The sequence below is a fragment of the Triticum aestivum genome, chromosome 3B (assembly GCF_018294505.1).
Source record: "Triticum aestivum cultivar Chinese Spring chromosome 3B, IWGSC CS RefSeq v2.1, whole genome shotgun sequence".
NCBI lineage: Eukaryota > Viridiplantae > Streptophyta > Magnoliopsida > Poales > Poaceae > Triticum > Triticum aestivum.
Genome location: NC_057801.1, coordinates 389576574 through 389648662, shown reverse-complemented (window position 1 = coordinate 389648662; position 72089 = coordinate 389576574). Strand labels below are relative to the sequence as shown.

The 72089-nt window shown below is 49.7% G+C and overlaps 2 protein-coding genes across 2 annotated transcripts; both read left to right on the top strand.

The window, feature by feature from the left end:
• Positions 1-19586: 19586 nt before the first annotated feature.
• On the top strand, positions 19587-22251 carry LOC123070001 (UBP1-associated proteins 1C). The gene is made up of 6 exons (XM_044492999.1): positions 19587-19815; positions 19924-19998; positions 20390-20517; positions 21050-21503; positions 21583-21696; positions 21900-22251. Exons 1-6 carry the CDS (start codon positions 19729-19731, stop codon positions 21969-21971), a joined length of 930 nt encoding a protein of 309 aa, XP_044348934.1. The 5' UTR covers positions 19587-19728; the 3' UTR covers positions 21972-22251.
• Positions 22252-24165: 1914 nt separating this feature from the next.
• Positions 24166-30173, top strand: LOC123070000 (uncharacterized). Its single transcript, XM_044492998.1, has 3 exons — positions 24166-24731; positions 28646-28698; positions 29278-30173. Exons 1-3 carry the CDS (start codon positions 24638-24640, stop codon positions 29857-29859), a joined length of 729 nt encoding a protein of 242 aa, XP_044348933.1. The 5' UTR covers positions 24166-24637; the 3' UTR covers positions 29860-30173.
• Positions 30174-72089: the final 41916 nt, after the last annotated feature.

The window sequence follows — 72089 nt, the reverse complement described above, 5'->3', positions numbered from 1 at the left end:
ACCAAACTAAACAGCACAAGAGACACAAGATTTATACTGGTTCAGGCCACCATTGTGGTATAATACCCTACTCCAGTGTGTGGTGTGGTGGATTGCCTCTTGGGCTTGAGGATGAACAATACAAAGGGAGAACAGCCTCGTGAGGGTCTGTTCTTGGCTGGCGCGATGAACTGCTAGGGGGAGTTCAGTCGCCTCTCTCTCTCTCTCTCTCTCTCTCTGTGTGTGTCTTCCTATCCTTGTTTTCTCGATGCCTCTACCTTGCGGGTGGCTAGTCCTATTTATAGGCAAAGGCTCTGGGCCTCTTCCCAAATATTGAGCGGGAAGGGCGCCAACAATTGGCCATTTTGAAGGGGAACAGCGGGTACAGTTATCCTGACCAAAGTTGGTCCTCGCCTGTCAAAGGCTCTGGTGGTGACGCCGGCTTGGGCTCCACAATGACTTCCTTCCGGCCGTTGGGCGGTCTTGGTCTTGTTGCACCGAAATGGACGCCTTTGCTTGATGCTCTCGCCTGCGCTTGCTCCCTTCGCACCAAAGAGGAAAGGAGGACACTGCGCGGGCTGGCGCCCGACTGGCACCCTTGGTCGTCATGGCTTGTGTCATGGGCACCTCGCGAGGTACCCTGCCTTGAACTCTCCGCCTCCTCATGAGCCAGCCTGACGAGGCCGTGCCTGAGGAAGCTCCTTGTCGTCCGCCCCGTGAGGCTTGGCCCCTCGCGAGGGTCTTGGGCTTGCGTTGATGAAGATGGGCTGTGCTGGGCCTCCTTTGAGCCACGCCGCAGGCAGGCAAGTTTGGGGACCCCCGTTCCCAGAATGCCGACAGTAGCCCCCGGGCCCACGGCGCGCCCGAACTTGGCCGGGCGGAGAGGCGAAAGGGCAAGTGCAAAGCGTCGTGGGCCCTAACAGCCTGCGGCCTTGGGCACCGCATGGCGATTGATTGGACGCGTGCGCCTCTGCAACCGCGCGAGTTGATAGAGCGGCATCTTCCTTGCCTCCTTTACTTCCTCCAGTTGCTGCTTAGACCCCCTTTCTTGCGCCTCTCCTCCCTGCTTCCAAAATCTTCAGATCTACTCCGCCTGCGTGCCCTAGCCAGTCATGGCGCCTCGTCAAGCCCCGACCGGAGCTTGGTACTTGCCGGCCCTGGACCCGCCAAATGGGCGAGCCTTGCCCTGGTGCACCGGATGGCGGAGGCGCAGGGCATCGACGGGACGAAGGCATTCAAGGCTGGCTCTGCCGTCCCTGAAGGTCGAGGGAGAACCTTCTATCCGCTCTTCATGAGCGCCATCGTCGCTGGTCTGGCGCCTCCCTTTTCCGAGTTCTTCTTCTCTGTCCTCCGCCACTACAATATTCAAGCTCTGCACCTCCATCCCAACTCCGTCCTTCTCCTGGCGATCTTCGCCTACTATTGTGAGGCTCACATAGGGGCGAAGCCCTCGGTGGCCTTGCTACGCCACTACTTCTCCCTCCGGACCTCCCGTGGTTTCGCCTCGGCGTGCGCGAGCTTCGTCGCGTACGGCGGCTCCATCGCCATTTCAAACCCCGGGAAGAGGATTGAGGGCTTCAGGAGCAAGTGGGTCTTGGTGGATGCTGGGCGCATCCACCCTCGGCTGATCCTGCCCACGGAGCACCCCGCGAGCTCCGACGACTGGTCCCGAGTGGAGCTTTTGGATCCCTGTGCGAAGGTGATGTTAGAGAAGATGGATGCAGATCTGAGGCTAGCCAGCATGGCGGCGGTGAAGCTGACCAGTGCGTCGCTGCTGAGGGAGTTCCTGGAGCATCAACTGGCTCCGCTCCGTCAGTACTTGCTTCCGATGTGGAGGCCTCACTCGAGCCCCGTGGTCTTGGCCGACGAGGATCTGGCTGCGGTCCTCCAGTCCTTGGTTGGGGGCGACGTGGCGAGGCTGGAGGGCGCTCCTATGCCCCTGTTCCTTCGTGAGGATTGGGAGCAGGTAGTGGGGTCCATGCCTGTCTTCAACGGGGACGGGCCCATGCCCGTGGAGGCTCCAGAGGACCTGGTGGACGTGTCCTCCGACGACTCCAGCGAAGAGAAGGAAGAAGGGGAGCAGGAAGAGGGGGTTGACTCAGAGGCGGAGTCGAGAGCTCCTCCCCTTCGGTGCAGGTCCCGCACTCTCCGCCTTCCCCAGAGCGACGACGACGAGGATGAGGGTGAGCAGGGCGGCGGGAGCCTGCCTTTGATCCCAAAGAAGGACCGGACTGGGCTGGTCCCCCGCGGGTCTGCCCCGGCCCCGGGGCGATCCGCAGGCGCGCCTCCTGCTCCCAAGCCCCTTGAAGCCGACCCTTGCAGCCGTCTCTCGGGCTTTAAGTACAGCCGGAGGCTGCTCGAGTCCACCAGCGATGACCTGTAAGTGCCTGCTTCTCGCCTTGATTATTGTTCTGTCAACGAGACCTGATGCCCATATCCTTCGGCCAGGCTGGCGCCCGCGGCAAAGAAGCCGAAGGGAGCTCCTGAGGTCCCATCCGTGGCAGTGCCTCTGCCCGAGAAAGAAGGTGATCGTGATGCGCAGGTCTCTCCTGCCCGGTCGTCCTCGCGAGGCCAGGCTGAGCCCGCTGGGGCGAGCTCAGCCCCCTTGACCCAGGCGACTCCCGAGGTGCCCTTGCTTGACGCTGCCTCCACTGCCGTCATGGCGCCGCTGGTTCCGCCTCAAGGCAAGGTGGTCACATAGCCGTCTTCTCCTCCTACTCCACCGACTGCTGCTTCTCCGAATACTATTCTGGATCGCGCCATTGCCGGACTGGACCGTCTGCGGCAGGATCTTCTGGGCGCCGACCCCCGTCTGGTGGCCAGGCACTTGGAGTTGGCTTCTGGCTGGATTCACTCCGATGCTTCGATACAGGCGGCGCTGGTCCAGGCTTCGACGACTTGCGACGAGGAGAAACAGGCCGTCCATGAGGCGAAGGTTGCCCGCGATGCCGCCCTGGGGGAGGGAGCTAGCGTCCAAGGTCACTGTGAGACGCTGGAGGGCGAGCTGAAGGGCCTGCAGAACCAGCTTGCCGAGGAGGCCCGCCTTCGCCAAGAGCAGGAGGAAAACATGAAGGCTCGCGAGGCAGCCGTCAAGGACCTGGAGGCCAAGCTCAAGAGGCATCGTGGCCGCCTAGGCGTGCTGGAGCAAGAGCTAGAGGCGAGGAAGGTTGAGCTGGACGGCAAGGCCCGGGTTCTCGCCGAGGATCGTGTGTGTTGGGGAACATTGCAGAAAATTAAAATTTTTCCTACGGTTTCACCAAGATCCATCTATGAGTTCTTCTAAGCAACGAGTCAAGGGAGAGAGTTTGCATCTACATACCACTTGTAGATCGTGTGCGGAAGCTTGCAAGGTGATGATGTAGTCGTACTCGACGTGATTCGAATCACCGATGACCAAGTGCTGAACGGTCAGCACCTCCGCGTTCAACACACGTACGGGATGGGAGACGTCTCCTCCTTCTTGATCCAGCAAGGGGGAAGGAGAGGTTGAGGAAGACAGCTCCACCGGCAGCACGACGGCGTGGTGATGGTGGAGAGGCAGTACTTCGACAGGGCTTCGCCAAGCACACAACAGAGGAGGAGAGGTGTTGGGGAGGGGAGGGCTGCGCCTTGGAGGGTGGTCCGGCTGCCCTCCCCTCACCCCTCTATTTATAGGGGGAAGGGAGAAGGGGGCCGGCCCCCTAGAACCCATCTAGGGGGGGTGCGGCAGCCTAGGGGAGAGGGGAGAGGGTGGCTTGCCCCCCAAGCCAAGGGGGCGCCCCCTCTAGGGTTCCCCCTCAACCCTAGGCGCATGGGCCCAAGGGAGGGGGGTGCGGCCAGCCCACCAGGGGCTGGCTCCCTGCCCCACGCAGCCCATGTGGCCCCCCGGGAGGGGTGGCCCCTCCCGGTGGACCCCCGGAACCCTTCCGGTGGCCCCGGTACAATACCGGTATGACCCCGAAACTTCCCGGTGTCCGTTTGACAACTTCCCATATATAAATCTTTACCTCCAGACCCTTCCGGATCTCCTCGTGACGTCCAGGATCCCATCCGGGACTCCGAACAACATTCGGTAGTCACATACTAGTCTTCCTAATAACCCTAGCGTCACCGAACCTTAAGTGTGTAGACCCTACGGGTTCGGGAGACATGCAGACATGACCGAGACGCTCTTAGTCAATAACCAACAGCGGGATCTGGATACCCATGATGGCTCCCACATGCTCCTCGATGTTGTCATCGGATGAACCACTATGTCGAGGATTCGATCAAACCCTGTATGCAATTCCCTTTGTCAATCGGTACGTTACTTGCCCGAGACTCGATCGTAGGTATCGTTCAGTCTCGTTACCGGCAAGTCACTTTACTCGTACCGTAATGCATGATCCCGTGTCCAACACCTTGGTCACATTGAGCTCATTATGATGATGCATTACCGAGTGGGCCCAGAGATACCTCTCCGTCATACGGAGTGACAAATCCCAGTCTCGATCCGTGTCAACCCAACAGCTACTTTCGGAGATACCTGTAATGCACCTTTATAGTCACCCAGTTACGTTGTGACGTTTGATACACCCAAGGCACTCTTACGGTATACGGGAGTTACACGATCTCATGGTCTAAGGAAGAGATACTTGACACTGGCAAAGCTCTAGCAAAACGAACTACACGATCTTTTATGCTATGCTTAGGATTGGGTCTTGTCCATCACATCATTCTCCTAATGATGTGATCCCGTTATCAACGACATCCAATGTCCATAGTCAGGAAACCATGACTATCTGTTGATCACAACGAGCTGGTCAACTAGAGGCTCACCAGGGACATATTGTGGTCTAAGTATTCACACGTGTATTACGATTTCCGGATAATACAGTTATAGCATGAATAAAAGACATTTATCATGAACATTGAAATATAATAATACTTTTATTATTGCCTCTAGGGCATATTTCCAACAGTCTTCCACTTGCACTAGAGTCACCAATCTAGTTACATTGTGATGAATCGAACACCCATAGAGTTCTGGTGTTGATCATGTTTTGCATGCGAGAGAGGTTTAGTCAGCGGATCTGCGACATTCAGATCCGTGTGCACTTTGCAAATCTCTATGTCTCCATCTTGAACATTTTCACGGATGGAGTTGAAATGACGCTTGATGTGCCTGGTCTTCTTGTGAAACCTGGGCTCCTTGGCGAGGGCAATAGCTCCAGTGTTGTCACAGAAGAGTTTGATCGGCCCCGACGCATTGGGTATGACTCCTAGGTCGGTGATGAACTCCTTCACCCAAATCGCTTCATGCGCTGCCTCCGAGGCTGCCATGTACTCCGCTTCACACGTAGATCCCGCCACGACGCTCTGCTTGCAGCTGCACCAGCTTACTGCTCCACCATTCAACATATACACGTATCCGGTTTGTGACTTAGAGTCATCCAGATCTGAGTCGAAGCTAGCGTCGACGTAACCCTTTACGACGAGCTCTTCGTCTCTTCCATAAACGAGAAACATGTCCTTCGTCCTTTTCAGGTACTTCAGGATATTCTTGACCGCTGTCCAGTGTTCCTTGCCGGGATTACTTTGGTATCTTGCTACCAAACTTACGGCAAGGTTTACATCGGGTCTGGTACACAGCATGGCATACATAATAGATCCTATGGCTGAAGCATAGGGGATGACACTCATCTCTTCTTTATCTTTTGCCGTGGTCGGTGACTGAGCCGAGCTCAATCTCACACCTTGTAACATAGGCAAGAACCCCTTCTTGGACTGATCCATTTTGAACCTCTTCAAAATCTTATCAAGGTATGTGCTTTGTGAAAGACCTATGAGGCGTCTCGATCTATCTCTATAGATCTTGATGCCTAATATATAAGCAGCTTCTCCAAGGTCCTTCATTGAAAAACACTTATTCAAGTAGGCCTTAATGCTGTCCAGAAATTCTATATTATTTCCCATCAAGAGTATGTCATCTACATATAATATGAGAAATGCTACAGAGCTCCCACTCACTTTCTTGTAAACGCAGGCTTCTCCATAAGTCTGCATAAACCCAAACGCTTTGATCATCTCATCAAAGCGAATGTTCCAACTCCGAGATGCTTGCACCAGTCCATAAATGGATCGCTGGAGCTTGCATACTTTGTTAGCGTTCCGAGGATCGACAAAACCTTCTGGCTGCATCATATACAGTTCTTCCTTAAGATGCCCGTTAAGGAATGCTGTTTTGACGTCCATCTGCCATATCTCATAATCATAGTATGCGGCAATTGCTAACATGATTCGGACGGACTTCAGCTTCGCTACGGGAGAGAAAGTCTCGTCGTAGTCAATCCCTTGAACTTGTCGATAACCCTTAGCGACAAGTCGAGCCTTATAGATGGTAACATTTCCATCCGCGTCCGTCTTCTTCTTAAAAATCCATTTGTTTTCTATCGCTCGCCGATCATCGGGCAAGTCTGTCAAAGTCCATACTTTGTTTTCATACATGGATTCTATCTCGGATTTCATGGCTTCAAGCCATTTGTTGGAATCCGGGCCCGCCATCGCTTCTTCATAGTTCGAAGGTTCATTGTTGTCTAACAACATGATTTCCAGGACAGGGTTGCCGTACCACTCTGGTGCGGAACGTGTCCTTGTGGACCTACGAAGTTCAGCAGTAACTTGATCCGAAGTACCTTGATCATCATCATTGTTTTCCTCTTCAGTTGGTGTGGGCATCACAGGAACGGTTTCCTGCGCTGCGCCACTTTCCCGCTCAAGAGGTAGTACTTCATCGAGTTCTACTTTCCTCCCACTTACTTCTTTCGAGAGAAACTCTTTTTCCAGAAAGCATCCGTTCTTGGCAACAAAGATCTTGCCTTCGGATCTTAAGTAGAAGGTATACCCTACAGTTTCCTTAGGGTATCCTATGAATACGCATTTTTCCGACTTGGGTTCGAGCTTTTCAGGTTGAAGTTTCTTGACATAAGCATCGCATCCCCAAACTTTTAGAAACGACAGCTTAGGTTTCTTTCCAAACCATAATTCATACGGTGTCGTCTCAACGGATTTAGACGGTGCCCTATTTAAAGTGAATGTAGCTGTCTCTAGAGCGTATCCCCAAAATGATAGCGGTAAATCGGTAAGAGACATCATAGACCGCACCATATCCAATAGGGTGCGATTACGACGTTCGGACACACCGTTTCGCTGAGGTGTTCCAGGCGGCGTGAGCTGTGAAACGATTCCACATTTCCTTAAGTGTGTACCAAATTCGTGACTTAAGTATTCTCCTCCACGATCTGATCGTAAGAATTTTATCTTTCGGTCACGTTGATTCTCTACCTCATTCTGAAATTCCTTGAACTTTTCAAAGGTCTCAGACTTGTGTTTCATTAAGTAGACATACCCATATCTACTCAAGTCATCAGTGAGAGTGAGAACATAACGATATCCTCCGCGAGCCTCAACGCTCATTGGACCGCACACATCGGTATGTATGATTTCCAACAAGTTGGTTGCTCGCTCCATTGTTCCGGAGAACGGAGTCTTGGTCATTTTGCCCAAAAGGCATGGTTCGCACGTGTCAAACGATTCATAATCAAGAGACTCTAAAAGTCCATCGGCATGGAGCTTCTTCATGCGCTTGACACCAATGTGACCAAGGCGGCAGTGCCACAAGTATGTGGGACTATCGTTATCAACTTTAAATCTTTTGGCATCTACACTATGAACATGTGTAATATTACGCTCGAGATTCATTAAGAATAAACCATTGACCATCGGAGCATGACCATAAAACATATCTCTCATATAAATCGAACAACCATTATTCTCAGACTTAAATGAGTAGCCATCTCGTATTAAACGAGATCCAGATACAATGTTCATGCTCAAACTTGGCACTAAATAACAATTATTAAGGTTCAAAACTAATCCCGTAGGTAAATGTAGAGGCAGCGTGCCGACGGCGATCACATCGACTCTGGAACCATTCCCGACGCGCATCGTCACCTCGTCCTTCGCCAGTCTCCGTTTATTCCGCAGCTCCTGCTGTGAGTTACAAATATGAGCAACGGCACCGGTATCAAATACCCAGGAGTTACTACGAGTACTGGTAAGGTACACATCAATCACATGTATATCAAATATACCTTTGGTGTTGCCGGCCTTCTTATCCGCTAAGTATTTGGGGCAGTTCCGCTTCCAGTGACCCTTCCCTTTGCAATAAAAGCACTCAGTCTCAGGCTTAGGTCCATTCTTTGACTTCTTCCCGGTAACTGGCTTACCAGGCGCGGCAACATCTTTGCCGTCCTTCTTGAAGTTCTTCTTACCCTTGCCCTTCTTGAACTTAGTGGTCTTATTGACCATCAACACTTGATGTTCTTTCTTGATTTCAGCCTCTGCTGACTTCAGCATCGAGAACACTTCAGGAATGGTCTTTTCCATCCCCTGCATGTTGTAGTTCATCACAAAGCTCTTGTAGCTTGGTGGGAGCGACTGGAGGATTCTGTCAATGACCGCCTCATCTGGGAGGTTAATGTTCAGCTGGGTCATACGGTTGTGCAACCCAGACATCTTCAGGATGTGCTCACTGACAGAACTGTTTTCCTCCATCTTACAACTGTAGAACTTGTCGGAGACATCATATCTCTCGACCCGGGCATGAGCTTGAAAAACTAGTTTCAGCTCTTCGAACATCTCATATGCTCCGTGGTGCTCAAAACGCTTTTGGAGCCCCGGTTCTAAGCTGTAAAGCATGCCGCACTGAACGAGGGAGTAATCATCAGCACGAGACTGCCAAGCATTCATAATGTCTTGGTTCTCTGGGACGGGAGCGTCACCTAGCGGTCCTTCTAGGACATATTGTTTCCTGGCAGCTATGAGGATGATCCTCAGGTTCCGGACCCAGTCCGTATAGTTGCTGCCATCATCTTTCAGCTTGGTTTTCTCTAGGAACGCGTTGAAGTTCATGTTGACATTAGCGTTGGCCATTGATCTACAAGACATATTTGCAAAGGTTTTAGACTAAGTTCATGATAATAAAGTTCTAATCAAATTATGAACTCCCACTTAGATTAGACATCCCTCTAGTCATCTAAGTGTTACACGATCCGAGTCGACTAGCCCGTGTCCGATCATCACGTGAGACGGACTAGTCATCGTCGGTGAACATTCTCATGTTGATCGTATCTTCCATACGATTCGTGTTCGACCTTTCGGTCTCCGTGTTCCGAGGCCATGTCTGCACATGCTAGGCTCGTCAAGTTAACCCTAAGTGTTTTCGCTGTGTAAAACTGTCTTACACCCGTTGTATGTGAACGTAAGAATCCATCACACCCGATCATCACGTGGTGCTTAGAAGCGACGAACTGTAGCAACGGTGCACAGTTAGGGGAGAACACTTCTTGAAATTTTTGTAAGGGATCATCTTATTTACTACCGTCGTCCTAAGTAAACAAGATGCATAAACATAATAAACATCACATGCAATTATATAGTTGTGACATGATATGGCCAATATCATATAGCTCCATTGATCTTCATCTTCGGGGCTCCATGATCATCTTGTCACCGGCTTGACACCATGATCTCCATCATCATGATCTCCATCATCGTGTCTTCATGAAGTTGTCACGCCAACGACTACTTCTACTTCTATGACTAACGTTTAGCAATAAAGTAAAGTAGTTTACATGACGTTATTCAATGACACGCAGGTCATACAAAAAATAAAGACAACTCCTATGGCTCCTGCCGGTTGTCATACTCATCGACATGCAAGTCGTGAATCCTATTACAAAGAACATGATCTCATACATCACAATTCATCATTCATCACAACTTCTGGCCATATCACATCACATGATCAATCGCTGCAAAAACAAGTTAGACGTCCTCTAATTGTTGTTGCATCTTTTACGTGGCTGCAATTGGGTTCTAGCAAGAACGTTTTCTTACCTACGAATCACCACAACGTGATTTTGTCAACTTCTATTTACCCTTCATAAGGGCCCTGTTCATCGATTCCGCTCCAACTAAAGTGGGAGAGACAGACACCCGCCAGCCACCTTATGCAACTAGTGCATGTCAGTCGGTGGAACCGGTCTCACGTAAGCGTAAGTGTAAGGTTGGTCCGGGCCGCTTCATCCCACAATACCGTTGAGCAAGAAAAGACTAGTAGAGGCAAGTAAGATGACAAAATCCACGCCCACAACAAAATTGTGTTCTACTCGTGCAAAGAGAACTACGCATAGACCTAGCTCATGATGCCACTGTTGGGGAACGTTGCAGAAAATTAAAATTTTTCCTACGGTTTCACCAAGATCCATCTATGAGTTCTTCTAAGCAACGAGTCAAGGGAGAGAGTTTTGCATCTACATACCACTTGTAGATCGCGTGCGGAAGCTTGCAAGGTGATGATGTAGTCGTACTCGACGTGATTCGAATCACCGATGACCAAGTGCTGAACGGACAGCACCTCCGCGTTCAACACACGTACGGGACGGGAGACGTCTCCTCCTTCTTGATCCAGCAAGGGGGAAGGAGAGGTTGAGGAAGACAGCTCCACCGGCAGCACGACGGCGTGGTGATGGTGGAGAGGCAGTACTCCGACAGGGCTTCGCCAAGCACACAACGGAGGAGGAGAGGTGTTGGGGAGGGGAGGGCTGCGCCTTGGAGGGTGGTCCGGCTGCCCTCCCCTCACCCCTCTATTTATAGGGGGAAGGGAGAAGGGGGCCGGCCCCCTAGAACCCATCTAGGGGGGGGGGTGCGGCGGCCTAGGGGAGAGGGGAGAGGGTGGCTTGCCCCCCAAGCCAAGGGGGGCGCCCCCTCTAGGGTTCCCCCTCAACCCTAGGCGCATGGGCCCAAGGGAGGGGGGTGCGGCCAGCCCACCAGGGGCTGGCTCCCTGCCCCACGCAGCCCATGTGGCCCCCCGGGAGGGGTGGCCCCTCCCGGTGGACCCCCGGAACCCTTCCGGTGGCCCCGGTACAATACCGGTATGACCCCGAAACTTCCCGGTGTCCGTTTGACAACTTCCCATATATAAATCTTTACCTCCGGACCCTTCCGGATCTCCTCGTGACGTCCAGGATCCCATCCGGGACTCCGAACAACATTCGGTAGTCACATACTAGTCTTCCTAATAACCCTAGCGTCACCGAACCTTAAGTGTGTAGACCCTACGGGTTCGGGAGACATGCAGACATGACCGAGACGCTCTCAGTCAATAACCAACAGCGGGATCTGGATACCCATGATGGCTCCCACATGCTCCTCGATGTTGTCATCGGATGAACCACTATGTCGAGGATTCGATCAAACCCTGTATGCAATTCCCTTTGTCAATCGGTACGTTACTTGCCCGAGACTCGATCGTCGGTATCCCAATACCTTGTTCAGTCTCGTTACCGGCAAGTCACTTTACTCGTACCGTAATGCATGATCCCGTGTCCAACACCTTGGTCACATTGAGCTCATTATGATGATGCATTACCGAGTGGGCCCAGAGATACCTCTCCGTCATACGGAGTGACAAATCCCAGTCTCGATCCGTGTCAACCCAACAGCTACTTTCGGAGATACCTGTAATGCACCTTTATAGTCACCCAGTTACGTTGTGACGTTTGATACACCCAAGGCACTCTTACGGTATACGGGAGTTACACGATCTCATGGTCTAAGGAAGAGATACTTGACACTGGCAAAGCTCTAGCAAAACGAACTACACGATCTTTTATGCTATGCTTAGGATTGGGTCTTGTCCATCACATCATTCTCCTAATGATGTGATCCCGTTATCAACGACATCCAATGTCCATAGTCAGGAAACCATGACTATCTGTTGATCACAACGAGCTGGTCAACTAGAGGCTCACCAGGGACATATTGTGGTCTAAGTATTCACACGTGTATTACGATTTCCGGATAATACAGTTATAGCATGAATAAAAGACATTTATCATGAACATTGAAATATAATAATACTTTTATTATTGCCTCTAGGGCATATTTCCAACAGTGTGGCCTTCACGGATATGGAAGAGAAGGCTCGCACTTCGCTGAAGAAGCTTTATGACAGCGGCCTTGAGAGCCCGCTGGCCGGCAAGGAGGATGGCCCCGCCAAGCTGCTTCCCTTCCTGGTTCGCGCCCTTCACGATGTCACCCTTGGCCTTGGCCCTACGGCTGAGGCCGAGGCACGCGTCTTGTCTTCTGCAGCACTGACGCGGGTCTTCACCCACATCTATCTTCGCGACCCCAACATCGACCTCGACAGCCTGCAGGAGCCGGTGAGCGGCGAGCGTGCCGCTGCCACTGCTGAGCCCGTGAAGGGTCGTGCGGAGGCTCTGCTGGGGAAGTTCCGGGCCTTCAGTACCAGACCGAAGCGGAGCGCTGCTAGCCCTGCTGCTCCACAAGGTGAACCTACTCCACGCGGCTCCCCCGCCGGCAAGTGACTCCGTCGTGGCTCCCATCCTGTTTTTAATTCCTGCGCATATACCATGCCTCGGAGAGGCGTTAAAACTTATGTTTGATGCTGTGATAACAGCATGGACTGTAATATTTGCTTTTGAATTCCCTGAAATTTGCATTATTCCTTCCTGCTTGCTTATGTTCTACGCCGGCAGAGCCCAGCCCCGCGCATACCTCAGCCGCCGTTGGCCCCGACCGGAAACCAGGACGGGACCAAGGAGTGAGGGGCTACGTGACAAGTTAGGCTCCTGAGTCGCGATGCTCAGGAGTCCCCCTTGGTGCTCGAACAGCAAGCAGGGAGGTGAGATGTGGGTGGATCTGCCGTTCTACGTCTGCAGAGCCCGGCCCCGCGCATACCCCAACCGCCGTTAGCCTTTCGGAACTAAGGGGTGAGGGGCTACGTGACCAGTTAGGCTCCTGAGTCGCGATGCTCAGGAGTCCCCTTTGACGCTCAATCGGCCTTCGTACCTTGGCTCCGCTCGGGGAGGGACGTGCGACAAACCAGGCCCGGGGGGGCCTGGCCAGGTGGGGTGCGTCTGGGCGGGACCCAGGCGCAGCCCCCGTGCCCAGCCCCTTCGCACGGCACTCCCGAGGGGAGGCGTTGCGACAAGGCCAGACACTGAGCTCTGGGCTCCCTGAGGTTGATGCGGCCCGGAGGCCACCCTCAGTTGTTTATCACCAGTGCGGAGCATAGCGCTTCCGTATGCGTACGGGCATAGCCGCTCCTCGGCAGTGTCGTCAGGCAGCGCGGAGCATGGTGCTTCCACTGGTACGTGGGAGGGGGCTCCCCTCCGGGAGGAGCCCCTGGGGCGTATACAGCCCCACCCTGACACGTGGCTGGCACGGTAGGGCTGGACGAGGTGTATCTGGGCACCTGTGAGCCAGCGCGGGACTCACGGGGCCCTACCTCAAGGCGGGTTGCGCCTGGCTCTAGGCCTTATCTTCGAGTGTGTTCCTGCAAATTTGGCCAGATGCCGGTGCTCTACGTGTTCGGGTCCCGGCTCTCGGGCTGGTCTCAGTCGTTGCTGGCATGCCAGGTCGCGATGCCATGGACAAGACCAGAGGGTGAGGGCCGGAGAGCCAGTAGGAGCCCTGGGTCGCGATGCTCAGGCACCCCCCCCTTTAACGCGCAAGCTGGGTTAGATGATGAAACTCTACGTCCTCGGGTCCCGGCTCTCGGGCTGGTCTCAGTCATCGCTGGCATGCCAGGTCGCGATGCCATGGACAAGACCAGAGGGTGAGGGCCGGAGAGCCGGTAGGAGCCCTGAGTCGCGATGCTCAGGCATCCCCCCTTTAACGTGCAAGCTGGGTTAGATGACGAAACTCTACGTCCTCGGGTCCCGGCTCTCGGGCTGGTCTCAGCCGTCGCTGGCATGCCAGGTCGCGATGCCATGGACAAGACCAGAGGGTGAGGGCCAGAGAGTCGGTAGGAGCCCTGAGTCGTGATGCTCAGGCACCCCCCCTTTAACGCACAAGATTCCGACACCCAGGAGAAAAAGGCACCAAATAACAAGCATGGTGGATCGAAAGCATAGTCCTAAGATAAACGCAAGGAGGATACATGCCGCTGGGACAGGCCCGAGCGGCTTGGGGATGATGCAGCCCGAGGGGCGCCCCCAATAAGATAAGCTAAGGACATGAAATAAAAGGGATACATGCCGCAGGGACGGACCCACGCGGCCTGGGAATAATGCGGCCCTGAAGGCGCTCCCAGCCAAAAACGAAACTTAAAAGATGTCACCTGATGATGTTGGGGACGAAGGGGTGTTGGTGTAGCAGACTCGGTGAGCTGCGGGAGCCGATCCTCATGAGCCCCCAGGCCCAGGGACCTCGGGAGGCTCTGGAGGCGCCGGTGGCTCCTCGCGGGCCGTCTCCATCTCCGCCAGGGCCGTGGCACGCCTGACCTCTTGAGCCTCCAAGATGGCCCTCATGAGACGCTGGTGCGCAGCAGCCGCGTTTGTCAGGCCGTAAGGCATGCGCACGTAGCTGTGGGGCGGACCCTCGCAACATCCCACTCGCGAGGGCCAAAGGCGCTCTTGAGACGCGGCTCAGTTGAGCCCTGGTATGTCGATGCAGATGCGCAGCCCACCATCCTCACCTGGATGGGGGGCCACAGCGGGTAGGCGGCGGCTGCCTCTCATGACCCTTGACTCCTGTAACTCCTGAATGGCCTTGCTGACAAACTCCTGAGGGTTTGGCCCTCCTTGCCTTGCTCCTTGAGGGAAACGTGCTTTGAAGCACGCTTCCACGTGGTGCCCAAGCGCCTCCCTCGTGACCTTGGCGAGGTCGGCGGCCCTCCAGGAGAGAGCCCCCGAGCCCTGCCTGAGGAGGGTGCCAGGCGCGCTTCCCTATGCGATGGAAGGAGGCTCCTCCTGGCCAGGCGTGGGCCTTGAGGGGCCTGCCTCCGGAGGGGCCGGGCCGGTCGATGTCTTCTTCTTCTTGGGTGCGGCCTCGGGAGGCCTCCTGCTGCTGCGGTGTGGGTCTTCTAGTGATGCGGCCTGAAAGGCTCGCTCCAGGGAGCACACTGCGTCTCTCTCTTCGCAGGGCACCATGATGACCCCGCCGCTTCCTGGCATCTTGAGGACGTTGTAGCCGTGGTGGGTCACGACAATGAACTTGGCCAGCGCCGGGTACCCGAGGATGGCGTTGTACGACAGGAGAATGTGGGCGACGTCGAAGTCGATGAGCTCAGTGCGGTAGTTGTCGCGAGCCCCGAAGGTGACAGGAAGGCGGACCTGCCCTATCGGGACCGTGGAGCCGTCGGTGACTCCGGAGAAGGGCTTGGTTGGCTGAAGCTGACTGTAAGGCACTTGAAGATTGTTGAATGTTTCCACGGACAGGACGTTGAGCCCTGCCCCGCCGTCGATGAGGGTCTTGGTGACTAGCACGTTGCTGATGATTGGGGAACAAAGCATCGGGAGGACTCCGGCTGTGGCCGCGCACTTGAGCTGATCCGCTGAGCTGAACGTGATGGCGCACGCCGACCACCTGAGAGCTGATCCACAAAGCATCATGGTGCCTCAATTCTAAACCATTTAGCATTACGCACTGAACTATCACGTAGTCATCAAAACGTGTATGTTAGATGTTCGCAACATCCACAGACAACGCTCGAGGTTCAGCACACCGAGTGGTGCATTAAGGACATAATCCTTCTGCGCAGCAATGAGGACAATCCTCAGTTTACGGACCCAGTCCGCATAATTGCTACTATCAACTTTCAACTAAATTTTCTCTAGGAACATATCTTAAACAATAGAACTAAAGCGTAAGCTACGACATAATTTGCAAAGACCTTTTGACTATGTTCATGATAATTAAGTTCATCTGATTATTTAATGAACTCCCACTTAGATAGACATCCCTCTAGTCATCTAAGTGATACATGATCCGAGTCAACTAGGCCGTGTCCGATCATCACGTGAGACGGACTAGTCATCATCGGTGAACATCTTCATGTTGATCGTATCTACTATACGACTCATGTTCGACCTTTTGGTCTCTTGTGTTCCAAGGCCATGTCTGTACATGCTAGGCTCGTCAAGTCAATCTAAGTGTTTTGCATGTGTAAATCTGACTTACACCCATTGTGAGAACGTTAGAGTCTGTCACACTCGATCATCACGTGGTGCTTCGAAACAACGAACTTTCGCAACGGTGCACAGTTAGGGGGAACACTTTCTTGAAATTTTATGAGGGACCATCTTATTTATGCTACCGCCGTTCTAAGCAAATAAGATGTAAACATGACAAACATCACATGCAAATCATAAAATGACATGATATGGCCAATATCATCTTGCGCCTTTGATCTCCATCTTGAGGCAAGGCATAATCACCTTCGTCAGCGGCATGACACCATGATCTCCATCATCGTGTCTTCATGAAGTTGTCTCGCCAACTATTACTTCTACTACTATGGCTAACGGTTTAGCAATAAAGTAAAGTAATTACATGGCGTTATTCAATGACATGCAGGTCATACAATAAATTAAGACAACTCCTATGGCTCCTGCCGGTTGTCATACTCATTGACATGCAAGTGTGATTCCTATTACAAGAACTCATACATCACATATCATTCATCACATTCTTTTGGCGATATCACATCACATAGCATACCCTACAAAAACAAGTTAGACATCCTCTAATTGTTGTTGCATGTTTTACGTGGCTACTATGGGTTTCTAGCAAGAACGTTTCTTACCTACGCAAAAGCCACAACGGTGATATGCCAATTCCTATTTACCCTTCATAAGGACCCTTTTCATTGAATCCGATCTGACTAAAGCGAGAGAGACTGGCACCTGCTAGCCACCTTTATGCAACAAGTGCATGTCAGTCGGTGGAACCTGTCTCACGTAAGTGTACGTGTAAGGTCGGTCCGGGCCGCTTCATCCCACAATACCGCTGAAACAAGATAGGACTAGTAACGGTAAGCAAATTGAACAAACCAACGCCCACAACTACTTGTGTTCTACTCGTGCATAGAATCTACGCAATAAACCTAGCTCATGATGCCACTGTTGGAGAACGTAGCAGAAATTCAAAATTTTCCACGCATCACCAAGATCAATATATGGAGAGACTAGCAATGAGGGAGGGGATTGTATCTTCATACCCTTGAAGATCGCGATATGGAAGCGTTACAAGAACGCGGTTGGAGGAGTCGTACACGCAACGATTCAGATCATGGTCGATTCTGATCTAAGCGCCGAACAACGGCGCCTCCGCGTTCAATACACGTGCAGCCCGATGACGTCTCCCGTGCCTTGATCCAGCAAGGAGGAGGGAGAGGTTGGGGAAGACAACTCCAGTAGCAGCACGGCGACGTGGTAGTGGTGGAGCAGCATGGTTTCCAGCAGGGCTTCGCCAAGCACTACAAAGGACGAGGATGTGGAGAGGTAGGGCTGCGCCGAGAGAGAGAGAGAGAGAGAGAGAGAGAGAGAGAGAGAGAGAGAGAGAGAGAGAGAGAGAGACTCATATCCCTGGCAGCCCCAAAACCCCCCCTATATATAGGAGGAGGGGAGGAGGGTGCGCCCCCTCTAGGGTTCCCATCCCTAGGGGGCGGCAACCCTAGATGGGATGGAGGGGGCGACCAAGAGGGGGAGAGAGGGGAGCGCGCCCTAGGGTGGGCCTTAGGCCCATCTGCGCCTAGGGTTTCCCCCTCTCCTCTTTGTTGCACCTTGGGCCTTGGTGGGAGGCACATCAGCCCACTCATGGGCTGGTCCCTTCCAACTCTTGGCCCATGCAAGCCTCCGGGGCTGGTGGCCCCTCCCGGTGGACCCCCGAAACTCTTCGGTGGTCCCGGTACATTACCGGTGACGCCTTAAACACTTCTGGTGGCCAAAACCTCACTTCCTATATATTATTCTTTACGTCCAGACCATTCCGGAACTCCTCGCGGCGTCCGGGATCTCATCCGGGACTCGGAACAACATTCGGTAACCACATACAAACTTTCCCTATAACCCTAGCGTCATCGAACCTTAAGTGTGTAGACCCTACGGGTTCGGGAGGCATGTAGACATGACCGAGACAGCTCTCCGGCCAATAACCAACAGCGGGATCTGGATACCCATGTTGGCTCCCACATGTTCCACAGTGATCTCATCAGATGAACCACGATGTCAGGGATTCAAGCAATCCCGTATACAATTCCCTTTGTCAATCGGTACGTTACTTGCCCGAGATTCGATCGTCGGTATCCCAATACCTCGTTCAATCTCGTTACCGGCAAGTCACTTTACTCGTTTTGTAATGCATGATCCCGTGACTAACTAATTAGTCGCATTGAGCTCATTATGATGATGCATTACCGAGTGGGCCCAGAGATACCTCTCCTTCATATGGAGTGACAAATCCCAGTCTCGATTCGTGCCAACCCAACATACACTTTCGGAGATACCTGTAGTATACCTTTACAGCCACCCAGTTACGTTGCGACGTTTGGCACACCCAAAGCATTCCTATGGTATCCGGGAGTTGCACAATCTCATGGTCTAAGGAAATGATAATTGACATTAGAAAAGCTTTTAGCAAATGAACTACACGATCTTGTGCTATGCTTAGGATTGGGTCTTGTCCATCACATCATTCTCCTAATGATGTGATCCCGTTATCAATGACATCCAATGTCCATGGTGAGGAAACCATAACCATCTATTGATCAACGAGCTAGTCAACTAGAGGCTCACTAGGGACATGTTGTGGTCTATGTATTCACACATGTATTACGGTTTCCGGTTAATACAATTATAGCATGAACAATAGACAATTATCATGAACAAGGAAATATATTAATAACCATTTTATTATTGCCTCTAGGGCATATTTCCAACAGCTGCAACCCCAAGGGCGACGTTGGGGCTGTGACCGACGATGGGGTAGTGCTCGGACAGGTGTGGGAATTTGCGCCAATCGATGCTGCGGTCGGCTCGTTGTGTGCTGGAACAGGGCGGTGCTGGACCCGACGAGACACGGCGTTGCAACCGACTGGAGAGAGTGCAACTAGCACTCACGATGACATAGTGTGGGGGACTATCCAGTGATGCAAGTGGGGCGGGTGGCGAGCCCACTGACGCTTATCATGAAAGGAAGCGAGGAACGCGGCTGGGCCGACGAAGGAAGGAAGCGGGGTGGGGGGTCTCCATCTCGTTTACACGATGCGAGGAGGATAAAGCCATTTTGCCTGATCAGACGTTTCTGACGGGATTGGTTGGGGGCTGGCGCCGATCGGCTGATGCCTAGCATCGACATCGGCCTCATCCAAACAACCACTTAAGAAGAAACCTGGGGAGTTCTGAATAGGCCTTTGGAGCTAGTGTTTGATTATTATTTTCTGAGACATAGTTTTCTTTTTTTGAGGGATTTTGAGACATACTCCCTCTGTCCCAAAATAAGTGTCTCAAATTTGTACTAGCTCTAGTACAAAGTTGTACTAAGCTTAAGACAGTTATTTTGGGACAGAGGGAGTAGTATTTTTTTTAAAGAATTGTTTTGAGACATACTTTTTTTTAGACATAGTTTTTTTTGAGACAATTTTGAGACGTAGTTTTTTTAGGCAAGTTTTGAGATATAGCTAGTGTTTGATAAATAGACTTGACTAGCTCGCGAAAGCCCAGCCCAAGATGGATCGTAGAGGGCCCTTGGGCCATTCCCCCGGAAGAATGAATGGTCCAGCCCCCAGCCGCAGGGGAAACCCTGGATTGCGCCCTTCACCTCTTCTTGCCTCGCATCGCCTCCCCGCAGCCAAAAACCCTAGCGCATGCACCTTGCCGGTCCGGCCCCGAGACGCATTCCGGAAACCTCCGGAACGCCGCAATGGTTTGGTTTCAGTGCGAAGACTGCGGCGAGAACCTCAAGAAGCCCAAGCTTGCCGGCCACTTCCGCTCATGCTCCGCCTACAAGGTGACGCGCCGTCTCTCTCTCCCGTCTCTACTCCCCTCGCGTGGATTTAGCTTGCTTATTGGGATACTGACATTCGATTGTGCGACTGTTTGGTTTGGTTTTGTGCAGCTTTCCTGCATCGACTGCGGCGCAGTCTTCGGCCAGGACACCGTCCAGACGCACACCCAGTGCATCTCCGAGGCCGTGAGTTCCATCGCTTCTCTCCCTGTTATGAAATTTACTTTTCTCTTATAGGATTCGGATGAAGCGTGACATGTATGGCCGTGCAATTTGGATAACATGTATTTTTTGGTTGCTGGATTGGGATAATTGGCGTGTAAGGTTGCAGCCTTTGGGGGCGATTAAGTGTGCCTTTTAATATACGTATATTTTTAGCTTAGGTTTCTTAATGTGAATTGTTGTGTCGGCCTGTCTGGATCCCCAGTTTGTAAACCACGGAAGGGTTAGTTCAGGGCACAAATCAGTATTTTGAATGGGTTGTTCAGAGTGCGTTCTCTGTAAGAGACATTGGAACAAATGCTAGTTAATTATCGGTCCTGTGGGTACTCATTTCTCTGATCTATTGTCATTTCAGGAGAAGTATGGTCCCAAGGAACTGAACAAGCCGTCCAGCAATGCACAGGGTAAGCCAGACAAGCCAAAGCCAAATGCCGATGTTGATATCAATGTTGGGTTGTCGACACGCCCTCCTTGGTTCTGCAGGTATGCTAACATGATCCTCAGTATATATACAATTGTATTTGCAGGTTCTGTAGTAAAACCATGCTCCATATTTGCATCTCTGAACTAATATATTTGAAATCGTTGAAGTTTATATTATGCTTAATTAATGTTCATAACTTGGGTTTGTTGTGTACTGTTGTCACCATTCACGAACAGCCTGACTGGAACATTTCTGAAATACATGAGCGGTGAGCCTGATGCATAATAACGCGGTGCCCCTATAGGAACATACCAAAATAAGGCAATGTTGAAAGTTTTATAAGTCCCAAGCTGTCAAACTTCTTTATTATATTTTGTTGATTGATTGTATTAGCAAATGCCTTTCATGATCGCCCTAGTTTGGGGATCTTTTCGTTATGGAAACTTCAAATGTGTAGAGCACTCATGTCCTTGCTGTTTAGATAAGTAATCAATCCCTTTTTTGACCATGAAGTCAGGTCATTTCAGCTTAAGCAGTCTCAGTTTTCACTAACATGCCTTCTAACATAACTATCCTGGGTTTGCATCTCAGCCTATGCAATACAACTACCACCAGCAAGCAAACTCTCTTGGGGCATGCTGATGGCAGGAAACATAGGGCAAAAGCAAAAGCCTTTCATGCTTCTCAGAAGCAAGAAAATGGAGCTGAACAAACTCCAAGCGACAAGGAAACTGGTGGAGCACCAACAACAGCATCTACAGAACTAAATGACGGGAAGGGTGCTGACAGTGAAAGAGATGCTGACGAGGATGTTGTGAAGAGAAAGAGAACAGATAGCACAACCTCGGAGGAGCCAGATAATGCAAAAAGACAAAATTTATCGAACTTGAAGACTGGAGAGGCGACACAATCTGAAAATGGAGAAGCGGAACTCAAAACAAAGAGCAAAAGTGCTGCAGAAGAACTGGTCAATGATGCCAATCATCAAGATATTAAGAAGCAGAAAATCAAGTGGAAGAAAATTATTACGAAGATACTAGAGATGGTAAAGCTATATTCGATGTTGCTTTTGTCAATTTTCTGTTCCTACCTGGTGTTACAGTTAAGCTGATGTTTTCTTACAGAATTCGGATGGAGCTATGAAGTTAAAGAAGCTACAAAAGCTAGTTATCAGGGAAGTTTTAGAATGTGGTCTGTTGAAAGATAAGGAACAGCTGCATGCTCTGTTGATGGACAAGGTAATTAGCATGAAAGATAAAATTGCAGTTAAATACTTGCTCTGTCTGGAATTACTTGTCGCTCAAATGGATGTATTTAGATGTATTTCAGTGCTAGATACATCCGTTTGAGCGACAAGTAATTCGGGACGGTGGGAGTACCTATTTTCTCCTAGATTGGACTCTTGCTCAGTGATGCATTTGTACTGTTTCGTTTATTGTAGATAGCTTCGAGCTCCAGGTTTTCTGTGGACGGGAAGAACATTAGATTGGTGGCCAAGAATGAAGAATCATAGTCCCTGACATTTTCTTGTGCTCTATTTAAGATGTTACTAAAATTTGAGGGAAAATGATACCGGCAATATTATTTTTTTAGCTGTCAATTTTGGATTTGTTGTGCCTCTATCATTTCCAAAGAACTGTTCCAAGATACAGGAACTTTGTGCTTGATTTTTTTTTTTGGAACAGTGGGACCAAACCGATTTTGTAGCTCCAGATGCTGTGAACTTTTCCGGTATACTGTATTTGGCAAGGCAACTCGTTTGCAAATTGACAACTATATACGCAATCAAGAAATGCGAGCTGCCTGTGTTTTGGTACCGTCATATCAGCAACACAGCTCTCAGCCTAGTGTACCTTTTTTTTTTTTGAACACAAGAAGGGCCCCGAAGGACCCAGACTTATACTAGATAAGCATGCAACATATTACAGAAAGGCCCAACAGAAAGAGAAAATTACAACCCAGGCCGGACATTTTGCAGGTAGGACCCCAGACAACAAAAATGAAAAGCAATCGAGTCCTCTTCGCCGTCTTCGATCCTGGCCCGATCCCACCACCACCGGGGACGAAACCACTTGGGGTGAAGGAATGGCTACAGCACCGCCGGCAAACAACCGGAGGTAGACCATGGAAATACCAGGACAAAGAACCAGATAAACTGCCTCCCATATGGCTCGGCGGCCAGGAGGAAATACAGGAGCCGGACGTCGTCGCCAGAACTCCGAGTGGTCGCCTTTCGACCAGCAGATACAACGGCGCAGTGGCAAGAACCTCCTGGTGCTCTCTGCACCAAGATCCCCAACCATTTGCTGCAAAACTTGGGCTTCAAGGACATGCAGAGAGGATAGAGCAGCCAAATCCCCTTTCTTCCTCTTCTTCCAGTCCACCTCCATGGCAGCTTGAGGAGAAGTGGGGAAGAAGGAGCTTGAGCTGCAGATCTGAGAGACCCGCGAGCTTATTGAGAGGGATTTCGCCAGATCCAGCGCCTCCTCCCTTCCTCCACCATGGAGACGAAGAAGAAGACAAGGACGGCAACCACCGGCAGCTGCTCGCAAGCACCGGCGGCAGAAACCCCAACGGCATAGCGCCAAACCACAAGACGACTTGAACTAAACCAGTATATACACAAAACGCGATTTGCTGAACCCTTGTATCGCTGACCCTTATACGCGATTACAGCAGCCGAACAGACTGCCCGTAGCGGAACAGATGCGGGGTTTGTTCGGCTGCAGCCTGCAAAACGTGTGGTTTTTTATGAATTTGACGCATAATTTACACAGTAATATGAATTCAAATAACATAAAATGTGAATATTATGAATCCAAATTACAATAATTATTCAAAGGGAAAAGCTTACCGTCATCCGGCGGATCGTAGTGGCCGCGTCCGCCACCTCTGCTGCATGACACGCGTTCAAATGAAGGCTTGCATGTCGTCCTTTATCGAACACGCTTTCGAAACAAAGGCTATGTGTTCAGAAACAAATGTGATGTTGCAATTGTTTACAAGGGTCTAATTTTGCAACAAAGCGAAGCCCAAAAATATTTCTGCAACATGACCTATGTTACAAATATTTTCCGCAACACAACTTCTGTTACAAATATTTTTACAATAGTATATGTGTTGCAAATATTTCTGCAACATCACCTATGATCTTTGTTGCAGAAAATATTTCTATAACAAACTCTGCTGCAAATAAAATTCTATAGATGTTCCGCAACACGATCTTTGTTACGAAAAATATTATATAACAAACTCTGTTGCAGAAAAAATCTACAGACGTTTCTGCAACATGCTCTTTGTTACAAAAAATTCTACAACATAATCTATATTGAAAATGTTAAAATGCCCGTTAGACATGTGATGACATTGGTGTGAGGGGGATTTTTTTGTTTGTGCAACAGGCCTCTTGTTGCCAAGGGAACGAGCGCACAACACTACGTTTGTTGCAACGGGGCAAGAGCAAAGGTTTTTTTCTATAACAGAAATCTTGTTTTTGAAACACAGGCCTTGTTTCAGAAAAAAAAAATTCGGCAGGAGCGCAACACAAGCTTTGTTGCAAAGGTTGATGCACGCTCAATGAAAAAAGATCAGACGATTGGCTTGCTAACGATCCTACGGCTACTAAGGCGGCGGATGTTCCCCCTTATTCAAATCACCGAATAAAACTAATACTCCCTTTGTCTGGGAAAAGTTGTCTCCGTGGTAATTTTGCGAAAATCCCCTCACTGTATTCCTGACAAACGACGCACTCCCCCACCCCCGCTCCTCTCCCCGCCGGTTCCCCCTGCTCCTCTCCCTTGCCAGAGCCCTCTGCTCGGCGTCGCCGGAGATTCCCCGCGCAGCTCCCTGCTCTGCTCTCCCTCCTTGTTCCCCTCTTCCTCCGCTGCGTTGCTTCCCCGAGCGAGGAGAAGCCTCGATTTTTCCGACCTCCTCCAACAGAAGCCGCAGCTGCCCCGCCCACCACCGCCACAGCTCACCGCCGCCGCAACTGCCTCCTCCGCCGCTCTCTCCTGCTCGCGCAGCTCCAGCTTGCCTTCCTCTCCTAGCTTCCCCCCTCCCTAGTGACCTTCGCGCTCTGCTCCGGCTGCTTCAGATCCGGCGCCGGCGAGGCTGATATGGTGGCTGCAAGGCCAGACGGCGAGAGACGTAGCCGACGAGCCCGTCGAGCTTGCGAGCTCGATGGGGGCGGAGACGTCTTCTGTACTGCGAGCTCCACCATCCCAGCACATACTGTACTGCGAGCTCGACGACGACGGTGGCGTCTTCTTGGCAGGTTAAGCTTCCCTCCTTCAATTCCCCTCCATGATTTATGAGTCAAAACTGATTTTTTTACTGAAATTTGCTGCTTCTGACATTTGCTTAAGACTGCATGCCGGCCAACTGGTATTTCTTCAGTTAGCAAACCATGGCAGACAAATCTCACTAGGGGATCACACTTGGCCTGACCACATCTGTGTGTAACTAGGGGATCACACTTGGGGACACAATGGGCTAATTGGCTAATTTCTTCAGCAGCTCATCCTATTTTTACCTAATTGGCTGCAACCTCAGTCTCACTAGGGCATCACACTTGGCCTGACAACATCTGTGTGTAAACTAGAAATTCTAGCTTAGACTGAAACTTGAACAACTGAGTTTATGCATTTCAACTAGCAAATGTGAGATAAGAGTGAACATTTATTCTCAACTAGCAAATGTCAGATAAATTAAATTACTAATTAGTTTTAGTGATGGATCTAGCAGGATGAGTCAGTGATTAAAATCATCCATGAATGAATTAGTTAGAGGGCAGCCGACAGTACTTAGTGTACTACTGCTGCTGTCTAGTGCTCCTTTCATGACAGAGGTAGATAAATGGAGTACTCCTTTTCAAGTAATTTTGTCATTTGTTTCATGATGTGGCAAGTAATTTTGTCATTGTTTCAGACTGCAATCAAGTGTTTTGTCATTGTTTCAAAATGCTTCAGACTGCTAGATTCAAGTTCTGCTGAAACTGAAAAAAGAAAAAAAAACACACCTGAATAATTTTCGAGTTCAGAACCACACATTTTATCATTCTACTTCCAGGAATTGAACATTTTGCATTGTTGGACTGACAGGAGTAGAAAAATTGGAGTACACAGTGTACTGAGTTTTCAATCCTTGATTGTTGTACTGGCATGAAGCAATAGAAATGGCTGCCATGGCACCATTTCGAGAAATAAGTGTATAGTGTCAAAATATTCATGTGATTTCAAACTCGTGGCCAAACTGTTGTACATTATGTTTTCGGTAAGGAGCTCAAGTTCTTAACACTTAATCAAATTAGATACAGTCTTGGCGTTTTTCTGTTTGTACACCGAATCAAATTACTCTTGGTTGTAGCTAACCTACCATCAAATTTTTCTTACTCCATCAAATTACTCTTGGCTGTAGCTCCCAGACAGAATTAAGCGAATCGGAATTACTATTGTAAATAAATCCAAGATTGTTTAGAATAAGATACTGATTGACATACATCAGAATGATACTATTGGAGCATTACTAGAGTAATTTGTTGTTCCTCATTTTGAATGAGTGGTTATACTGCTGTCAAAACTACTCCATACACACACTGTCAAATTGACAAGATGGTGGTGGAGGTGGGAATAAATGTTCCAGAACATCTGCTGGAGTAGAAAATAAATGTGTGTAGTTTGCTCCACAGCAACCACACACACTGTGAAAACTGACAATATGTTATACTGTTGCCAAAACTGAAAACTGAAAACTGTTGTCATTTTAACTAAATTCAAATAAATCCAAATACTTCTATCCTTTCTCATTGAACACATGACACAAGCCATACACATGACACAATACATACACATGACACATGACACATCACATACTCCTATCCTTTCTTTTCCTTTTCCCTTTCCCTTTCTTTTTTCCTCTCTCTAACTACTCATTTCCTTGTTCTATAATGGCCTTGTTGTCAGTAATTAGCTCAGGACTGCAGTATACACCGATTATTTCCTCTCTGGCATTCTGTAGATGTTCCTTATGCAGATGCGGCATCTTGTAATTGTTTCCTCCTTGATCTTTCATCACTTCCACCATGACTGCTTGCAACATCATAAAGCTTTTGAACAGCTTATGGGCATCGTAGTTCTCAAACTCCTCCTCTACACCCTATACCAGTTCCTGTATATTCATAGGCGCTCTGCAGTCGGTTAGGGATTGGAGGGAGCAGTGGAAATAAAGATCTAGAACATTGAGCTCAGGGCTATTCGGTGGTTGTTGCAATAGTCGAATATCCAGATCTATCTGTGCCACGGCTTCTAGAAAACCAGCATCACTAGGGAGGACATGCGGTGTTGCATTATCTTGTTGAATGAAGATCGCTGTGTCCTCGTCACCGTCAGGCCATTTGTCTTGAATGGCAGGGATTACTTTATTGATCAGGTAATCTCTGCACACAGGTCTAGTAACATTGACCGGCCTCAACTCTATTGTCCCCTATCTCTGTTGTGGCTTGTTCGTTGCGCCTCGGTCTCTACCACGAACGGCCAAATGCTAAGCTTTCCATCAAATGTCATCTCCCCATCTTCATTGTAGCGAGGTTTGGCCACAGCTGTTAGAAACATTACCTTCCAAATGCTATGAGTATTGTGCACAGTTCGATTTGGTTGTTCTTCTCCAGGCAGTACGTAGTAGCTACTCTTCACTCGGGTCATGTCATACCATTTCTCATCGATGTGGACCATATTTGTCATTGGCTTGAAACTAGGCCAAGGACTTGATATCCATCTTTCATCCATCATGGATAGGCAGAACTTTAGTCTCGCTATCTTGTTATGTGGCTTGAGGGTGGGTTTGATGGTGCTCGTGACGCGTTTCAACTCTTGCAACTGAAATCGGTCATGTAGGGTTGATCGGGGAACACCTAAACACCTTGCAAGAGAACGGATTGTTCTTCTTTTGTTCAAAGGGATTGTAGCTGTTCTCGACAGATCTAGTTCTTTCCTCTTCCTACCATTGTTATTCTTCTTGCTTGAAACATCAACTTCTTGGCCTGCTGCAAGTTGTCTTTTGGCTAGATTCCATATTCTTGTAACTGTTCGTAGGTGAACATTCGGCATAGTCGCAATGAGCGCCCTGTCATACAGGTGAACTTGTCCATCTCTAAGCTCGATTACTCGTAGAGCAAAGTAAACACCATATCTCTCCTTGTCTGTCAGGTCCTTCCCTCTTGGGTTGCCTTGTGCATCAGCTTCTTGAGCTTCTCCCACTTTTGCATCTTCTTGTGCCTCTTAGCTTCTTCCACTAATGCATCTTATTGTGCCTCTTGAGCTTCTTCCACTAATGCATCTTCTTGTGCCTCTTGAGCTTCTTCCTCTTCAGGAAACCAATTCAATTCAATGTCTTCATCCTCCTCTTCCGGGATCAAGTTAAAATCAATAGTGCCACCTTGCTGAGCTTGTTCTTCTTGTTGAGCTTCATCCTCCTCTTCCGGGATCAAGTTCAAATCAATAGTGCCACCTTGCTGAGCTTGTTCTTCTTGTTGAGCTTCATCCTCCTCTTCCGGGATCAAGTTCAAATCCATAGTTGTGTGCTCCTATTTGATCTCATAACAAGAGTATACACAAGATGAATTGTTAGCATATAATCATAACAAGAAAACCATGAAGAATCCTAGACAAAAAGCAAAGAAACCAAGAAAGGGAAAAATAGAGATTAAAAGTACTCCTTGTTCATTTTGGTAACTAGAGGAACATGATGGCCCTCCTATTCATGAGCAATGATTACTAGACACATGATTACTGGACACATCATGAGCAATGACCTATTAGATCATCTCCATTTTTATTTTGATTGGTCTTTTTAACAGTTTTCAGTAGCACACCATGACACTATTTGCACAAAACAGAGCTCACTGAAAAGTAAGACTATGATCAACATCAAACTACTCCTTGACAAGCAGTGATCACTACTGAACACGATCATATTCTAGTACATCAAACTGACTTTTTTGTAATCTTATTCTGAGAGATTAAAAGTAGATGGTCATTCCTTAAAGAAACATGACACACCAAAATTCAGAGGAACATCCCCAAGCCCCTATTCTTATTCTTATTCTGTAATCTTATTTACTCACTGATTTTTCATTCTGTAATCGTTTCCTTGTGACCTCCAATTCTAAACCCTGATTAATACTCCATGCAGGCAAAATTCCTAACTGTTGGAGTAGCTTCGTCATAAGCCTGAAATGCAACTTGGTAAATCTTGTCACCTGTGTAAATTGTTTAGAAATGTTCATTCAGAGAATTTGTTGGTACTCTTTGCTTGTGTTGAATAACAAGAAGATTTTTCCCATTTTACTTGTGTTGAATAACCTGTGAACAAAATTCAGGTTCCAACAGAGCATGCATGACCTGTGAACAAAATTCCCATTTTACTTGGGTTCTGCATGATGTTGGGAAGATGCATAATTCCAGTATTCGTTTGTGCTGTGCATTTTTATCAATAAAATTTGCATACTCCATGTGTGTTCACTGAATTTTCATCCATATGCAGTGTATGTCCACTTATTTTGATTTTGCAATGATCATCATCATTCTCAGTTTTTGTATAACAAGAAATACTCCTGAATTTCTTCAACACTGGAGTAATGAATCTTTTCAGTTTTTGCAAGAAATAACATTGGAGTATGTTTCAGTTTTCACTTTTCTTCAACACTGAACACCTATCGGATGATCTACACACTTAATGCATCAATTTAGAGTAAGATGAACCTGACATTAACATTTGGTATTTATTTTGAACCTGACATTAACAGTCAACCTGACATTTAACAGGGGGACAATTGGACATCATCATCAGGAGGTCAGCAACCAACACGAACTGCAACACGAAATTTCAGGATAATCGGGAGGACAGCAACAATAAATTTCAGGATCACAAAGAGTTCAGTGGAGGCGGGGGCGGGGATGGGGATTGGAGTACCAGCCGTCCGCAATAGTGGTGGGGTGGGGGGATCCGGGGCGTCGGCGTCGCCCACAAGCAGCAACGGTGGCAGTAGAGGCGTCCACCACCGCGACCACCACCAGCTGCCGGCGGCTAAGCGGACCAGCCTGGTGGCCGAAGCGGATCAGCGCGGCGCCGTTAGGCAGCGGAGTCGGGGCCGGCAAGCTGTGTCTTGGGTGGCGATGGTCCTGCTCGTGGGTGGACGACGAAGTTCCTGCCCGTGGCCGGCGGAGGTCCTGCGCGTGGGCGGCGGAAGTCCTGCTCGTCGGTGGGCTAGTTGGCCGGCTCCTGGGCGGTGTAGGAACTGCTCGTGGGCGGCGCATGGCCTGCTAGAGGGCGCCGCATGGCCTGGTCAAGTGCGTGGAGGTGCAGAAGCGGCAGCTCTCCCTCCGGCGGGTGGCGCAGGTGAGTAGCAGCGGAGGCGCAGGTGCACAGGGGCGCCGCAGGCGGGCGGCGCCGCAGGTGGGCAGGGCCGCTGCAATGGTGGCTGGGGCTGGGTGCCGACGGTGCTGCCGCGGGCGACGGGGGATGGAGGAAGGAGAGGGGGTAATTAGTGTGATGTTTAAAAGTCAAAGGTCCTTTTTGTAAAAATGCTAATGTACTACACCGTGGACAACTTTTTCCGGACGGAGTAACTCAATACAACAATTGTCCCGAATACAGCAATGATACCGATCACACATGAATTAAATAAAATGAATGTAAAATTGGCCGGTGCCTTTGTCAATGGTGTTCAATGCCTTTGGCCATGACTCTCCTAATGGTGCTTGATGAGATCCTCCTGAAGCTGATGGTGGGTGTTTGCATCTTCAATCTGCCGGTATGTCTGAAGGAATGCTTGTATGCGCTCAGGGTCTCTAGTTAGCTTCATACAGCTACCGACATTGTCGTAGAAGAACTTCAAGTTCATGTCCCTCTCATCTTCGATGATCATGTTGTGAAGAATCACACAACATGTTATAATGTTGCTCAGGGTTTTCTTGTCTCATAAACAAGCAGGACCACGGATAATGGCAAATCTAGATTGCAAAACTCCGAAGGCTCTTTCAATATCTTTTTGGGCAGCCTCTTGTACCTTTGCAAATTCAATATGTTTTCTAGTTTTGGATTTTTTGATGCTCTTAAAAAATGTACACCAAGAAGGGTAAATACCATCTGCAAGATAGTACCCCTTTGTATACTCATGCACATTCACCGTGAAGTTGCAAGCAGGAGCATCACCACTAGCAAGTCTAGCAAACAAGTAAGACCGTTGCAACACATTGATATCATTGAGAGTACCCGACATACCAGAAAAATAATGCCAAATCCATAAATCCTCGGATGTTATGGCCTCTAGCACAATTGTTGCATCATGAGAGTTGCCACAATACTACCCATGCCATGCCTTCGGGCAGTTTTTCCAAGTCCAATGCATGCAATAAACGCTTCCTAGCATGCCGGGCCAACCTCGCTTCTCATTTGCCACCATCAATTTTTTTTGTGTCTTCCTCGTTGGGTACACCAAGATAGACATGACCAAAGACACGGATGATCACTTTGGCAAACCTATGCACTGACTCAATTGGAGTATTTTCGCCTAACATAGTCAGCCGGAATACCATATGCAATCACCCGCATAGCTGTGGAGATTTTTTTGTTGAGATTAATTCTGTAAAAGGGAAATCTCCCCTTGCCCAACGGCCAAGCAGTTGCATCGCGCGGACGCCTGTCCCGGCAACCAGCGCATCTCTCTGGAACCGACGCCTCCTCTGGATCGTCGTGTCTCTCCAGGAGATATATAAGCGTCCTGTAAACCATCGTCAAGGGATTCGATCATTCTGATTTAAAACACGTTATCAGCACGTAGAACAGCCAGCGAGAGCGAAAAGACAACAGAGAAAGGAGAAGAGAGGAAGCACTCGCCGCCAGTGAGATGACATGCCTCGTTTCCTTCTTCCTCCGTCTGATCCGCGAGGACGGTCGCCGCTACCGCCTCATTGCCCTTCGCCGCCATGGAGTTGGTGGCCACCACCGTTTCCGTCGCCGGATGCAAGCCATCCGACGGTTCGGCCGCAGCGCCGCTGGACGTGCCACCCCTGGCAGCCACTGCGCCGCTGGATGCGCCCGTCGCGGTGCTCACCACGCCCCTGGGCACGGTCCCCGTGCTCCTGGACACGCCCACTGCGGTGCTCCCCACGCCCGTGGCTAGACGCCCATGGGGTACGACCCTTGGCTGGTGACCGGCTCGAGCGCCCCCATGATGCACGGTGAAGCTGAGGTTCGCCGGAGCCCATGAGCCTGGGCGACGGCCAGGGCGGCGTTCGAGGGCTGCGACAGCGCGCCCGAAGAGACGGCCGAAGCGCCGCTCCGCGCGGCTGCTCGAGCCTGTGGCTGTCTCCTGTTGAGGCGTGCCGGCGGCGGCGGCGGCGCCCTTCATGCCGACTCCAAGGCGGACGACACCAGAGGCACCGGATGGAGCGGAGATGAAGGCGAGCGCTTCCTCTGCGTTCACCGTCGAGCGCATTGGCACCGGGGCGTAGCCAGGCGGGCGGAGGCTCGGGCCAGCGGCCACGGCATCAGGCGTCGGCGTCGGCGACTGGGCTCCCTGCTCCTTGCGAGCGCAGGTGGTGGTGGGGGATCGAGCGTGGTGTGGGTCGGGCGGGTCCTTATCCGTAACCGCCCCACCTCTCGCCTCCTCTTATGCGGTGTGGGTGGCTGCGGGATGGTCTCGGTCGGCGGTGGCAGGCCCAGGCCCAGGCGATCGACCTGCTCTCTTCAAGTTTTTTTTCTCTGTTTTTATTAGTCTAGTACTAATTATTGTATATGGTGCAGTTTTAGACTCTGTTTAGTACTGTTTAGTACCTAGTTTGACTGCTACTTACATACTAGTCCAGTTCTAGATTAAATTTGACTAGGACTTAATATAAATAAAGTACCGGATTTCATCTGGGAAGAATGACATGTTCCATTTGTTTACCACATCTCATTTTTATCGAACATGTCTTTGCGATTGAGATCTTCTCTTGCATATCAAACTTGCGAACTTTTGAATGTTTCTCCCTCATCTTATTTGGAATCACAAGGTAATGAGTTGTGATCTACTGCTCATTTGCAGACTATCCTCTCTTACTGTGAGGTCTACGCTTTGTCATTCTCGACAAACAATTACCTCCAATGTGTATTCCTTATATCTGAATTGTAGCATACACAAGGTAATGGCGATGTAGCCTATTACTGTGAGATCTAAGTGATCTCCAAAGTGTTATGTTCACACAATTGAGGTTGAGAATTTTTCAAGTTTTACACTTGAGCATTAAATTTTTGCGTTCTTATTACAGAACCATGATGGTTTTAATTTACCACCCATAAATTAATTATCTCTGGTTCCTCATGTAGGCAAAGATGACTGCCAAAGAGTTTGAGGAGCTTGCCCTCAATGGCCATAATTACCCTACATGGGCTATGGACATCAAGATCAGTCTTGCGTCCCGTGGGATAGCGCGTGCAATACAACCCCCAGAGACTCCTCTCCCGGATGGGGCCACGCCGCTCACAGAACAACAGAACTATGCTGCCTTAATTCCTCATAAGGCACCATATTCATCCAGATCTCAAGTCTGAGTATTTACAGGAGGAATCTCCTAGTACTCTGTTTCTGACCCTCAAAATGAGGTATGAACAGCAGAAGGCAGTAGTCCTGCCAGAAGCACTCCATGATTGGACTCATCTCCATCTTCAGGATTTCAAGTCCATTGGTGAGTACAATCATACTGTACATAAGATATGTTCCAAACTGCATTTTTGTGAGAAGGAACCTACTGAGGGGGAGAAGATAGAGAAATCTTTGTCTACTATGCTCCCTTCAGATAGGATCCTCCAACAGCAATACCGTTCTCGTAACTACACTGTCTATTCCGAGCTCATTCACATGTTACTTCAGGCTGAAAAGCATGATGAGCTACTCGCTAAGAATGGCTCTCAGCGCCCAGTTGGGGCACAACCTTTACCTGAAGTCCATCTAAAAATGTTGCAAATAGATAGAAGTTTAATGGTACCTTTCGGGGTAAACAAACCAATTTCGAGCATAAACGAAAGCGTAATGGGAACAGGAGATCTAGATACCCAGGCAAGGGAAAAGGCACTTCAAAGCCCAGGTTTGATAAATCTAAGCTTTGCAACAAGTGTGGATGCCACACGCATTCTACTGAAAAGTGCACAATGCCCAAGCATCTGGTTATGCTGTACCAGCAATCTCAGGGACGCAAAGCACCTCAAGGGAAAAGGTTTGAAGCCAACTTCAACCTTCATCCGCATAGCACAAAAGGAGCCGGTGATTCGCACGATGTTCCTCCTGGACCGAGCAACGCCATGATTGCTTATCTGCCTGAGGATACTGCTGACATGGAGAACACGTTGATTGAGTACACCGCAAACCACGTGTTTGGCGACTTCGACTAGTCTCTCAATCTCCTAGTGATCTACTTAATTATGTCCATTTGTGATGATTGTAATAAGAACATAAGTTTGTTGTTGTCTTTATATTATATTGTATCAACACATTTGATATAATAAAGATTGTATTCTATATATGACTATGAGGTTTTCTTATTGAAAATACTTTGTTTTATATAGTTTTCTACGGGGACAATCCGATGGAAGAGGAATTATGCCTTGTGGACAGTGGTACCACAAACTCCATACTGAGGGAGATGAAATATTTCCAAACTCTGAAAAAGATGAATGGAGATATTCTAACTATCGCTGGACGCGATACAGTGATTGTTGGTACTGGACGTGCCCTATTCACCCTCCCAAGCGGCACACAAGTGACGATTGAGGATGCTTTATTGTATCCCGACTCATCACATACCCTGATCAGTTATTGAGATATCCGTAAGAATGGTTTTTCACATTGAAACCCATGAAGACAACAAAGAGGAGTATCTACTCTTTACTAAATATGACGGATATGGCAAAAAGGTACATGAGAAAATTCTTTCTCTATCGTCTGGTTTGTACTATACGTACATCAAACCCGTGGAACATGTTGCATACAAAGTAATTTTTCAGAATGGTAACGCATTCCAAACCTGGCATGATCACCTAGGCCATCCTGGAATAGGGATGATGAGAAAAATTACTAGCAATTCCATTGGTCATAATTTGCTTGAGTCAAAATTTCCTCAATCTTCTGATTTTGTGTGCACATCTTGTGCCACGGGAAAGCTAATTTTGAGGCCCTCACACCTCAAAATACAAGCTGAACCACTTCAGTTCCTTGAACGTATTCAAGGAGACATTTGTGGTCCCATTCAGCCATTATCTGGACCTGTCCGGTATTTCATGGTTCTGATTGATGCATCTACACGATGGTCACATGTGTGTCTTCTATCCACACGAAACCATGCATTTGCCAAGATAATGAGGCAAGTCATTAAGTTGCAAGCCCATTATCCTGAAAGTCGAATTAAGTCAATTCGAATGGACAATGCTGCAGAATTCTCCTCACGTGCTTTCAATGATTATTGCATGGCTTTGGGGATTGAAGTTCAGCACTCTGTTCCATATGTCCATACACAAAATGGTTTGGCTGAAGCATTGATTAAGAGGATCAAACTCATTGCAAGACCTTTGTTGACGAATTGCAACTTGCCAACCTCTTGTTGGGGTCATGCTGTTTTACACGCTGATGACTTGATACAATTGAGGCCAACTGCATATCACAGTTCTTCCCCTCTGGAATTGGTATGTGGAAATCCTCCAAGCATTTCCCATCTGCGTAAGTTCGGATGTGCTGCATACATCCCGATCTCGCCACCACAACGGACATCTATGGGCCCACACAGGAAGTTGGGGATCTATGTGGGGTACAAATCGCCGTCGATTATCAAGTACCTGGAACCCCTGACTAGGGATCTGTTCATAGCCTGTCACGCTGATTGCATATTTAACGAGGAACATTTTTCGGCATTAGGGGGAGATTTCAAGTACCAGAAAGAATGCCCGGAAATTGATTGGAATGCTCATGCCATTTCATCCTCTGATCCACGTACCCATGAGACCGAACTTCAAGTTTGGAAGATCATTAATTTGCAACATCTTGCAAATAATCTGCCAGATTCATCTACTGATCTGAAAGGTGTTACAAAATCCTTAAATCCGGCCAGAAACGCGCCAGAAAGAGTGGAGGTACCAATAAAAACCACTCAACTCCCTATTACCAAAAAGAGGGGGAGTAGTACGGCCTCTGACCTAGAGCATGCTTCTAGAAAGCAGCAAAGGAAAGCGAGGAGAAAAACCTCGGAGTCAGTAAATGCAGGTCAACTCAATGTTGACAAACACCTGATGGGTAGTAAACACCCAGTGGAAGGGCAACCTCCACAACCCAGTTCTAGTGTGCACAAACTGACTGGGACATCGGAACACCCAGACTCGATTGTACTGGGAAATCACGAAGAGTCACTAGGGGTGCAGGAAATTTCCATCAAGTATGTTGATTCTGGAGAATCATTTGACCGTAAGACTACGACCGTCGACATATATTTTGCTGAAAAGATTGCAGATACCCTTCTCACTGATCATGATCCAAGATCTATCGTTGAGTGCCAATAGCGCTCCGACTGGCCTAAATGGAAGGATGCAATCCAAGCAGAAATTGCCTCGCTTAACAAAAGAAAGGTATTCACTGAAGCAATACCTACACCTCTCAGTGTTTTCCCTGTGGGATTCAAATGGGTTTTTCTCCAGAAACGGAATGAGAACAATGAGGTGGTGAGATATAAAGCAAGGCTCATAGCACAAGGTTTCACGCAGAAACCCGGCATTGATTTCACTGAAACATATTCTCCAGTGATGAGTGCAACCACTTTCCGATATCTTATATCTTTGGCAGTGCAAAATCGTCTATCAATGCAGTTGATGGACGCCGTGACCGCATATCTTTATGGGTCACTAGATTCGGACATATATATGAAGGTTCCTGATGGAATCTCGGTCCCGAATAAAAATGCAAAATGCAACATGTATTGTGTAAAGCTGAATAAGTCATTATATGGCTTAAGGCAGTCGGGACGGATGTGGTACAACCGACTCAGTGAGTTCCTTCTTCAGAAAGGTTACTCCAATAGTGCTGATTGCCCATGTGTTTTCATCAAGAAGTCCTCTACAGGATTTTGCATCATTTCTGTGTTTGTTGATGATCTCAACATCATCGGCAGCACACCAGACATTGATGAAGCACACACTCACCTAAAAATGGAATTTGAGATGAAGGATTTGGGTAAAACCAAATTTTGCTTAGGTATTCAACTTGAGCACCTTCCCTCAGGAATCATGGTACACCAATCTGCCTATATCCAGAAAATAATGGAGAAATTCAATATGGACAAATCCTATCCATCTAAAACTCCCATGGTGGTTCGATCTCTAGACATAGAGAAAGATCCATTCAGACCAAGGGATGATGGAGAAGAGGTGTTGGGACCTGAAGTTCCATATCTTAGTGCCGTTGGAGCGCTTATGTATCTTGCAAATTGCACAAGACCTGATATTGCATTTGCAGTGAATCTACTTGCTAGACATAGCGCAGCTCCCACCAAACGTCATTGGTCTGGAGTGAAGAGTATCTTTCGATATCTCCAAGGCACAAAGGATCTTGGCCTATTTTTCCAGTTCCAGAAAAATCAGGACTCTGATGTGATTGGATATGCAGATGCCGGCTATTTGTTTGATCCCCATAATGCCAGATCTCAGACCGGCTTTGTGTTCCTACATGGTGGCACTGCTATATCATGGAAGTCTTTGAAACAGACTCTGGTGGCAACATCTACCAATCATTCTGAAATAATTTCATTATTTGAAGCAACATGCGAATGTGTATGGCTTCGCAGAATGATAAACCACATACAAAAGTCATGTGGAATGGGTTCGATAAAATCACCTACCATTATCTATGAAGATAATGCGGCTTGTGTTGCGCAGATGCAAACAGGATACATTAAGAGTAATATCACCAAGCATATTTCTCCTAAATGGTCTTTTCCCCATAATCTTCAAAAAAGCGGGGAAATAAGCATTTTGCAAGTCAAATCATGCGACAACCTTGCTGATTTATTTACCAAGTCTCTACCAAATTCTACGTTCCAGAAATGTGTTCATGGAATTGGTATGCGAGGACTTAGGGACTTGCAGGTGTCAGGGGGAGTCTCTTCTTGAGATATCCTTATTTTAATGACATCACATTATGCTATCTTTCTTTGTGAGTATGTGTTTCAGGATCTCATCAAAGATTTTATGAAGAACTTTTGAAGGAGAATCTTTTGAGATGATAGAGCTTCCCGGACAATCGTGAAGATGATTCTACATGGTTAAGCATAGATTAGGGGGAGTGTTGAGATTAATTCTGTACAAGGGAAATATCCCCTTGCCCAATGGCCAAGCAGTTGCATCACGCGGACGCCTGTGTCCCGGCAACCGGCGCATCTCTCTGGAACCGACGCCTCCTCTGGATCGTCGTGTCTCTCCAGGAGATATATAAGCGTCCTGTAAACCATTGTCAAGGGATTCGATCATTCTGATTCAAAACATTTTTGATATGTGCTAAAACCCAACAAGCCCACGACATTTCTCCTTTGAGTAGAAAGTCAAGAATTGGCCTCGCAAGCTTGCACAATTTTACGAAGAGTGATCGGCGCATTCGACACCTTCTCCGGAAGAGGTGCGGCGGATAGGTAAGATTGTCCGTGAAGTAGTCTTGCATCAAAATCATGTTCCCGAGATGGTGATTGTGAGGTATGCAAAGACGGCCAACGGTCGAACCTCGCTCTCTTGTGGTTTCGATCCTCGACCTCTTCACGGCTAGGACCGCCACCTCCATCTGCTGCCGATGGCGCTCGAGCATCGATTCCACGTTCGAGTCGTCAGACGAGGACGAATCCTCGAGCAAAAGTTACTCGCAAGGGCTCAAATCCATCTAAAAAAATGCATCCGAGCTCACATCAACAAAATTTCGAACTGCGGTCGAGCTAAAGGGGAAGAAAAGGGGCTCACTCAGGCGACGAAGATCCGGGGCGGCTCGGCGAATCCGGGGCTGGATGACGACTGCGGCGGTCTATCCGGGGCGGGCGGTGACTTGTGGAGTTCGATCCGGGGCGGCGGTGACGTCGGAGTGGCTCGACTCGACGAGTCCGGGGCAGGCGGCACGATTCAGCTGGCGAAAATGGCCGGAATCGCAGGCGGCGGACCGGCGGCGACAATGGCGGGCGGCTGCGGAAGGGGATGTGGGGAGCGCGCACGCTGAAATGTCCCTCCCGCCAACCGCTTTCATAGGATACAGGGCATCGACGGGGCGGGGAGGGGGGGGTGGTTGTGTTTTTGCGGGTCGGAGGGGAATTTACCGTGCCCCTCAAAAAAATTTACGGGTCGAATGCTTTTAAGGTTTCTGTTCAGGGCACTTTTTAGCCCAAAACCGTAAACTGGCGGTTATTTTGCGGGTCGAGGTGATATAAGGGGACTACTAGAGATGCTCTAAGATGTTTTGGATATTTCAATACAAACTACATAGAAGCAAAAATGTTCGCAAACATAAGATATTTTGGATATTTCAATACGGACTAGTACATATGAGTTGAAATGAGTGAACAAACACACTAAACCCACTCAACCCACTCAACCCACGCCCTGACCTCGCCCCACTCCCCATCGGCCCGGGCTCGCGCCGCCACGTAGCCTCTCACCTCCTGCTGCACCTTCCCGCCGGTCGCCGACACACCCCACTGCCGGCCTGCGGTGGCGCTGTCCCTGCCATGTGTCTACGGTACCATCAAGATCGAGATCCACCTTCGTCGTGGGTGAATTCCACCCCCACACCTGGATCGGCCATCCATTTCACGATTTGGATCGAGTCGCAACCGCTGGTGAACTCCCTCCTCCTCCGGCACTGGCACCAGGTCGGTCTGTCCTCTGCTCCCACCCACCGATGCAGGAGCCTCTCCGCGAGCTCCCCTTCCTCCTCTTGCATCGGCACACGACAGTGGGTATCGAACTGCGGTCGAGGTGGGGTGCCATGCGTGCAGTAGGCAGGTCTCGTCCCCACGACGACCTTCTCTGTAGTCCAGCAAGCACATATGTGCAGTATACTGATGTCTACTACACAATCTTCTTCTTGTAGACGTTGTTGGGCCTGCAAGTGCACAGGTTTGTAGGACAGTAGCAAATTTCCCTCAAGTGGATGACCTAAGGTTTAACAATCTGTAGGAGGCGTAGGATGAAGATGGTCTCTCTCAAGCAACCCTGCAACCAAATAACAAAGAGTCTCCTGTGTCCCCAACACACCCAATACAATGGTAAATTGTATAGGTGCACTAGTTCGGCGAAGAGATAGTGATACAAGTGCAAAATAGATAGTAGATATAGGTATTTGTAATATGAAAATATAAAAACAGCAAGGTAACTAATGATAAAAGTGAGCGTAAACGGTATTGCAATGATAGGAAACAAGGCCTAGGGTTCATACTTTCACTAGTGCAAGTTCTCTCAACAATAATAACATAGATAGATCATATAACAATCCCTCAACATGCAATAAAGACTCACTCCAAAGCCACTAATAGCGGAGAACAAACATAGAGATTATGGTAGGGTACGAAACCACCTCAAAGTTATTCTTTCGGATCGATCTATTAAAGAGTTCATAATAGAATAACACCTTAAGACACAAATCAACCAAAACCCTAATGTCACCTAGATACTCCATTGTCACCTCAAGTATCCATGGGCATGATTATACAATATGCATCACACAATCTCAGATTCATCCAACCAACATAGAAGTACTTCAAAGAGTGCCCCAAAGTTTCTACCGGAGAGTCAAGAACGTGTGCCAACCCCTATGCATAGGTTCATGGGCGGAACCCGCAAGTTGGTCACCAAAACATACATCAAGTGGCACGTGATATCCCATTGTCACCACACATAAACATGACAAGACATACATCAAGTGTTCTCATAAAAGACTCAATCCGATAAGATAACTTCAAAGGGGAAACTCAATTCATCACAAGAGAGTAGAGGGGGAGAAACATCATAAGATCCAACTACAATAGCAAAGCTCGGGATACATCAAGATCGTGCCATAGAGAGAACACGAGAGAGAGAGAGAGATCAAACACATAGCTACTGGTACATACCCTCAGCCCCGAGGGTGAACTACTCCCTCCTCATCATGGAGAGCGCCGGGATGATGAAGATGGCCACCGGTGATGGATTCCCCCTCCAGCAGGGTGCCGGAACGGGCTCCCGAGAGGTTTTTGGTGGCTACAGAGGCTTGCGGCGGCGGAACTCCCGATCTATCTTGATTTTTGATGGTTTTAGGATACGTAGGTATATATAGGCGAAAGAAGTCGGTCGGGAGGTGCTCGAGGGGCCCACGAGATAGGGGGGCGCGCCCCTGTAAGGGGGGTGCGGCCTCCTATCCCGTGGCCTCCTCGAGGATCTTCTAACGTGGACTCCAAGTCTCGAGGATCATATTCTTCCAAAAAATCACGCTGCCGAAGGTTTCATTCCGTTTGGACTCCGTTTGATATTCCTTTTCCTCGAAATACTGAAACATGCAATAAAACAGCAATATGGGCTGGGCCTCTGGTTAGTAGGTTAGTCCCAAAAATGATATAAATGTGTAAAATAAAGCCCATAAACATCCAAAAAGGGTAATATAATAGCATGGAACAATCAAAAATTATAGATACGTTGGAGACGTATCAAGCATCCCCAAGCTTAATTCCTGCTCGTCCTCAAGTAGGTAAATGATAAAAATAGAATTTTTGATGTGGAATGCTACCTAGCATAATTCAATGTAATTTTCTTTATTATGGCATGAATGTTCAGATCCAAATGATACAAAATAAAAGTTCATATTAACATGAAAATGGTGATACTTCAAGCATACTAATCAAAGTAATCATGTCTTCTCAAAATAACATGGCCAAAGAAAGTTATCCCTACAAAATCATATAGTCTGGCTGTTGCTCTATCTTCATCACACAAAGTATTTAATCATGCACAACCCCGATGACAAGCCAAGCAATTGTTTCATACTTTAATAATCTCAAACTCTTTCAACTTTCACGCAATACATGAGCGTGAGCCATGGACATAGCACTATATGTGGAATAGAATGGTGGTTGTGGAGAAGACAAAAAGGAGAAGATAGTCTCACATCAACTAGGCGTATCAACGGGCTATGAAGATGCCCATTAATAGATATCAATGTGAGTGAGTAGGGATTGCCATGCAACGGATGCACTAGAGCTATAAATATATGAAAGCTCAACAAAAGAAACTAAGTAGGGTGCATCCAAATTGCTTGATCACGAAGACCTAGGGCATTTTGAGGAAGCCCATCATTGGAATATACAAGCCAAGTTCTAAAATGAAAAATTCCCACTAGTATATGAAAGTGACAACATGTGAGACTCTCTATCATGAAGATCATGGTGCTATTTTGAAGCACAAGTGTGGAAAAAGAGATAGTAGCATTGTCCCTTCTCTCTTTTTCTCTCATTTTATTATTTTTATTATTTTTTTCTTTTTTTCCTTTTTCTTTTTTTCTTTGGACTTCCTTTTTTTTCTTTTTGGCCTTTCTCTTTTTTTCCTTTTTTTTTCTTTTTGTAAAGTCCGAAGTCTCATCCCGACTTGTGGGGGAATCATAGTCTTCCTCATCCTTTCCTCACTAGGACAATGCTCTAATAATAAAGATCATCACACTTTTATGGATTTACAGCAGGAACAAGATATGACTCTATATGAATGCCTCCGGCGGTGTACCGGGATATGCAATGAATCAAGAGCGACATGTATGAAAATTATGAAGGTGGGCTTGCCACAAATATGATGTCAACTACATGATCATGCAAAGAGCAATATGACAAAAGTAATGCGTGTCATATGAATAGAACGATGGAAAGTTGCATGGCAATATATCTCGGAATGGCTATGGAAATGCCATAATAGGTAGGTATGGTGGCTGTTTTGAGGAAGGTATATGGTAGGTGTATGGTACCGGCGAAAGTTGCGCGGCACAAGAGAGGCTAGCAATGGTGGAAGGGTGAGGTGCGTATAATCCATGGACTCAACATTAGTCAAAAGAACTCATGTACTTGTTGCAAAAATCTAGAAGTCATCAAAAACCAAAGCACTACACGCATGCTCCTAGGGGGATAGATTGGTAGGAAAATACCATCGCTCGTCCATGACCGCCACTCATAAGGAAGACAATCAATAAATAAAATTGTGCTCAAACTTCATCTCAAAGCGGTTCACCATACGTGCATGCTACGGGAATCACAACCCTTAACATAAGTATTTTTCATAATCACCTCAACTAGCATGACTCTAATATCACTACCTCCATATCTCAAAACAATTATCAAGCATCATATTGATCATGGCATCCAATTCTTTTCTATGATAGTTTTTATTATACCCAACTTGGATGCTCATAATTCTAGGACCAACTTTGTAACCATAGAAAATACCATGATGTTCTAAAAGGCTCTCAAAATAATATAAGTGAAGCACTAGAGCAAATGACAAACTACTCCAAAAGATATAAGTGAAGATCAATGAGTAGTCGAATAATTGTGCAACTATGTGAAGACTCTCTAACATTAAGGAATTTCAGAACTTGGTATTCTAATAAAAAGCAAGCAAAACAAAATAAAATTACACTCCAAGAAAAACACATATCATGTGGTGAATAAAAATATAGCTCCAATTAAAGTTACCGATGAACGAAGAGGAAAGAGGGGATGCCTTCCGGGAGCATCCCCAAGCTTAGGCTCTTGGTTGTCCTTGAATATTACCTTGGGTGCCTTGTACATCCCCAAGCTTAGGCTCTTTCCACTCTTTATTCCATAGTCCATCGAATCCTTACCCAAAACTTGAAAACTCCACAACACAAAACTCAATAGAAAACTCGTAAGCTCCGTTAGTATAATAAAATAAAAGCACCACTTAGGTACTGTAATGAACTCATTCTAAATTCATATGGGTGTAATATCTACTGTACTCCAACTTATCTATGGTTCATACCCTCCGATACTACTCATAGATTCATCAAAATAAGCAAACAACACATAGAAAACAGAATCTGTCAAAAACAGAACAGTCTGTAGTAATCTGTATCAAACGTATACTTCTGGAACTACAAAATTCTACCAAATTATTAAGTCCTAAGCAATTTGTATACCAATCCATATAAAAAAGAATCAGATCAGAAGTACGTTTCTGTGAATTAACAAAACTAATTTACTGGGTGAAATAGTTTTTGATTCTCAGCAGGATCAACACAACTATCACCGTAAGCTATCCTAAAGGTCTTACTTGGCACTTTATTGAAACAAAAGCTATAAAACATGATTAATACAGTAGCATAACCATGTGGACACACAAAAACAGTAAGGGTAAATATTGGGTTGTCTCCCAACAAGCGCTTTTCTTTAATGCCTTTCTAGCTAGGCATGATGATGACAATGATGCTCACATAAAAAAAATACGAATTGAAACATAACGGGAGCATCATGAAGCATATGACTAGCACATTTAATTCTAACCCACTTCCTATGCATAGGGATTTTGTGAGCAAACAACTTATGGGAACAATAATCAACAAGCATAGGAAGACAAAACAAGCATAGCTTCAAGATTTTCAACACATAGAGAGGAAACCTGGCATTATTGCAATTCCTACAAGCATATATTCCTCCCTCATAATAATTTTTGGTAGCATCATGAATGAATTCAACAATATAACCAGCACCTAAAGCATTCTTTTCATGATCTACAAGCATAGAAAATTTACTACTCTCCACATAAGCAAAATTCTTCTCATTCGAAATAGTGGGAGTATCATAAGAGACTTGAACACTAAAAATTGTTTCCACATTAAAAGTGTAATGTTCAGAAAAAGGGTAATCATAATCATGACAATTTTTTGTAAATATAATCATCACTACTTTTTATAGCATATGTTTCATCACAATAATCATCATAAGTAGCAACTTCGTTCTCATCATAATCGGTTGAAATCTCTCCCAAGATAGTGGAATCACTAAATAAAGTTGACACTCTTCCAAATCCGCTTTCATATCCATCACAATAAGATTCAACATCCTCCAAAATAGTGGGATCACTAATTCCTAAAGTTGACACTCTTCCAAACCCACTTTCATCAATATAATCATCATAGGTAGGAGGCATGCTATCATCATAACAACTTTGCATATCAAAACTTTGGATGCTAAAAATATCATCTTCATTAAACATAGCATACCCAAGCTTGGGACAAACATTAATTCCAGCAAATATATTCTCAAATATTTCATCCTCATCAAACATAGCTTCCCCAAGCTTGGGCCCTTTCATATCATAAGCATAATCACTCTCATCATTAAAAATATTGATAGCACCAATAGTATAGCAATTATCATCATCACAATGAGTAGTAGGAGAAACATCATTAAAAATATTGCTCCTTCTTTTCTTTTTCTTCTTCACATTATGTGTGGGTTCAACCTTCCTCTTTGAGCTCCTTATTGATGAGATTGGTTGAATAGAAAGCTCCCCCTCGTTACCTGATTCATCATGAGAAATAATAGGAGGATATTGGGAAGTCTCTTCCCTTTCATTAGTATTATCATCATCTTCTATTTGCTTTCTTTTCTTTATGTAATTGGCAATATAAGGATTTTCAATGCAATTCTCCACACAAAACATATAAATCTTTTCTAGATCAATATCAAGGAATTTCTTATGGGCAAATTCTGGAAGGTCCTTAAGTAAACGTTTCAATTCTTCATAACCCAAAAGCAAACTAAGTTCATTGTAATGAGCAACGGAGATCAAATCATCACAATTTTTGGACACGATTCGATCATGAAACAATTTGCATAGGAGATGTAAATGACCACGTTCATTGCAAAGTTCACAAGTACGGCAAAGGAATTTTAGCCTTTCATGCAACCATTTAGTTTTGAAATGCTTATGCCTCTTGCAATAAATATCTTCTGTATTTGGTGTGTTCATGCAAACATGCACTCCACAATAGTTGACATGCTCATAAGAGATATTTTCATCATGACTAGATCAACCATCATTAATACTATGGATATTCAAGGAGTTTATACTAACAACATTGCAATCATGCTCATCATTCAAAGATTTAGTACCAAGCATTTTAAAGCATTCTTCTTCTAGCACTTGAGCACAATTTTCCTTTTCTTCATACTCATGAAAGATATTAAAAAGATGAAGCGTATGAGACAAACTCAATTCCATTTTTTTGTAGTTTTCTTTTACAAACTAAATTAGTGATAAAACAAGAAACAAAAACACTCGATTGCAAGATCTAAAGATATACCTTCAAGCAATCACCTCCACGGCAACGGCGCCAGAAAAGAGCTTGATGTCTACTACACAACCTTCTTCTTGTAGACGTTGTTGGGCCTGCAAGTGCACAGGTTTGTAGGACAGTAGCAAATTTCCCTCAAGTGGATGACCTAAGGTTTATCAATCCGTAGGAGGCGTAGGATGAAGATGGTCTCTCTCAAGCAACCCTGCAACCAAATAACAAAGAGTCTCTTGTGTCCCCAACACACCCAATACAATGGTAAATTGTATAGGTGCACTAGTTCGGCGAAGAGATAGTGATACAAGTGCAAAATAGATAGTAGATATAGGTATTTGTAATCTGAAAGTATAAAAACAGCAATGTAACTAATGATAAAAGTGAGCGTAAACGGTATTGCAATGATAGGAAACAAGGCCTAGGGTTCGTACTTTCACTAGTGCAAGTTCTCTCAACAATAATAACATAGATAGATCATATAACAATCCCTCAACATGCAATAAAGACTCACTCCAAAGCCACTAATAGCGGAGAACAAACATAGAGATTATGGTAGGGTACGAAACCACCTCAAAGTTATTCTTTCGGATCGATCTATTAAAGAGTTCATACTAGAATAACACCTTCAGACACAAGTCAACCAAAACCCTAATGTCACCTAGATACTCCATTGTCACCTCAAGTATCCGTGGGCATGATTATACGATATGCATCACACAATCTCAGATTCATCCAACCAACATAAAAGTACTTCAAAGAGTGCCCCAAAGTTTCTACCGGAGAGTCAATAACGTGTGCCAACCCCTATGCATAGGTTCATGGGCGGAACCCGCAAGTTGGTCACCAAAACATACATCAAGTGGCACGTGATATCCCATTGTCACCACACATAAACATGACAAGACATACATCAAGTGTTCTCATAAAAGACTCAATCCGATAAGATAACTTCAAAGGGGAAACTCAATTCATCACAAGAGAGTAGAGGGGGAGAAACATCATAAGATCCAACTACAATAGCAAAGCTCGGGATACATCAAGATCGTGCCATAGAGAGAACACGAGAGAGAGAGAGATCAAACACATAGCTACTGGTACATACCCTCAGCCCCGAGGGCAAACTACTCCCTCCTCATCATGGAGAGCGCCGGGATGATGAAGATGGCCACCGGTGATGGATTCCCCCTCCGGCAGGGTGCCGGAACGGGCTCCTGAGAGGTTTTTGGTGGCTACAGAGGCTTGCGGCGGAAGAACTCCTGATCTATCTTGATTTTTGATGGTTTTAGGATACGTAGGTATATATAGGCGAAAGAAGTCGGTCGGGAGGTGCTCGAGGGGCCCACGAGACAGGGGGCGCGCCCCTGTAAGGGGGGCACGGCCTCCTATCTCGTGGCCTCCTCAAGGATCTTCTGACGTGGACTCCAAGTCTCCAGGATCATATTCTTCCAAAAAATCACGCTGTCGAAGGTTTCATTCCGTTTGGACTCCGTTTGATATTCCTTTTCCTCGAAATACTGAAACATGCAATAAAACAACAATATGGGCTGGGCCTCTGGTTACTAGGTTAGTCCCAAAAATGATATAAATGTGTAAAATAAAGCCCATAAACATCCAAAAAGGGTAATATAATAGCATGGAACAATCAAAAATTATAGATACATTGGAGATGTATCATACGCAACCACGGTCATGCAGTTAAGTTCGGCGCCCGGTGCAGTCGACTTCCTCAACAAGTGTAGTTTTTTCTGCTGCTTTTGTTGAAATTGGCGTCCCCAGTAGCACCACAGTCCATTGCCGGCGCGCGTGTAGTTTGGGAGTGCACATGAGGGGTGCTCCACCTCAGCCCTGCTCCAACTCATGGCGGGCACACGCAGCCCGGAAGGTTTTTTTTTTGCAGCTCATTGTTCACTGTTTGAGCTATGGGAAGAAGGGTGATGGTTTGGCTGGGACTCGAGTTTAGCAGCTCCAGCGCAAGCAGTGCAGGTTGCTCTTGTTGCAGCTCAGTTGGGTCGTCAGTGCAGTATGCGCGGACGTGACGAGAGGACGACGACGTTGACTCCTATGAGAATAGCAACCATATCACCCTAGGAACCCCTGTTTTCCTACGAGATGTTCCTCAATTGCATTTCGGTGCTGGTGCACTAGTGTCATCTTTAGCTACATTTGCAGGTTTCTAATTTAGTGCAGCTCGGTTGGTCCCCAAATACAGTTGTGCTGATCCTCTATTGCAGCTCTGGTAGGTGCTAGTGCTGATTTTGTGTGTATGTATGTGTGTGTGGCTGTGTAAAACAATTGATGGATGTATTGTGCCCATGAACATCATCAGCGACCATAGACAGTGGTGCAAAACAGAAAGTGTGCGTGCAGTTTGGTTGGCTCGACCATGCAGTACTTTGTGTTTTTGTGCGGTTCACTTTTTCTTTAAAAAAATTCAAAATAATGTTGGTGGGAGGTAACATTCTTTTGATGCAATGTAATTTTTAATGCAGCCCATTTGCCCCTTTCAAGCAGCTCACTAAACATTGACCATGTAGTCCACATGAGACTAAAAAAATTCAACAGAAACCAAAACATCTCGAAGAAGTTCACTTCTTATCAGATGTAGTTCACTCGCTCAGTCTCTGCGGTCCACTTGTTAAAAAAAGTAAAAAAAAAAACTATTTTTTTATAAAATGATGAAAGAAACCATGAAGTTCACTTGACTGTCTGATGCAGTGCGGTCTCTGGTCGGAAGCAGTGCGTTTATGTGTCTCATGCAGAAAACATGACAATTTTGGTCTCGCGAAAAACAGAGTGTCCGTATTTCGGTATTTTTAAAATTACTCTTAAACCATAAGGAATCAGAAACCATGAAGTTCACTTGATTGTCTGATGCAGTGCAATTTCTGGTTTGAAGCAGTGCGTTCATGTGTCTCATGTAGAAAATATGACAATTTTGGTCTCGCAAAAAACTGATTGTCCGTGTTTTGGTATTTTTAAAATTACTCTTAAACCGTAAGGAATTAGAGAGAGCGTTCTACATGAAAAGGTTGCGTCTCGATGATATTTTGCCAACGGTGTATCGTTTGGATCATTCTGATGAGCGGTTTGAAAAAAATACGAAAAAATGGCCGCTGTCACTCATTGTCCGCCGCACAATTTTCAAATTAACTTAAAACCGTAAATAATCTCAAAAACATTTCAACATATGAAAGTTGCGCCTCGTCCATAGCTTTTCAACGGTATATTATACGCCTCGTTTTGACAAACGGTTAAAAAACTGGAGTGAAAACAGTTTCAAAAAATTGAAAAAATTTGAAAAACAGAATTCCACGATTTAGTAAATTGAAACTGCTCTTAAACCATAACAAATTAGAGAAAGTAATATATATCAAAATGATCCGCATCAATGACATCTTTTCAATGATGTATCATTTGCTTCATTCTGATAAGCAGTTTGCGAAAAAACACAAAAATACGCTCGCTGCCACTCATTGGGCGCCCACCGTTTTCAGAACTGCTCTTAAACCATGAGAATTCTCGAAAAATGTTTAACATGGTGAAGTTGCGCCTAATGCGTAGCTTTCCAAGGATATATTATACGCCTCATTTTGACAAACGGTTAAAAAATTGTAGGGAAAATAGTATCAAGAAAACACCGGGTGTAGTTTTTTGCGACGGAAATTCACTTGTCTCTGTATTGCAGTACCTTTACAACTAAAAGTGCAGTGCCCTCGCGTTGAGCGTGCAGTGCAGAAGTGTTATCATAATAGTTATTCTGCTAATCTTAGTAGAATAGACCGGCTATATATATAGGGAAAATCAAACCTATGAAGCTTCGCTCAGGCGGCTGCAATCAAGAGCGTCCAGTTGTGTTGGGATCTGGTCCCTGCCCTTTACCTCTTTTGATTTATATGATGTTGAGTGATAAATGTTATTTCCTTATATTTGTGAAATATGTATATATTTGTACGTAAAATGGAGCATACTGAAAATACGATGCATGCTACCTAAAAAGTACTATATATAGTACCTAAATATTCTTATGTACTATATACTACACGTACATACTCTTCGATTTGATAGATACTACATATAACATACAAATCTCAAATGGTAATAACTACCACGCCTTGAATTGGGTATATTTAGATATGTTTAAGTATTTTGAATATCATATGTAGTTATTACCATTTGAGAGAGCGAGCGAGCGAGGGTTTCCTCCCCGACCTCTCAAGGCGTGGGAGCCTCTCCCGGGGAAAGGTCGTGGAAGGGGCGGGGCTGCCCCAATCTTGTGGGCGTTCAAACGAAGTGGTCGTTCAACCTGCGGTTTCTCCACCCAGGGAATAGGCAGGGATCCCGGGAGGATCCCCCGTAACCAAATGAGGCCTTAGTGTGTGTTCTTTGAGTCCAGAACGAGGCCTATGTTGAGGCCAACCGACGCTTCATCCGACAACAGAGGGTGGAGATCGATGAGTTCTTCGCTTGTATTTCGAACGATGATGAGCCAGAGTTGCGCGGTTTCCCATCTACCCGGAGCCGGGCACAGTGATCGTCGACATCTCCAACGACGAGTAGATTTAAATATGTACGTAGTGTGTAGGTTTTTAATCTGCATGGCTAATATGGACTTGAGGTATAAAGTTTGAGGTTTACGAGCGGTTTTTATGTGTTCCTCGGTCATTGTCCGCGAACGTCAGGGGTGGATTTTGGACACTCTTAGTACGTAAGAGCAACTCCAACGCGCCGACGCAAACATACGTGGTTTTTGTTCTTTTGGATCGGCATTTTGGGCGGCATCCGCACCCGTCCGCATTTGGGTGGTCTGTGCACCAACTGGCCGACACATATTTATCCGTGCTGCCATATTTTTGTAACTTCTTTTGCATACATATAAAAACATTCCCAAAGTTCATATGATCATATCCAGGTAAAATATCATAGTTATTACAACTAAATTAAAATCTCACAGTTTACAAATCAAATGAAATTTAAATTGGCACAAATACATTGCAAAGAAAAAGAGGCGACACATCTATTGGTTGCCAAGGTGAGACCACATATGCTCAACCAAATCATCTAGAAGTTGAATGTGAGTTGCCCAACCACTCATTCCAAGATGAAAGTGGGTGAACTGTGCAAATATTGCCGCTCCTTCATGCTCAGGCACAACATTTTGCCCTGATATTGAAACCCATGTACATGATTTCATCCTCACGCTCATCCTCTACGAACATGTTGTGCATATCACACAAGCTGTCATCATCTCCCACAACTTCTTGGTGCTTCAAGTTCTAGCAGGATACCGAATGATACTCCATGAAGAACACCAAAAGCACGCTCCACATCCTTCCCTAGCACTCTCTTGTGGCTGGGAAAATCTCTGCCTCTTCTTTCCTATCGAGCTGGGATTGTCTTCACAGGAGTAGTCCATTGAGGATAGATACCATCAGCTAGGTAGTATCCTTTGTTGTAGTGGTGGTCATTGATCTCTGCGCAGTTGCCTTCTGCAAACCTTCCAAACACCGGAGAATGCTGAAGCACATTGATGCCACTATAAGAGTCGGCCATGCCCAAAAAATGGTGCCAAATCCAAAAATCGTGTGAAGCCACGACCTCAAGTATGATAGTGCAACCTTTCACATGGCCCATATACTTCCCCTGCCAAGTAGATGGATAGTTCTTCCACTTTTAGTGCACACAATATATGCTACCAAGCATCCGAGGACAGCCCCTATCTACATTGATCGCCAACAATCGGGTTGTATCTGCAGCATTTGGCTCCGGGCCAAACACTACTACCGCAGCCTTGCAGAACATGTACCTAGATTCTAGGCATGTGGACTCACTCATGCAGACATACTCATCAATCAGATCACCAGATATTTTGTATGCAAGCATCCGAATAGTTGCTGTGCATTTCTGATAAGAAGAGAAGCCAACCTTTCCGAGGGCATCCTCTTTGTGTACGAAATAATTATTGTATGCCACAACCCCCTCCGAATACGATTGAACACATGTCAAGCCATCCGGAAATGACGCGGAAATAGCTTGTGTTTGAAGAGTGGGGTAGAGGACTTGAAGTAGTCTTCCCAGAATAGGCAATAGCCCCTCTCTCTGTTGCGATTCAACGCCGAAGCATGGCTTGGGATCGAGCCCCTAAACATTGGCCGCTGCCTAGCAATGTGGTCATTGACGACCAAAGTAGCAACCACAAACTCCTCATCGTCCGAGACGAATCATTGAGTCACAAATGAAGTTGTTGGAAACGTATTCGTCTCCACTATCCATTTGTACCTTGTGGACGAAACGTCGAACACCTTGCCGGCGTGGTTGAAGAAGCCGGCCAGCAAGGAGCCCCCGCATCTCCCAGACTAGGCAACAGGCTTGTTGGCCTGGGCAACGTCCAACCGGCCGTAATTAGGCGACGGCGGGGTAGCCAGGATGTCTTGGTTATGGACGGGAAAGGGAGGAAATGACCAATGTGCCACTGACTGGCGGGTTAGGGGGAGGACAAGGGCGGGCGTCGTGCACGTCCTCGTCAACGCAAACCGTCTCAAACTTGAGCTTGAAATTGGCCGCGGGCAAAAAAGTGGACGCTTGTTCATTTGCGTTGGCGCATTGAGCCGTGGTTTGTGTCTGTTTCGATCCAAACAGACGTGTGTTGCAGTTGCTGTAGAGCACAAGCATTACACTCATGGAAGGAGTAAAATGTGAGAGCGTGGCCGACGAAATCAACGAGTACTCCTAGAGTAGGAGGAGAAGATAGGGAAACGTGGCGCCGCACCGGCGGAACGCTTGGGCCGGTCGTTCATGTGCGTTGTACTAGAAATGCCCCCGGCCACTCATTTTGTGGGTCCTAGCACCGCCCAGCCCTTCCATCCTTATCTCCCCCTCCCGCATCTCTCTTCCTCCTTTTCCTTTCCATCACCAGCCATGGGAGCGGCAGCCCCGACCTTGCTCATCTCCTTCCTCTCTCTATCCCTCCCTCCCCTACCCCCCTCCCCCCCACAAAGCTACAGAAGGCTATTGAGAGCGCCTACGGGACACCCTTCAGAGATGCTGCAAAGGGGGGAGTTGCACAGCCAGGATGCACTCGTCACCATGGCCCACCCAGGTGAGTTCGTCGCCATGGCGCGCGCGCTGTCATCCTCGATTGTTGCGACCGCACCTCCTCCTGCTGCCCTCTTTTTCTGGGTAGGGGACGACGGGCGGGGGGTGCTGCAAGCAGCGGAGGACGGGCTACAAGCGGGGAGGCCGCCGCCAACCACCGATGCAATTCGCCGACTAAGATGCTGCTATCCCGGCACAGCGGAGCTACAACCGTAGGCCGGTGGAGTTGCAACCAGCAAAACTAATGCTGGAACCGGCGACGGCCAGGGTGACGATCCATCATTGCTGGAACCAGCAACTTATTTTGCTGGAAGCAGCGATTGTTTTTGCTACGACCCCAGTGACGATGATTAATAGTTTTGCTGGAAGCGGCAAGTACTTTTGCTGGAACCATTTTCTTTTTTTGTTGCAAGCATAATTTCTTTTTGTTGTCACCATTTTGTTTTTTGCTGGAACAAACATGTATTATTTTTGTTACCATCGTTTTGGATTTTTGCTGGAACCAGCGTATTTTTCTGCTACAACTGCTCTTTTTGCTGGAACCAACACAATTTTGTTTGCGATTTTGATGATGGCAAGCATGCTGATGGTGAGCGTCGTCGGCGAGCGATGGGCCCATCGCCACCGGAGCTGCAACCATAGGCCACAGTTGTTGCATCCGTGGAGTCAGCGACAAGTGCAGGCGGCGACCGGCGGCGCTCGGCGATAAGGACAACCGGCGAGGGCAGCCACCGGTGACAAGGACGGCTGGTGAGGTGTGGCAACCAGAGAGTTGTGACCCGGCAATACGAAGGGAGCGATGAGAACCAGGCGGTCTTTTCTCGTATGGGCTCGTGAGGAGACAACTGCTTCGATCGTACGACTACAGATGACTTAACCAGACGGCTAAAAGTAGACCGGCCGAACGATTAGGCCGGCGCGCCGGCGCCTATCAGTGGCCGAGAAGATATGCCTGGCGCGGCGCAAGTCAATGGCTGGCGCGGCTCCGTACGCGGCAACGCGGACTGATCGATCTGGGGGCATGTACTTGCGTGTGTACGTATGTACGCAAACGCATACATCGTCCTCATATCTGCAGTTTAGCTTGCCAACCGCTATGTAATCTCTGTACTAAATTCTGTACTAGCAGAAAAAAGAAAGGCCGTGGATCAATCATTTGAACTGAAAGGCAAGGCTCCTGGTCCTGGAAAGCGCGTACCAACCAGCTCAAGTCCACAACCTCCTTGAGGTCCCTGTTTTTTTGGAACGAAAAGCGCCGAGAAAGGGGAAACCCACCACACCACATCCCACACTCTTTTGCTTGCTTCACCCATCAATGTGCCAACATACTCCTACTTATTTATGCATACACAAGGACGAAATGCGATAATACCTCTCTAGGTTAACCTCTCTTTAATTTTGATCATGTTAGAACGAACTGGTGTTGGATAGTCGCAGACCTTCTCTGCTTGTTTTGTAACTTTAGCATGTACATACTTCAATTAATGAAAATATACCGTAAAACAATCGTTCTACGGTTCAGGATTCAAAAAAAAAAACCAATAAAACAAGTATGTAAAAAAGACAAGATGTCAAAATGTCAAAAACAAGGTTCCAGGCCGTAATGCTACCACAAATCCACTTCCATACAGTGGACAGACTATTGTGGAATGTGGATCAATGGCGTGCAGAATATGGCATGAAATCGCAGCAGCCTGAGGTAGAAGAAAAACAAATTAACATTATGATGCAGGAAACCCCAACGAGCAAGCAGGAGGATACACGACCTAATCCGACATCCCGGAGCCTAGAGGCAGCGGCGACCATGCATGTCAGTCAAGCCGGTGCTGGTGCGGCAGCGCTTTCTAACCATGGGCCATCCATCCCTGATGAGCGACAACTACCGGGATTAAGACCAGCGTCCCTACCTCCCACCGTCCAAATACCCCTATCCAATCACCCCGGTCCACGACGCTAAAGAAAAATAAAATACTTAAAAGTAAGATAAGCAGATGGGCCGATCGACAGCAACTTATATCCAAGAAAATATCAAGGAAGGCACGGACAATTGGGATGACTGAAGAAGCAACACCTGCTGAAGGGCGGCTCCCTGCCCTTTTCCCAGCTGTTTGATGATTGATTCTGATTGGGTCGCTCGCGGATTAGGCATCATGTGAGCGAGCTGGGAATCCCGATCACACTCGTACGTTCTCCCCTTCTAACCAGAAGTATACCTCTTCCTCGCTTTCTTTTTAAAACAAGGCAAGAGGCTTGCCAGTAAGAAGAAGGTTTAGACATAAGCCGTAAAAAAGACTACTCTCGTGATATAAGAGTACTCAGATGGCTAGCTCCCGCCAGCGCCCAAAGGCGGGCCTCCTCTTTGATCTTCGCGACAATGACAATTCGGCCAACCCTGCCATTGCAACCGATCGGCTGTCCACACACGATTTTGAATGATCAACCAAGCAAAATATTTGCATTTCGGCGGAGCCCAAGTCTTCCACATCGTGGTAGAGGACGGACTGAGAACTTGCCCCACAAACTGCGCCATGTAAGCGGAGGCTGCCGGATATTCATTAGTAGAGGTGAATTTCCAATTTATTGTGTCCTTCCTATCCAGGTTGAGGGTAACATCCTGTAGCATCCCCCAAAGATTGGTGAAGTCCTGGATATGGGCCAAAGAGAGGCCCCGAGCAATGCTGATCTGGCTGATCCAGAAGTTATTATCAAGCGCTTTGTTGACCAGGCACGTCTTCCTCTTAGATATCTCAAAGATCTTGGGCGTTACATCTTTTAATATGAGGCCATTAAGCCAAGACGATTCCAAGAATTTTGCCTTTTTTACCATCACCAATTGTCACAGTCGTGAACGTTGCAAAGAGATCTTTGTCAGCGTTGCTACATGGTGTCTCCATTCCTGCCCAAGTTTTAGGGGAGTCAGCCTACTTGTCGGAGTAATGGGCCACAGATAGCCTCACCCGAGCCCCTGAGCCTTTCAAGACTTTGGGCTGGCTTCGCCCCACGAGACCTCTTACTTACGCGCCGCCTTCCTGTGGCCGGCTGGCTAAACGGCCGGCTGGCCGAAGACGGCCAAGCACCAGCAGACGACACCAAGACCGGTCGGCTCTTAGCAGACGACCTCCGGAGAGGCCGGCGACTAGCAGGCGGACACCCAGCGCCCTCAGAATCTGCGCCCTCATCAAGAGGACAAGACAGGGTGAGGCTACAACGTAGTCCCTCACCCCCGAATCCTGGACTTGGCGTGGCCACAGTGCCCCGTATAGACGGAGATCTCCGCACGGCGCGACACTATTGCCACTGCCCCTTGACGTCACTCCTGACAGGCGGAGTCCTGTTCCCCACGATGGCATGTCGGTACGGCCCGCAGGCGGCGGGCCCTACCAGGCAGCGAGAGTCCGGAAGGCGGCAGAAGCCAGACCAGCCGGACCCGAGGGAGGCCGGCTTCCGTCAGGCGGCCAGCCCCTCCCTCGGGGCCCGTGCGCCATCAACCAGATAAGACGCGGTGTGGCTACAGTGATCTTCCACCAGGCGGCGGGACTGTAGCCACACTCAGCTGACCAAGCCCGCGTCATTAGCAGCACGGCTACAGTGAACAGCCACCAACCAGACCCGCCAGCGACAGGAGCGGCCTGTTGGCTCCGTACCGGACTAGTCGGCGGGGCCCACCAGGCGGCGGGCCCCAGTAGTCGGCGGAGAAGCCAGAGACAAGAGATATTGACAGCCGGGTTCAGCACCCGGCCAGATTACCGTTGTACCCCTAGGGGTAGGCCTATATAAACCCTTCAGGGCACCCATGCAAAGGGTTCCCACTCCATTAGAACTAGCCACTACCCTAGAGCAGGAAGAGAGCTAGCCTTGCCTCCTTCTGCCTCTAGCACACAGCTCAAGGAGCACCATTGTATCACTTGTGCCTTAGTGATCATGAGGAGACCCCGTAGAGCAGGACTAGGGGTGTTATCTCCTAGGAGAGCCCCGAACCTGGGTAAAGTGCGCCGGCGTACGTGTCTACGCCTTATCCTGCTTCCAGACACCGGCGACGTTCTACTCGCTCCCATCATGATAAGCCATCCTTTGGCATATGCTGCACCCAACCCCCAACATTTGGCGCCCACCATGGGGCAAGGTGCACCGTCTCCCGGAGACCTGCTCTGGACGGGAACCCTGTTCCTTCCTGGCGAGCGAAGCCAGCCCAGCACGCCCGACGGTGTCAGCCTCGACGCGCTACACGGTGCGGAGATCGCGTGCGCGGCGAGCTGCCTCGCTGATCTTGTTGGCGAGATCCACCTCTCCGGCGAGCCAGCCTCCGACGCGGGCACCGACTGCCTTGAGAGCCACCTTGTCAGCCTCCTCGATCAGCTTCACATCACCAGCGAGCCTGTTGTAGACCTGGAGTCCGTTGGCTCCATCGACCCGATGATCGTCAATTCCGACACGGCGTCGCTTGACGCATTCCCGACCAACGTGGTGGTCTACGACGAGCCGCCTCCTCGCGAGCACACCAGCAGGAGCACCGTCACGGAGGTGCTTGTCATCAACAGTGGCGAGCGCTCGGACGGAGGCGCTCTAGACCCACTCGATGCGACGTTGCGAGACCTGTCGGCGCCCATCCCAGAAGACGCAGACGCTGAGACGCTGGAAGCACGCCGCGTCCAGCTCCTCGAGAGCGCTGGCCGACTGGCCAGCGTGCGACGCCTACCGGCGCGAGATGGACCGGGCCGTTGGTGGCACGCCGGCTCCTGAGGGGCCCAGCTGCATCGGCTTGATCCGGCAGGATGGCGCGACCATCGCCAGCAAGTTCGGGGCAGAACGCCCCGTCTACGCCACGCCTACAGAGAACATCCAGGCCGCCCAGATGGTAACAGATGAGTTAGACAAGTACGAGGGCGAAGAACGTCGCCACATGACAGAGCGAGTCCAGCAGCTCCTAGACGCGGCCGCCGCGCAGCACGAAGCCAGCTGCCGCGCTGAAGTGCCCGCCCAGCGGAACGATGAACCAGCCCCTCGCCAGGACCATGGTGTGACATCCCGGACGCCGACTAGTGGCGCCCGCGGAAGAAGAGGCAACGAGCCAGCTGCCAGCCGCAGCCGGACTCGCCTCTCCATCTAGTGTGACAAAGACGGCCGCCCTCGTGGAGCAAGGCATCCCACTCCGCCGCCTGTCAACTGTCACGCACCCGACACTCGGCGACCGCCTTGGTCGCCGAGAGGGAGTCGGAGAGAATGACGCCCGCCATCGGATCGATCACCTCAACCAATCCCTGGCGCTAGAAGAAGAAGACGCATTGGGCCCGCCCTGTTTTGGCCCACGAATCCGAGATGAGCCCTTCCCCAAAGGGTTCACGCTCCCAAGAGATACACCCAAGTACACCGGCTTCGTGAAGCCGGAGGACTGGCTGGTCGACTACTCCACGGCCGTCAGCATAGCGAACGGCAACAAGCGCGTTGCCGTGAAGTACGTCCCGCTCATGCTTCAAGGCACAGCCCGGACGTGGCTTAACAACCTGAAGCCCCGCAACATCAACATATGGGTTGATTTCACCGAAGCCTTCATCCACAATTTCACCAGCACGTACAAGCGGCCTCCCAAGCCCCGACAGCTCTCCTTGTGCGTCCAAGGGCCCAGTGAATCGACTTGTGACTATCTCACGCGCTGGGCCGAGCTGCACAACTCCTGCGAAGGCGTGCACGAGGTGCAGGCAATCGAGTACTTCACCGCCGGGTGCCGAGAAGGCACCCTCCTCAAGCACCGACTTCTCTGCGACGAGCCTGCAACTCTCGACGAACTGTTAATCATCGCCGACAAGCACGCCACGGCCGGCTCCTCCATGAAGGCGGAAATCCTAGTTGATGCGTTCGGCAAGGTAGCACCTCAGGCCCCTCGGACTCCGGCTGGTGACACCAGTCGGTGACAGCATCCAAGTGACAACAAGCGGAAGGCCACCCAACCGGCTTCCACCAGCCGGCAGGTGACGACAGTCGAGGAGCAGCAGCCGGAGGGGCAGCCAGCGCCCAACCATCAGAAGGGCGGCAAGCCCAATTGGTTGCCCGCCTTCTCTTATGAGTAGACTCTAGATGCACCCTACAAGTTCCATAGTGGCGCGAAGCCGTTCAACCACACCACTCGGAAGTGTCATTGGCTCACCAGAATCGCCAAAGGATATGGACTCCTACCTCCTCCGCCTGCCGGCCCGCCGCCTCCTCCGCCCCAGCAGCCGGCGGCCCGGCCAGTCGGTGCCATACAAGACGACTATCCCATTGAGCACGGAGCCTATGTTGTGTTCACCAGCGTGGCCGATGACAGACGCAGCAGACGGCAGCAACAGCAGGAAGTACATGCAGTGGCATCAGATACTCCACAATTCATGCATTGGTCTGAAAAGCCCATCAGTTGGAGCAGGGCCGACCACCCGGAAGTGATGCCTTCCCCTGGCTCCTGCGCCCTAGTCCTAGATGCTACCTTTGCAACGGAGAGGCGGGCAACTCGTTTCTCCAGAGTCCTGATAGATGGCGGCAGCAGCATCAATATCCTGTACCATGACACGATGGAGAAGTTGGGAATCAAGCAGAAGCAGATCCTCCCCAGTCGGACTGTATTCCATGGCATAGTCCTGGCCTTTCCTGCTCACAAATCGGCAATACCCAAATTGATGTTCTCTTCGGAGACAAGAATCATTTCCGCCGTGAGCCAGTTTGGTTTGAAGTGGTGGACCTTAAGAGCCCCTACCATGCGCTGCTTGGCCGGCCTGCCCTGGCCAAGTTCATGGCAGTCCCCCACTATGCTTACCTCAAGATGAAGATGCGAGTACCAAGGGGATCCTGACTGTAGTTGGAGACTACAAGAAGTCATCCGCCTGCGCCACGGACAGCAGCCGGCTGGCCGAGTCCCTTGTGATTGCGGCTGAGAAGCGGCTCCTTGACCGAGTTGTGGCGATGGCAGGCAAGAAGCCGAAAATGTCACCCATCCCCAAGGAGTCAGAGGTTGAGGGCTCGTTCAAGTCGGCAAAGGTAACAAAGAAGATACCCCTGGACCCGGAGCACCCGGAGAGGCACGCTGTCATAGGTGCCAACCTTGACAGCAAATAGGAAAGCGAGCTCGTCGATTTCCTCCGTGAGAATCGGGACATCTTCGCATGGTCTTCCAAAGACATGCCGGGTGTTCCGACGGATTTCGCCGAGCACAAGTTACATGACCGACCTGACGCCAAGCCGGTCAGGAAGCCCTTGCACCGCATGTCGGAAGAGAAGAGAAGAGTTGTCGGAGAAGAGATAGCCCGGCTTCTAGCAGCTGGTTTTTATCATGGAAGTATTCTTTCCAGAGTGGCTGGCCAACCCGGTTCTTAAGCTGAAGAAAAATATGCAGTGGCGCATGTGTATTGATTATACTAGCCTCAACAAAGCTTGCCCCAAAGATCCCTTTGCCCTGCCAAGAATTGACCAAGTGATAGACTCCACAGCCGGATGAGAGCTGTTGAGTTTTTTGGATGCGTACTCAGGGTACCATCAGATAAAGCTGAAGTCGGCCGACAGGCTGAAGACCGCCTTCATCACGCCATTTGGAGCCTTCTGCTACCCGACCATGACATTCGGCTTGCGAAATGCCGGCGCCATGTTTCAGCGTTGCATGTAGAAGTGCCTCCTCAAGCAACTCGGCAGAAATTCCCATGTCTATGTGGATGATGTGGTGGTGAAGATGGAAAAGCACGGTACACTGCTGGAAGACCTCAAGGAGACCTTTGAGAACCTACGCCAATTCCAGATCAAGCTTAACCCGGAGAAATGCGTCTTTGGAGTACCAGCCGGCCAGCTTCTCGGCTTTTTGGTCTCAGAGCACGGCATAGAGTGCAACCCTGTGAAGATCAAGGCCATTGAGAAGATGGAGATGCCCACCCGACTGCTGGACGTGCAGAAATTCACTGGCTGCTTGGAATCAATCAACCGTTTCATCAGTCGGCTGGGCGAAAAGGCCCTTCCCCTGTACCGGCTCATGAAGAAGACCACTTTTTTCGAGTGGAACGACAAGGAGGACGAAGCTTTTCTCCAGCTCAAGAAGATGTTGACCACCCCGCCTATCTTGGCGGCTCCAACTGAGAAAGAGCCCATGCTCCTCTACATCGCCGCCACCCGTCGGGTGGTCAGCACAGTCATAGTGGTAGAACACAAGGAGGAGGGAAGAGCATTGCCGGTCCAGAGGCCGGTATATTACTTGAGTGAAGTACTGTCCGCCTCCAAGCAAAACTACCCATACTATCAAAAGATGTGCTACGGTGTGCACTTTGCCGCCAAGATGCTGAAGCCTTACTTCAGAAGATGTGCTACGGTGTGCACTTTGCCGCCAAGATGCTGAATCCTTACTTTCAAGAGCACCCAATTACTGTTGTCTGCACTGCTCCGCTTGTTGAGATCATTGGAAGCCAAGATCCTTCAGGCCGAGTGGCCAAGTGGGCTATTGATCTGGCCCCTTATACCATCTACTACCAGCCTCACACCGCCATCAAGTCACAAGCACTGGCCGACTTCCTCGCCGACTGGGCCGAGACCCAGTACTTGCCGCCAGCGCCAGACTCTACCCATTGGCGGATGCATTTTGATGGTTCAAAAATGCGCACCGGTCTGGGAGCCGGCATCGTCCTCACCTCTCCCAAAGACAACAAGCTCAGATATGTGCTGCAAATTCATTTTGCCGCCTCCAACAACGTAGCCGAGTACGAGGCACTCTTACACGGGCTCCGGCTTGCCAAGGAACTCGGCATTCGCCGGATCTTGTGCTATGGTGACTTCGACTTGGTGGTCCAGCAGTCGTCAGGCGACTGGGACACCAAGGACGCAAATATGGCAAGCTACCGCTTCCTCGTGCAGCAACTCAGTGGATACTTTGACGGGTGCGAGTTCCTCCATGTGCCAAGAAATGGCAACGAGCAAGCAGATGCCTTGGCGCGGATCGGCTCCACCCGGCAGGCGATACCAGCCGACGTCGCCTTGCAGTGCCTCCTCAAGCCGTCTGTCAAGCCATCACCAGAGTCCGACTCCATCTTCGTGCCGGCCCCTCCAGAAGCAGTCGGATCCGACTTGAGGACCCCAGAAGCCGGCGCGGGGACTTCGGCAGGCGGCCCGGGGACTGCAGCTGTCGCACCCGGCCCGGGGACTTCAGAACCCGGCCCGGGGACTGCAGCAGTCGGCCCGGGGACTTCTTCAAGGCAGCAGGCGGCAGTCAACTCCAACCCGCCGCCTCCCGGCCCAACCACCCTTGTAAAAGTTTCAGTCGTGGCAGTCGGAGAGATAGCAGCACCCTCATGGGCTCAACCCATCCTCAACTTCCTGGTGAACAAAAAACTGCCGTCTGACGAGATCCTAGCCCGACAAGTGCAACGGCGGGCAGCAGCATACACCATAGTCAACAAAGAACTGGTTCGGCGCAGTGTCACTGGTGTGTACCAGCGCTGCGTGGAGCCGGACCAGGGTCAAGCAATTCTCAAAGATATTCACCAAGGCGAATGTGGTCATCACGCGGCTTCAAGATCACTTGTTGCCAAAGCTTTCCGCCATGGTTTCTTCTGGCTGACTGCCCTAGAAGACGCCAAGGAGTTGGTACAGAAGTGCAAAGGGTGTCAGAAGTTCCGCTCCAAGCCACACTTGCCGGCTTCTGTACTCAAGACCATTCCCATTGCTTGGCCCTTTGCTGTTTGGGGTTTGGATATGGTGGGGCCTTCAAGACGGCCCGTGGTGGCATGACTCATCTGCTTGTCGCTGTGGACAAGTTCACCAAGTGGATAGAAGCAAAGCCAATCAAGAAGCTGAATGGGCCGACTGCCGTGACTTTCATCACCGACATCACCACTCGGTACGGCATACCACATAGCATCATCACCGACAACGGCACAAACTTCGCCAAAGGAGCCTTGGCACGTTTCTGCGCGACGCAGGGCATCCGACTGGACTTAGCGTCCGTTGCCCATCCGCAGTCAAACGGCCAAGTACATCGGGCAAACGGCCTCATTCTGTCCGGCATCAAGCCCCGACTGGTCGAACCTCTAGAGCGTTCGGCCGGCTGCTGGCTCGATGAGCTACCGGCCGTCCTCTAGTGCCTGCGCACAAATCCGAACAAGTCGACCGGCTTCACACCCTTCTTCCTCGTCTACGGTGCTGAAGCTGTCATCCCGATGGACAAAGAGTTCGACTCCCCACGAGTCACCATGTACACCGAGGCGGACGCCAAGGAGGCACGAGAAGACGGTGTCGACCTGCTGGAGGAGGGCCGGCTGTTGGCACTCAGCCGGTCCGCCACCTACCAGCAGAGTGCGCCGATACTACAACCGCAAGGTGAAGCCAAGATCCTTCCAAGAGGGAGACCTTGTGCTCCGGCTGATCTAGTGAACATCCGGCCAGCACAAGCTCTCGGCACCTTAGGAAGGCCCTTTTATCATCAGCAAGGTGTTGGGCAACGATTCCTACTATCTAATCGACGCTCAGAAGCCCAGAGCATGCAAAAGAGACGACTCAGGAAAGGAGATGGAGAGGCCATGGAACGCAAACCTCCTCCGAAGATTTTATAGTTGAAAGCAGTATGTATCACGCTACCTTTTGTATTAAGTACGAAGACTCCGGGTCCCCCTAGAAGAACTCGGGGACTACCCTCTTTTTATCTATATGATAAGTGTTATGCCTATGAGTGTGTATTGTTTTATTATTCCGCCTGGCACCGGGTTCGACCAGTCGGCCCGGGGGCTCACCGCCTTCTGCTATATGCCGCCTCCTGCAGCCGGACAAGTTGTGTGTTGGCACCAAAAACTTCCCCTGTCAGAAGCCGTAGCTCGCAGAGCGACTGAATGGCAGGCAGGGGTTGCAAAACAGTGCCCACATGAAAAATGGCTAAGGAAAGAACACATATAGTCGAGGCCGGCACCCCGCCTATTCGGCCGGCTTCTGCTTGTCTTGCTAACACTCCAAACGGCTAAGTACTTGCTCTCCCATAAAAGCTAAGTACTCGACCCAGCCACAGCCCGCAGAGCGGCTGTTTGGCTGGCAAGAGGATAGCCAAGGGAGGACGGCAAAGGAAAAAAAGCAAGGAACATAAAGCAAGAAAGGTCAGAAGCCGGCAAAGCAAAGCGTAAATTGCGACAAATATTTACATAGATAAAGGCCCTACGGCCAGCATTCAACAGAGTTTGATATACACCCCGCGGGTGGAATTGTGTAAATTTAACCAAAGTTGTCCAGACTAGTGAGCAGAAAAAGAAAAAGATAACATCCTAAGGGGCAGGAGAGGGCTCCGGCTAGATGGTGGAGTCGGCAATGCCGGTTGGTGCAGCAGAAGGCTCCGGCTGGACAGTGGAGTCGGCGGTGCGGGTTGGTGCAGCAGAAGGATCCGGCTGGACTGCTGGGTTGGTGGCATCAGTTGGGGCAGCGGACGGCTGGACAACAGAGTCGGCGGCGTCTGTTGGAGGAACAGGCGGCTGGTCGGTCTCCGCCTGGCCGCCTCCAGCAGCAGTCGGCGCCTTGGAGCGCAGATCATTGCTTGAGGCCCGGTCGGGTTGAGGCTGGCCGTCCGCTCCGGCCTCCAGCACGTCGTCCTCGCTCTCCTCCTCCTCCTCCTCCTCCTCCTCCTCCTCCCCTTCATCGCTGGAGTCGATCACCTCAGCCGAGTCCTTGCTGTCCTTCGGGTTCAGCCTGAGCCACTCCAACGGTGCTTCAGCGCCCTCTTAAACCACCTCCGGGATGAAGACGCTGGTGTCGGTGTAGTCGGCGATCGCTGCTGCCCTGCTGATAAGTTCGGCTTCCACCGCCACCAGCTCCTCCTGCGCCTCCAGCCGAAACATGGTTAGCTGGGCTAGATCCAGCCCAGGGTACCATGCCTTGATGAACTCCAGGGCTCGGCGCGCTCCTGCCCGGGCTGCAGAGCCCTTCTAGGCCTCCAGGCGGCCGACCGCCACCTCCAGCCAGTCGGCAGTCCGACTGGGGGTGCGTGGAGCCTGCATGCCTGGCCAGAGGGTGGAGATCGCCTAGGCCCCGACATGCTAAAGGCGGCGCAACATATGATGGGTAGGCCGAAGGCAGGCCTAGATGCCGAGGAGCTGCTCGTTGAGGGTCCGGGGGGCGTCAACGGCAATCTGCACGCCTTCTGCCCTCCGCTCCTAGCGTTGGGCCTTGATGATCTGGTTCGCGGCGACGGAGTGGCCTGGGAAGAAGTCTGTTTGGACAGAAAGCAAGAAAAGCCAAAGGTCAGAAACTAGCAGTCGGCCTAGATAAGGGCCGGCAACTCAAAGCAAGAAACAAAAGAAAACGAAGCTCACCATCGACCAAGTCTTCAATGCTGCTGAAGCAGGCAGTCATCTGTGCCTCCTTGTCGGCCCAGGCGGCGCGCTCGATCTCGCACTCAGCGAGGAGGTCGGTCTCCTTCGTATTCGGCTCTCGGACAAGTTGGCGGTCTGCTTCTCCAGCTCCTGGACTCCGGAGTTGAAGGTGGTCGTGTGAAATTGTGGTAATCCTGCAAGAGGGATATCGGATAAAGTTAGCATTCTACGCTTGCAAGTTAAAGTTCCGGACCGCCTGCTCAGCAGCCGGCCCGAAACTTGGGGACTACACCTAGTGGGTGCGCTGGCGCGCCCCTACGAAGGAAGCATGAAGATCAAATTTAAAAAGAAGCAAGAAACTTACTCGGATGGCTGCCCGCGAATCCAGGAACGCCTCGTTGCATCGCTTGAGGGCTTCGGCTTCGGCTCGGATCTTGGCTTGGACGTCAAGGGCCGCTTGGTTCAAGGCCCCTATTCCGCCTCCGTGTACCCAGCCGGCGGGCGCGGCGCTGGTCGCCTCGGTGTCGGGGACCGACGAGCTCGCAGCACCGGCCTCCAGCGGCCGTGGTCCCGAGGCCGCCTTCGCAAGACGGCGACACGTGGGTGTGCGGACCTCAGGAGTTAGGTCCGTCACCACCTCGTTCCCGGCTGGTGGCACTGGTGGGGCGGCCGGCAGCCCGTCCTGCGTTCCGCCAGTTGGCGGCAGCGGCACGATGACGTCCGGCATGGCCATGTCGCCGCCCTCCCTCTCCATGACCGGTTGCTCGTCGTCAGCTCCCCCAGTCGTCGCCACAAACTCTGGCAGAGGTCGCACGGTGTTTAGGGGAGTCACGAGCAGCGGCTCCTGGCGGCGCGCGGCCTCTGCAAGCCGCTCCTTCTCCGTGGCGTCAGCCTCCGCCTGCGCCAGCTTCCTCGCCGCGGACGCTGCGGCCTTGTCTGCCTCTGCCTTCGCCAGGCGGTCGGCTTCCTGTTCCTCACGCACCTCCCGCGTGATTCGCTCCTGTGCCTCCCGGAGGTCGGTGACCGGGTCGATTCGCCGGGTGGTGGTGGAGGTCTCCGCCGACCTGATGACCGAAGCGGCGGCCGACTTCTCGAGGGCGAGCGGGGCCCTGAGATAAGAAGGCAAGATAAAGAAGTTTCCTCGGCCAGATCGGCAAAGAGGAAGAAGCGTAAGAGGAGCACTTATGCTGACACCATGGGCGGTACCTTCGGCTGCCTCTGGAACTTGGCCACCTTGGTCGCAGCATCTTTCCGCCTAGTCGTCACGGCCGGGTTCTTGGGCTTCTTCGGCGCACTGCCGAATAGGGCGGCGCCTTGCTTCCGCTTGCGCTTGCCGCCTCGGGCGGACGACCCGGTAGAGGGGCCTGCGCTGGTGTTGGCAGTGCTTCAGGAGGGGCGCGGCTTGTCTTTTTCGTCATCATCATCGGGCCAGGTTTCCATGCCGCCGCCCTCCTCGGAGCCGCCTGCTCTGTCGCCGCCGCCTACTGCGTCGTCCTCCAAGGCGGCCGCCCCCCAAGTCGGGGTCGTCCACGTCGCTCACCGCCCAGTCCGGCAGGTAGTCACCACCCGGCCCCATGATGGCGGCCGTTGCCGCAAACATATAAATCTGTGCTCCAGAGAAGGAGTTGTGTCACGCCAGGAACAAGACTAAAAGACGGAACTAAAGAAGAAATCGAGGGACTTACGACAGGTGGCGGGTTGTCGCGGGAATACTACGGCTTCCCGAACTGCCAGGCTCCCTCCGACACCTTGAGGTCAGAGATCTCGTTCACCATCCTCGCCACCTCGGCAGTCGGCATCTCCTTCGTGCACATTCTGCTCGGGTCCCGATGTCCACTCATCCGACAGATCAGATGAGGACGACCTTGAAGCGGGAGAACCCGACGCGACACGAAGGCGATGAGTAGGTCGGACGGCACGAGGCCCTCCGACTCCTGGAGCACCCGGAGCCGGCTGATGGTGGCAGCCGCGTCCGCCGACACCGGCTTCGGCTTGTAGCCCCAGTTGGGCCAAGTCCTGATAGGGGGACCGGCCTCGTAGACCGGCAGGTTGATGAAGTCGACTGCCGGGTCAACATTCTCGACGTAAAAGTAAGATTGCTGCCACAGTTTCACCGACTGTGATAGCTTGATGACCGGGAAAGCATTCTTCTTCGCCGGCCGGCGCACGACGACAAAGCCGCCACACTCGGCCGCCGTCTCCTTGGCGGAAGTGCCCAGCTTGCCGTAGAAGAAAGCTCCCCACAGCTTGATGGTGGAGAGGATGCCGAGGTAGCCCTCGCACGCCGTGACGAAGGCGGAGAGCAGCGTCACGGTGTTGGGCGTCATGTGATGCGGCTGGAGGTGGTTGAAGTCCATGAATGAGCGGAGGAAGCCGCTCGCCGGGAGGCCGAAGCCACGAAGGAAGTGCGAGCGGAGGACGACCCGCTCATCCCCCTTTGGCGCCGGCGAGATCTCCTCCGACGCCAGCACCCGCACCTTGACCAATGCCGCATTGGGCATCCGGCGCATGTTCCGGAGGAAGGTGAGGTGATCCTCTATCACTGTCAAGCCGTCCCAGTCGCCGCCCTTCTCGCGCGCCATGGCCTCGAGCGGAGCTACGTGGGGGGAAGAGGCACAGCGGCGGTGAACTGCGGTGGTGGTACGGTTAGCACTAAGCAGCAGCAGCAGCGGCAGAGGAGGAAGAGTGTGTGTGTGTGGGGGGGAGGGTGCGCGAGCTCCACCGCTCCCCTGCCTCCCCCTCTTTATAGCCCTCGGGCTGCGAAGTCGAGGGGATGGGGAGTGGGATCGTGGGATTAACTGCGCCCACGACCCCATGACCCCCCCATTTACCGCGTGGGTTACTGAGCCTTAACGCCCACGGGAATCGCAACCACTCGCCCCGGCCGCAGCGGATCCACCCACGAGCCGAGGCCTGGTAGTGGCGGGCCCGGCCCACTGTCACGTCCCATCAGGAGCGTGGGGTGGCAGGCTGGCCGGGCTGGTGTGCGCAGCGTGGCGTGCTCATGACGGGCGGCAGGCCTGGGAAGCTTAGCAGGCACGCCACCTGTTTCCCGCCTTGACGATTCAAAATTAGCGGATGATCCCGCCTGGACGAAACCGACTCCGGCAGTCGGCGTGCCACAAGGCGGATCAAGCTTCTTGCTCATGACACGGAGAGAGGGGAAGCTACTGAGACTTTCTGACCCCTCGGCCGCAGCGCCTCACCAGCTTTGGGGACTATTGTCGGAGTAATGGGCCACGGGTAGCCTCACCCGAGCCCCTGAGACTTTCAAGACTTTGGGCCGGCTTCGCCCCACGAGACCTCTTAATGACGCGCCGCCTTCCTGTGGCCGGCCGGCTAAACGACCGGCTGCCCGAAGACGGCCAAGCACCAGCAGACGACACCAAGACCGGCCGGCTCCTAGCAAACGGCCTCCGGAGAGGCCGGCGACTAGCAGGCGGCCACCCGGTGCCCTCAGAGTCTGCGCCCTCATCAAGAGGACAAGACATGGTGAGGCTACAACGTAGTCCCTCACCCCCGAATCCTGGACTTGGCGTGGCCACAGTGCCCCGTACAGGCGGAGATCTCCGCACGACGCGGCACTGTTGCCACTCCCCCCTTGACGTCACTCCTGACAGGCGGAGTCCTATTCCCCACGACGGCCTGTCGGTACGACCTGCAGGCGGCAGGCCCTACCAGGCAGCGAGAGTCCCGAAGGCGGCAGAAGCCAGACCAGCCGGACCCGAGGGAGGCCAGCTTCCGTCAGACGGCCAGCCCCTCCCTCGGGGCCCATGCGCCATCAACCAGATAAGACGTGGTGTGGCTACAGGGATTTCCCACCAGGCGGCGGGACTGTAGCCACACTCAGCTGACCAAGCCCACGTCATTAGCAGCACGACTACAATGAACAGCCACCAACCAGACCCGCCAGCGGCGGGAGCGGCCTGTCGGCTCCGTACCGGACCAGTCGGTAGGGCCCACCAGGCGGCGGGCCCCAGTAGTTGGTGGAGAAGCCGGAGACCAGAGACATTGACAGCCGGGCCCAGCACCCGGCTAGATTACCGTTGTACCCCTGGGGGGTAGGCCTATATAACCCCCCAGGGCACCCATGCAAAGGGTTCCCACTCCATTAGAACTAGCCACTACCCTAGAGCAGGAAGAGAGCTAGCCTTGCCTCCTTTTGCCTCTAGCACACAGCTCAAGGAGCACCATTGTATCACTTGTGCCTTAGTGATCATGAGGAGACCCCGTAGAGCAGGACTAGGGGCGTTATCTCCTAGGAGAGCCCCGAACCTGGGTAAAGTGCGCCGGCATACGTGTCTACGCCTTATCCTGCTTCCAGACACCGGCGACGTTCTACTCGCTCCCACCATGATAAGCCATCCTTTGGCATATGTCGCACCCAACCACCGACACTACTCGAGCCAAATCCAGCGGAGCCGAAGGGAGGTGGCAAAGTTTTCGAGGTTTAGCACACCCAGGCCGCCCAAAATCTTGGGTTTGCATACAACATTCCAATTAACCTTACATTTCCCTCCAGACACCTTGTCGCAGCCAGCCCAAAGGTAGGCACGTCTCAGGCTATCGATTTTCTTCCGCACTTCTACCGGGATATCTAGGGGTGTTAGGTGATAAATTGCAATGGCCATGAGGACCGCTTTAACCAAAATGATTCTTCCAGGGGCAGCACGTGAAGGAAATATGCCCTAAAGGCAATAATAAAGTTGTTATCTATATTTTCTTATATCATGATAAATGTTTATTATTCATGCTAGAATTGTATTAATCGGAAACTTAGTACATGTGTGATTACATAGACAAATAGAGTGTCACTAGTATGCCTCTACTTGATTAGCTCATTGAATCAAAGATGGTTAAGTTTCCTAGCCATAGACATGAGTTGTCATTTGATTAACGGGATCACATCATTAGAGAATGATGTCATTGACTTGACCCATTTCGTTAGCTTAGCATTTGATCGCTTAGTATATTGCTATTGCTTTCTTCATGACTTATACATGTTCCTATGACTATGAGATTATGCAACTCCCGAATACCACAGGAACACTTTGTGTGCTACCAAACGTCACAACGTAACTGGGTGATTATAAAGGTGCTCTACAGGTGTCTCTGATGGTACTTGTTGAGTTGGCATAGATCAAGATTAGGATTTGTCACTCCAATTGTCAGAGAGGTATCTCTGGGCCCTCTCGGTAATGCACATCACTATAAGCCTTGCAAGCAATGTGACTAATGAGTTAGTTGCGGGATGATGCATTATGGAACGAGTAAAGAGACTTGCCGGTAACGAGATTGAACTAGGTATTGAGATACCGATGATCGAATCTCGAGCAAGTAACATACCGATGACAAAGGGAACAACGTATGTTGTTATGCGGTTTTGACCGATAAAGATCTTCGTAGAATATGTAGGAACCACTGTGAGCATCTAGGTTCCTCTATTGGTTGTTGACTGGAGACGATTCTCGGTCATGTCTACATAGTTCTCGAACACGTAGAGTCTGCACGCTTAACGTTCGGTGATGATCGGTATTATGAGTTTATGTGTTTTGATGTACCAAAGGTAGTTCGAAGTCCCGTATATGATCACAGACATGATGAGGAGTCTCGAAATGGTCGAGACATAAAGATCGATATATCGGACGACTATATTTGGACATCGGAATGGTTCTGGGTGAGATCGGGCATATACCGGAGCATCGGGGGGTTACTGGAACCCTCAGGGAGGTATATGGGCCTTATTGGGCCATAGTGGGAGATAGGAGAAGGGAGCAAAGGAGGGGCGCACCCCCCGAGCCCAATCCCGATTGGGAGGGTGGCCGGGCCCCCCTTTCCTTCCTCCTTCCTCCTCCTTCCTTCTCTCCTAATCCAACTAGGGAAGGGGGGGGGATCCTACTCCTGGTGGGAGTAGGACTCCCCTTGGGGCGCGCCTTGGAGGCCGGCCTCCCCCTCCTCCACTCCTTTATATACGGGGGAGGGTGGCACCCCATAGACACACAAGTTGATCATTGATCTTTTAGCCATGTGCGGTGCCCCCCTCCACCATAATCCACCTCGGTCACATAGTCGTAGTGCTTAGGCGAAGCCCTGCGCCGGTAGCTTCATCATCACCGTCATCACTCTGTCGTGCTGATGAATCTCTCCCCCAAAGCTCTACTGGATCGTGAGTTTGTGGGACGTCACCAAGCTGAACGTTTGCAGATCGCGGAGGTGCCGTACGTTCGGTACTAGGATCGGTTGATCATGAAGACGCATGAATACATCAACCGTGTTGTCATAACGCTTCCGCTTATGGTCTATGAGGGTACATGGACAACACTCTCCCCTCTCGTTGCTATGCATCACCATGATCTTGCGTTTGCGTAGGATTTTTTTTGAAATTACTACGTTCCCCAATAGTGGCATCCGAGCCAGGTTTATGCGTAGATGTTATATGCACGAGTAGAACACAAGTGAGTTGTGGGCGATAATAGTCATACTGCTTTCCAGCATGTCATACTTTGATTCGGCGGTATTGTTGGATGAAGCGGCCTGGACCAACATTACGCGTACGCTTACGCGAGACTGGTTCTACCAACGTGCTTTGCACACAGGTGGCTGGCGGGTGTCAGTTTCTCCAACTTTAGTTGAATCGAGTGTGGCTACGCCCGATCCTTGTGAAGGTTAAAATGACACATACTTGACGAAAAATCGTTGTGGTTTTGATGCGTAGGTAAGAACGGTTCTTGCTCAACCCGTAGCAGCCACGTAAAACTTGCAACAACAAAGTAGAGGACGTTTAACTTGTTTTTGTAGGGCATGATGTGATGTGATATGGTCAAGACATGATGCTAAATTTTATTGTATGAGATGATCATGTTTTGTAACGAAGTTATCG

Coding starts and splice junctions, on each gene's coding strand:
- LOC123070001 (XM_044492999.1), top strand. CDS start 19,729: ATGGTTTGGTTTCAGTGCGAAGACTGCGGCGAGAACCTCAAGAAGCCC. Junction 19,999..20,389: donor CCCAGTGCATCTCCGAGGCC/GTGAGTTCCATC, acceptor TTGTCATTTCAG/GAGAAGTATGGTCCCAAGGA. Junction 21,504..21,582: donor TTACGAAGATACTAGAGATG/GTAAAGCTATAT, acceptor GTTTTCTTACAG/AATTCGGATGGAGCTATGAA.
- LOC123070000 (XM_044492998.1), top strand. CDS start 24,638: ATGGGGGCGGAGACGTCTTCTGTACTGCGAGCTCCACCATCCCAGCAC. Junction 24,732..28,645: donor CGGTGGCGTCTTCTTGGCAG/GTTAAGCTTCCC, acceptor TACTCCATGCAG/GCAAAATTCCTAACTGTTGG. Junction 28,699..29,277: donor TAAGCCTGAAATGCAACTTG/GTAAATCTTGTC, acceptor GACATTTAACAG/GGGGACAATTGGACATCATC.